Source organism: Amphiura filiformis, chromosome 2 (assembly GCF_039555335.1).
Source record: "Amphiura filiformis chromosome 2, Afil_fr2py, whole genome shotgun sequence".
NCBI classification, from domain to species: Eukaryota; Metazoa; Echinodermata; class Ophiuroidea; order Amphilepidida; family Amphiuridae; genus Amphiura; species Amphiura filiformis.
The window spans coordinates 70941202-71006045 of NC_092629.1; the positions used below are offsets into that span (position 1 = coordinate 70941202).

The 64844-nt window shown below is 36.1% G+C and overlaps 1 protein-coding gene and 1 long non-coding RNA gene across 2 annotated transcripts; both read right to left on the bottom strand.

Moving 5' to 3' along the window:
• Positions 1-31565: 31565 nt before the first annotated feature.
• LOC140136802 (uncharacterized) lies at positions 31566-33198 on the bottom strand. The gene is made up of 3 exons (XR_011856766.1): positions 33142-33198; positions 31887-31963; positions 31566-31593 (listed from the first exon to the last, which is right to left on the bottom strand). It is a non-coding gene; the product is annotated as an uncharacterized lncRNA (long non-coding RNA).
• A 603-nt stretch (positions 33199-33801) lies between these two features.
• On the bottom strand, positions 33802-59373 carry LOC140142537 (uncharacterized). Its single transcript, XM_072164533.1, has 5 exons — positions 59274-59373; positions 47702-47956; positions 43771-43890; positions 34823-34987; positions 33802-33932 (listed from the first exon to the last, which is right to left on the bottom strand). Exons 1-5 carry the CDS (start codon positions 59344-59346, stop codon positions 33802-33804), a joined length of 744 nt encoding a protein of 247 aa, XP_072020634.1. The 5' UTR covers positions 59347-59373.
• Positions 59374-64844: the final 5471 nt, after the last annotated feature.

The window sequence follows — 64844 nt, forward strand, 5'->3', positions numbered from 1 at the left end:
GGACATGATAATACGGAAAGAAGGAAAAAAAAGGACAAAAAGGTACATATGGACGGGTCACGGGATTATGATAACGGGTGAACACGTCCGCAGACACGCTATATGAGAGGACGTAATAAATACGGGAAAAAGATGTTTGTTGTATAAACAACATGAAGCGGTACTATAAAGAAAAATAAAATTAAAATGAGGACAAAAAAGTACGAATAATAGGCCAACGGGTTAAAGTAACTAAATGAAACAGGAACGAAACAAAGAAGGAAAGAAACTAATCAGGAAATGTAAGAAAAAAGAAGCTAAAATAATGAGAACAGAGATAAATAAAAAACATGGAAACGGGAAATCATAAGCAGCAAATAAACAAAGAAGCTAAAGGGAAATGTAAGAAAGAACAGATTTAGAAAATAATGGGAACAAGGTTAAATAAATAAATAACATGGAAACGGAAAATCACAAGCTAAAGAAACTAAAAAAGAAAGTGTAAGAAGAGACAGGTTTAGAAAAATAAAATGTACCTTTTCAATGATTCTACCTGTTCAGTAATTATTCCTGTTATGGTGAACGCTCCCATCTAGCGGGGACCCGCGCGAAGCGCGGGTATCCCGCTAGTCTTACAATAATTTGTGATAGTTTTCTCATGGTAAATTTGCCTCGTGAAATAAGAACATTTTACTGGCTATATTTACGTACCTCTGAGTTGACATAGCAGGTGATGAAAACCAAATAGATCCCCTGCATTGAACAAAAATGACAAAATGATGGGTAAAATGTTACGAGGCAGACATAAAAAGCTATGCGATAAAACATAATGTAGATCAGAGTAACGGTCGCTCTGTACAAAGACACCCTTTGGTCATAATGAGACTAGGTTCAGTCTATAATGCTGAAACAAGTGGAATAAGGCAAGCACGCAAGCCTATCCGGTTGGCCTAATTCCAACAAATAAAACTGAACATAAACTGAATTTATCGCCAGTATTTGGTTCAAAAGAGAGAAACGACGACATATTTAACTAGCCAGTGTTTACAAAAATGTCGCAGAAAAATGGGGAATCTAGATCGTCTCGTGTTATGTTGGCATTCTGCTTCTTACTTATATCGGTAAAAAGAAATATAGATATGGGGTATCCTTCTGATTTTCTATATTGAATTGTAGTTTGGCATATAGCATTCTTTCTTTTTAAAACTTAAATAGCCCGAGGTTTCCCTTTTAAATCAATGCTTAGATATAAATGTCCACACTTACCTGCAAGGAACTAAGTATATCAAAAACGTATGTGACGTTTATGCTGAAGTTGCCAAAGAGCCCAAGCAGCCAAGTTACTCCAAGCATTGGAAGTAACAAGGCTGTACTTCGCAGTCCAATTCTTGTAGGGAAAAAGAGAAAAGAAATACACCGACTGGGTGAAGCTATGTTTTTGATATTAACTGGAATTTAGTTTTTGTACAAAAATACCTTTTTGTGACTTTTAAGGTATACAGAGAAAAGAAGAACCACGTATTGTAAACTAGCAAAATTAAGCATAAAATTGCAATAAAAACATAACATGCATAGGCAGATAAACCAGAGAAAAAAATCTGATCCTACCTGCATGTGCGGGGACTTGAACCCCTAGACCCGGGCCCAGACCTATCGCTTGTCGGGCGAACGCTCTAACCACAGAGCTCCACAGACTGCCCTGATATGGGCTCAAGTCTGGTACTTTTAGGTACATTTTAGGAATCGGACTGCTTCAGATTATATGCTAAGTGTGTGTAATGAGGTTTCAGTACCCATCTATTATGATTCAGGAATCACTTACATATTAGTTGAAATAGTGTTGTCAATACTCCGATATTTTACACAAATTATCTTTAAAAATGCTTCATATGAACGATGTTATAGATCAGTAACCTACCTGATCATACGGATGGATCGAATTTTATCATGTTCTTGTATATCTGCCACTCCCAGTGTTTTGCGTACTATGACCACCATAATTACTAGATTTATCTAATAATAATAATAATAACAACAACAACAACAACAACAACAACAACAACAACAACAACAACAACAACAACAACAACAACAACAACAATAATAATAATAATAATAATAATAATAATAATAATAATAATAATAATAATAATAACAATAATAACAATAATAATAATAATAATAATAGTAATAATAATAATAATAATAATACGACACTTTCTTTATATTTATTTGAAGTTTGCCTGCAGTTTGGCAATTGTTTTTGTCCGTTATTCATATTATGCGCTGTAGTAACCATCTTAAAAATGCTGATTTGAATACTTACCGTCAGAATAGCGATTACAGGGGCGATGAAGGCCCAAACAAAGTGTCCTGTCAACCAGCACCTAATGGAAACAATTTATATACGGTAGGTTTACGTACGGCATAAGTAATTACAAATAAATATTACAATCATCGTTTACTGTCAAATATTTAAAGCGCCAGTTATTCATTTCATAATACGAACTTATTTAACTTATTTATTAGAACTGGCTCGGTTTGATCGGACCGCGAATCGCGACTGAAAGCGCCAAGGCGTGTGCAAGCACTAAGGCTTTATTGTTGAATTGTCTCATTATTATTATTTAGTCTGAGTACAAAATATTTAAGTGATTTTTTTCCATCAAGACACGCATGTGTATTACCACATTCTTTCCAACATTTTAGAAATTGCTATTGGAACATGTTCTTAAATAAATGTGAAATAAATGTTCAATCATTAGCCATAAAATATTAACATTTTGTAAACTCTACCTTTCTGGATCGTGTAAATGTTCTCTTCCAATTGCAGCTGTAATGGTGGTCATTAATATAGGTACACCTGTTGAGGTAAAAAATATAATGTAAAGTTGCCTGTATTCTTACTGCTTTGATGCAAACACTAATGGAGATACGTAACTTAAACACCTATACACTCGATGCATTATACAAGTAAGAGAGAGTTAATATCGAGCCAGTAGCAGAAATTTTAGACAGATTATTTTGTTTCTTTGTTTGTGTCCTTGTTTGGTTGTTACAACCAAATCTTCCCATTCCATGAATGAAAAGTATATTCCATTTTGGATCCTTTTCTCTGAGGATTTCAAATCTTAAAATATGTTAGAGAGATTTGATAGTTTTAACTTTTTGTTTTAATTACACCCTTACCCCATCCAATAGCGATGTAAGCAACTCTGAAATTTCTCTCAATGCCGAAAACTAGTACTATCATACGGTACAGATGTAAAGCTTCGACAAGCATGCCGCAAAACACTGTCATGAGCATGTTATACCGCAAGATGGTTACTGCGTGACAGGCGATCTGATGAAGAAGAAAACCAACGAATGACATCAAATGAAACAACTCAATTACTTCTGTCTTTAATATCTGTCCTGCCTAATTATAAAGCAAAGCATAATACATTACAATTCGGTTTGTAGGAGAGGGGTTGGAAAATACCACCAAGCCTCGTTTGTGGCAAAATTAGACTTGTATTTATTTAAGTGTGCAATAACTGTACTTGTCTCATTCTAATGTAGAAAGGCGAATATTCATATTTAAGTTTCGTCTTACTAAGGGAAGTGCCTCCCCTAATATTATGTTTCCCGGACTTAAACGCTAACATAAGTGACCAAATGGTTTGCCGAATCTAATGACCATCCCTTGCACTCATTTCAATGAAAAAATGATCGGCCTACCACCTTAGTCGGCGGTTGGGTGAACGATTAAAGTTCGCGGGTAAGGTTTACTGGTATTTATTTTTTGTTCTTCGTAGAACGAGAGTTAATCACAACTATAATTTCTCCCCGACAAGTACATGAAATCTATCTATTCATCTTAAAATACCTGATTTGATGTTGCCCATTTACTCCCAAAGGTCACAATATACGCGACTGCCATAGCAAGCATCAAATTGGCATGCACCAATATCTTCTCTTTATCTAAACTCGTTCTTTTGCTAATGATGTACAAAATGGAGAAAATGACTTTCCATGAATGTGTCAGATGACAATAATGATGACTTTTTCGAAATAACAACAACAACAAAAACAACAACAACAGCAATAATAATAATAATAATAATAATAATAATAATAATAATAATAATAATAATAATAATAATAATAATAATAATATTGATATTAATAATAAAAAACGAATTTAAACAAAGAAAATTAGCATACAAATATGCTATGGTGTTCTCATCTCTCTAGTTTCCTATTTTGACAAACAAAACTGAAAACACTAATGTACAAATTTAATGGTATCAGGTTTTTTCCGGTTGTTTATTGTTTTTGCTTAATTATTATTATATATCTTAAAATATCCACTAACCACAATATTACGCAGATCACCAATCCAAATATCAATGATATAATGGAAATGACGATTCCAGTAGCGACTAATTCCTCAATAACGTGTGAATAAACTTGGGAAACATCCTATGTTTTGAGAAAACGTAGCACGTAAGTTAATATTAAAATCTGTATCGTTTCAATGATGTTAAAATATGTATCATTTTTATCGCCATGATATTTAATTCCCATTACATACATTTTTTGCAACAATGTGACATTACCTTTGAAAACTCAAAAAGGACGGCAAACGTTGTAAGGTGGTTGAATCCACAGGTTTGATGTGTCTCATTTCTCTCTTCTTCATAAGTAAATGAACCTTCACGCGACCATCGGCTACATGGGATACATAATAAAATACATTAAAGTATGAAAAGTAAGATAATGTATATAGAATACATAGGTTTTCAATTCGGCGAACGATTTTACGTCAAAACATGAGTCAATGTGTGTCAAAATTTGATGAGAAGATCTTTAAAGAGAGGGAATAGGTAGGATTTTGTAAATTTGACCTTTAATAGAAGTAACTGCAGGAATGGCCAATCAATACAAAAGGTCACAAATGTGACAATCATTCTGGTCATTACGACACAAAGTTGTGATAGAAAGTCAAGTCATTCGGTGGTCGAGTCCTGTAATTGCTTGGCTTTGTTGTTTGGCCTTATATCAACTTAACCCTGTACATCCACTTCCATCTCAAGCCATACTTCACCTTAAACTCCACTCACGCCTCTCGCTCTTTGACAATTGACTTACTTGTTTCTGACATCCCAAAATCCACAAAATAGTTTGATATACTTTGCTTGGTTTGAAGTGTTGCTCATAGTAGGTTGCTGTCAGTCAAATATATTAATTATTTTATTAGTGCGAACCTATTATATCATAATCAAATATATTATTTTATTAGTGCGAACCTATTGTATCATAATATTAAATGATTTTATACTTGTTGAGATTGAATTAAGATGCAAACACAATACAACAAATTGATTATTATTAATCGCATATTCGTGCTTTCTCTTCAAATAAGGAGACTGAGTAGTTTCATAAGCGACGCGACGTAAGCGATGTATTTCGACAGTGCAAGTGGAAAGGTAACTTATTATGTTTATTTTATCTAGTTTTATTTATTACCATTTATTTCCATTTTTGGCAATTCTAGGACAAAACAAATTGTAGCTCGTTTAACTGCTCTCGCAAATAATTCAAAAATAAGTACCTTTATTGGGAAAGTAATATTGAATGGATAGTGCCCATTCACGTGTTTTTGCAACGTTCCATTTCTGTCAAATAAGTTGACAGACACCATTTGACTTGCAAGTAAATGGTGCTCAGTGTCTTGATTGGTCGTCTTGAGAATGACGACTGAGAGATAACCTGTCACGCATAAAAAAAACATTCCTATTAATAAATATGTTTTGTGTCTGATATAAATAATCCTGAGCCCTTATACATAGACTTTTAAAGTCTTCACTTTTAAAGTCTTCACTGCTGGTGTACCATCCCAGTATATAATTGCTTTAAAATAAAATTATGTTTTATCCAAAAAATTGTTTTATCCAAAAAAATCACAAACACCCTAACACTGCCAAATCCAACAAAATCCAACAAGGAAAACCACTGCACATACATGCATCCCACGAGATGTCATGCACGTGATGCCATCACGCAATCACCCTAAGTCATACGCACAGAATCGCTGACCGGGCCAGCGAAACACCCGTTGCTACCAGTCGGTTAATTAATTAATTAACCGACTGGTAGCAACGGGTGTACACCCGTTCGTATAATGACTTAGGGTGATTGCGTCATGGCATCACGTGCATGGCATCTCGTGGGATGCATGTATGCGCAGTGGTTTTCCTTGTTGGATTTTGTTGGATTTGGCAGTGTTAGGGCGTTTGTGATTTTTTGGAATTTTGTGATTTTTTGGATTCGTGATATAATACAAATTTTATGGCAAATTATTATTATTATTTTTTATAAACGGTTCCAAAAAAATAAGTCCCCTAAGAATTTTTGGTATAATCCAAAAACGGCTTGATCAATTCTCTTGTTTTAAAGTTTGGAACATAGGCTGATTAGTTATGCATCAAGTGAACGGGGTTTTATTGTTATATTTCATCATCTTCACTGAGAAACACAGCCATTTATAAAATTTTCTACATAGGCTTTTTATGCATGACTTGGTTTCAGACCTCTATCACTTGAAGAAAATTAATCAAAAAGGAATGTTTCTATGTAATTTTTGGTTTTTTGTTAAAATAACTTAGTTTTTCATGAATTTATTTTTACACATTTCAAACATGTTTTATGGTTCAGTGAGTCCATATCGCCATTTTTGAAATTTTATTCAGCAACAAAAGTTGCACTTTTCTAAATTGGCTTTTTGTATGCATTAAAATGCGTAGTTTTTCATTCTAATTAAATTTATTAGGAATGAACAACTGTAACTTCAATGATAAATCTTGTGTTCATTGATTAATTTAACCAATGGACCAACAGATTCCTGGATAGATGTTTTATGCTGGATCCCTATACACTTGTTTCAAGTGGTTATTCCTTGAATGGTTCAAAAAACATTTATTTATATGGGTGGCCATTATCAAGACTCAACTTGTTACAAGCGGACAACACCACCTTAGAGGACTTTGCAGCAAATCCTGCAGCATGCGGGGAACCAGCTTGACCAACAGCAGAGAAGAACGCTGCTAGAAGTCATCTCACATGAAGGAAGGCCTATTCATTATTGAAAGACATTAATAAGCTGCAGCATTCATTTTAATTTATTCACTGAACCATAACAATTGTTTTTGAATGTGTGACACCTAAATCAGGAAAAGCTTAAATTTAATTAAATTAAATTATGCTTCTTTTGATTAAATTACTCACTAAAGGGAAAAATTGTCAAACACAAATTGAAGCATAAAAAGCCATGTAGAAAAATGCAACTTTTTTTTCGCCGAAAATGTCAGAAATGGCTGAATTTTGCAATGAAGATGATAAAAAGTAGCAACAAAATCCCGCTCACTTGATGCATAACTAATCAGCCTATGTTCCAAACTTTAAAACAAGAAATTTTATTAAGCCGTTTTGGGGTTATACTAAAATGTCTTAGGGGGGTTGGACTTACTTTTTTGGAACCGTTTATTTAACAGTACTCGAAGTAAACTTTATAAATCTATGATATGTTCTTACAGTATATGTAGCTGGGAGGAAAATCCGTCCATCATTTGAAAATGTTGACCTTTCGTATTAAAGAAATACATTCCCCCCCACCCAAAAAGACCTAAAAATACTCATCGTACAATTTACCCTTTAATGTTAAACTAGATGAAATAAAGCTTACCGGTTCCATTATGAAGTCCAGACTCGAAAAAATTCTTTGGAATTGTGACCGCAATGTCCCCTTCATTATCGAACTTAAAATCTTCTTCTCGGTTTTTTGTTAGGGTAAGTCAATATCAAATAGAAATTATGTAAAACTATCATCAGTATTATCATGAATATAAGAAACATTTTAACACTTACAAATGTTTGTTTTTTCTTCAGATACACATTATACGCTATTAAGGTGACATAATATATAAAAGGCATGAACCGATTCGCAATACGTTGTGTTTATTTCATCTCGCTTGTAAAAAACTCCAATTAGAAAACATGTTGTAAAAATATCAATGCGAGCCCGTAATGGAAATATTTAAAATTATAGAATTTTATAGAATAGGACATTGTATACAGTATGACAAGTTATGCTCGCAAAGATCTTACTTTTTTCTATGTAATTAACTATTTTTAAATGGTCTTACACCTCAAATAGTCTAAGCAGGGGCGTAGCAAGCGGAGGGACAGGGTGGACGGAGTCCATGGGCCCCGAGGGTTAAGAGGCCCGAGTACAAAAGCGAAAATTAAATAAGGGCTGATAATGGAGAGCAGGACCGGATTTACCATTGGGTCAGATGGGCCCTGATCCAGGGCCCCCCAAATCTTTCGTTTAACCCCCAAAACAGCATGTTGTTCGCACACATTCAAATAGCAAAATTCATGTTGATCTGGGGCTAAAATAGTCTGAAATTGATTTTGTGCTAGTAACATCGGAACAAAATACGTGAGTGCACATGCCTTCCTCGGCACGTGAGTTCGGGGCCTCCAATTTTGGCCTGGCCCAAAGCCAGCCCCCCTAAAGTAAATCCCCTCCTGGTTAAAAGGGCCCGTACTTCTCCTTGTCCATGGGCCCCTGATGCTCTTGCTACGCCACTGAGTCTAAGCAAAGCAGTCAGGACTCAACTGCATAAAAGGAGCGTAATAACTATTGCCGAAGGTCTTAAACTTTGCATTTTTATACTCTGTCCCTTCTTGGGATTGTGCACTCTTATTCAAAAGGTAGTATAACTATGAATAAATTAATGTTGTTATTACGCTCCTGTTATGAAGTTGAGCACTATCTGACTATCTATGATAGTACAGGCCGACTCTTGAATAGTTTGGCGATTGACACCATGGAATTCCAACGAATTCTATTCAGGAAGGTCTTAACTTTGCATTTTTATACGCTCTCACATTTTGGGATTAAGCACTCTCATTCAAAAGGTAGTCTAAATATGAATAAATGTTGTTATTACGCTCCTGTTATGCAGTTGAGGACTATCTGACTATCTATGATAGTACAGGCCGAATCTGAAAAAGTTTGGCTGTTGACACTATGGAATGTATGTTCTCCCATTCCAAGGGATGCCTGTCCAGCCAATTTTTCTCCATCGTGTGGTCTGCACTTTGTTTAAAATATAGTCTAACTATGAATAAATGTTGTTTGGAGAAATTTTGGCGGTCCAGACAAATTTTCTCCATCGTGTCGTCTGACGATCGCCTTATTGCGTGAAACTCAAGAGTAACGACTCCTATTCGGGCAGGTCTATACTTTCAATTTTTATACGCTCTCCCTTTTTTTGATTTAGCACTCTATTCAAAAGATATGTGCATATAGTAAATATATATCAATTTTTCTTTTCAAGGTAGAAACAAATTGCTTTTAATATGCAGTTAAAACTGGCTTTGACAAAGTTTAAATTGAAGAAAGAGAGAATTTTTACAAAATAGCAAAAACACCTTGTCCTAATTAATTACCATCAGCCAAATTAATGGTCAAATTATGGTGACTTACCTAAAACACTGACATTAAATACATGTAAAGCTCCGAGTGTGGGATTTGCAGGGAACACTGAGGCACAATTTTCAAAGGCTGAAACATTATCAATCTGAAGACAAGTAGGCCTAGCAGTGGGTTGCATCGATTTAGTGGTTGTCCCCCTTGTTGTAACAGCCGATGCAGTAGTACTCGTAGGTTTTACCCCCGATTTAGTGGTTGTCCCCATTGGTGTTGTAATAGCCGATGCAGTAGTACTGGTATCATGCATCCCTGTGGTAGTGGGTTGCATCGATTTCGTAGTTGTCCCCATTGGTGTTGTAACAGCCGATGCAGTAGTACTTATATCATGCATCCCTGTGGTAGTGGGTTGCATCGATTTCGTGGTTGTCGCCAATGGTATTGTAGTAGTTGATCGCATCCCTGCTGTCGTAATTTGTTGTGTAGCAATCTCGGAATCTAGGAAAAAGTGTTGAAGAATAAGGTTGTTGAGTTTACCATATTTTGAAACTTTTAAGTTTCAAAATATGGTATCCCTCTCTAACCTTGATAATTATGGTAGACAGTATAAAAGACCTCATTTAAAATAGGGTCGACCTAGTTATTTAATCTTTAAAATATAAAATTTTTGTTTGTACCATTGCAACTTACCGCTCACCACATTAATGCTACCAAATCGAGTACAATCCTGCAAACCCATAACGTTGAGAGACAATAGTGAACCTCCATTCTTGGGTATGGCCTTGAGGCCATTAATGTCCTCCACAAAGAAGAGATAGTCTCCAAGTATCGCGATATCATTAATCCAGTCACCCGTATTGAATATCTCAATCTGGTCAGTCGTGTCCAGATTGTATCTTACAATGCGGGATGCCGATGACATACAGGTTCCTGCGTAGAGTGTTTTCTCTATAATAATAATAATAATAATAATAATAATAATAACAATAACAACAACAACAACAACAACAACAACAACAACAACAACAACAACAACAACAACAACAACAACAACAATAATAATAATAATATTAATAACATTACTACTACTACTACTACTACTACTACTACTACTACTACTACTACTACTACTACTACTACTACTACTACTACTACTACTACAATGGTCCTTAAATTTCAAATTGTGATATTTTCTTTATTTAGTAACCGATTTTAATCAAATAAAAAGGTAATTTTACAAAATACACAATGGCCATTCTTATAAACACATTAAATATGATCTTCGATAATCGTATAAGCAAAATTTGTTATTTTTTATTAAGTATTGGCCATTAGTCGACACTGTTAGGGACCAAAAGTGATGGCCTGTTAATTGATCTTTATAGATGACATTCAGGTACAAATTAGACAGAAATACATAATATAGTGTTATTTTGATACTCAACTACTAATTATAAAATGCCTCGATGTAACCACCTGACGAAAAAATGAAATTGTCTTATGTGTTTTGCTTGTCACCAACTATTACCCCACCAAACACTATTGCACCACCACACACTAAATATCCCACTACTCATGATCTAGTGGGTCTATCCTAACACCGCATGGAGTCAAACATTGGATGACATGGGTGTTGAACTCAATCCTTAGCTCCTAGACTATAAAATGTACACTTAGAATACATCAAGTAGAAGCATGTGACATACCAGCTCTGTCAATGGTGACAGGTTGTGAGCCCGTAAGTCCAGATATGACAGTAGCAACACCAGTTCCATCCATCGCCGCTTTTTAACTGTACCGGTCTGCTTGTCCGCCCAGTAGATTGAGCTGATAAGGAATCCATACAAATCATAATTACGTTCATGAAAGTTCATCTGTGTTGGTATAAATCATGATTTTGATTTAAACTTTTGATCCAAACACAAGGAATTAATTCCTACCTCGGAATTTTCAGATGGTACTCCATCTTTCATCAGCGAGTGAGTGACTGTATCAGGTCGTGATTTTCTTGACCTTTGACCTGATAACAGACTCGTAGACTCCTGAAAGCTTGAAAAACTAAACATCATATTTCTAACTCGCAGCAATTTGTTGAACTTATCCAAGATCAAAGAGTAGAGGAGGATGAGGAGTTAAGATCGTATGACGTCAGTGCCTTATTTACATCTGTCCCTGTGGACAAAGCACTTGAGATTGTACGTTCTCGCCTAGAACAGGATAGCGCCCTCGGTGATAGTGAAACCTGTCTGAAACAGTATTTTATTTACAATGGAGACTATTATGAACAGTTACACGGTGCGGCCATGGGCCTTCCGCTTAATGTGCGACATTTACATGAAAGACCTTGAACAGAGAGCTATTGCGACAGGTATTCAATTGTTTTATTGTACACAGGAAGGGGTTATATAATTTGGTGTAATTTTTATCATCGCACTTTGGGGTTGTGAAGATATATATCACATAGGTGTGTGAATTTGCAATGCGATCTGCATTGGAAGTCACCACAATTAACCCTAACACGCCCCGGGTAATACAACATACTTGATATATGCACTGGGGTTGTTTTAAAGGTCATCGTAGGTCAAGGTCAAAGGACGTGGATTTTAAACTTTGTCCGATCGGGCCTAAACTTGGTGGGTGGAATCCTTGATATGAGGGGAATATGTGTGTAAAATAAAATTGAGGTCAACCGAGGTCAAAGGTCATGTGGGCAAACTATCCCAAGTAGATAAGACTGAAATACAGCAGCAAGTGGGTAAAAATGTGTACTGCGCGACTCTGGACAGCTTATAATTATATAATTATTTCTGGATTGATGAAATTGGCTTGAGGTCATCTGATGTCAAAGGTCATCTAGGGGCTTAATTAAAACGTCCCCGATTGGGCTTAAAATTGATGGAAGAAATCATTTACATCAGGGGAACATTAAAGTACAACCAATTGGGCTTAAACATTGTCAAAACAAGTCTAAATATGACGGGAGCAAGAAGATTTCCTGTGAACAAACGGATGTATCAAATAAAACTGAGGTTATCTAAGGTCAAAGGTCATCAATCCAAGGTCATCTAGGGTCAGAGGTCATATGGGGTCATTGGAGGTCAAACAGCATCGCTATCATGCTGATGGTGATCTCAGGTACAGGAACAGTACACTCACAGCTACAGTCTGTTAATAGGTTATCCATACCTGTCATGTCCTGTAATGCCTCTGCCGTCTGCATTGATAACTATAACCGTGCTGTCTTGACCATTAACAGTCGCACGATTGATTGTGTTTGCGGTATTATCGGACCAGAACATAACGTTTTGTTGGATGTATATCCCGTGTGGATCTGAAGTTTGAAAGAGAAGAACACTAAATTAGTGACACTGTCAGCCTTTACACGCACCTGGATAACATGTGGATAGGTGGATATATATGAATGGCCAAGTGGTCCAAAAAACGCGTAAGATAAACGTGTAAGGTTACACGTGTAAGATTGCATCTTATACGCGTAAGATTGCTTCTTATACGTGTAAGAATGAAGCGGGATTTTTAAATTGACGAATCACAGTGTAAGAAATCAGAAACAACCAATCATCTCACGCGTAACAAACTTCAACCAATAATATGTAAAGACGGTTTGTGATTTGTAACACCCACGACTTCTTATACGTGTAAGATTTGGATTTTAGTGATGGACGATATGTGATATTATTGGCGGCGTACCGATGATAATGAGAGCACGTCACCAAAATCGTAAACGAGGCATTGTCTTAATTTGTATTGAGTGCTACAATGTCCTGTATTTTATGACGAATCTCTGTCAGGAATTGTTCCGACTGTTGGTCCGTCATGGTCACATCCCGATTTATCTCACTTTTGACTACTTATCAGTTATCTGGAGTCAATTAATACTCATATCAATTAAATTTCAAGAGGTAATGGTAAAATAATCACGTTTGCGAAAACTACCGCGGTGCAGATCGATATCGAGGCTGAGATTATTCGACACTCGTCGTACCAGTCAAATCGGAATACCGTCCATCCCTAAGAGGCAATTCTTACGCGTATAAGAAATGATATGGTGAGATTTCATTGGTCGAAGATGAATACGCGTAAGATGATAGGTTGTTTGGGGTTTAAATATGGGTTCTTTATATATGATTCGTCAATTTAAGCATCCCGCTAGATTCTAAGACGTATAAGATGCAATCTTACACGCATAAGATGCAATCTTACACGTGTAAGATGCAATCTTACACGCATAAGATGCCATCTTACGCGTGTAAGGTTACACGTATAATCTTACACGTTTTTTGGTCCACTTGGCCATTCATAGATATAGCTGGTATAAACACGACCACATTCTCAACGAACTGTATTTTATTATGAGTATACTACTACTACTACTACTACTACTACTACTACTACTACTACTACTACTACTACTACTACTACTACTACTACTACTACTACTACTACTACTACTACTACTACTACTACTACTACTACTACTACTATTACTACTACACTACTACTACTACAACTAATAATACTAATAATAATACATAATTAACTACAAAGTTCGATGATAATTCGTTATGAATTCGGCAGAGTGACGAATCGAGAATTTTGAGTAAATTGAGTTGTTGTATGCTTATGATTATGTTTCAGGTCAGATCTTTTGTTTCCACCAAAAATTAGTGGTAAATGTTACTCCCTGACGTAGATACCAACATTTTGATTTGGACGAATCGCGCCTGAGTGCAATTAATGAATTCCACCAAAAGACGAATCGTATACTTCACTGTACAAATCAGGTTGATCTGTAGTATTTTATAGCTGGAAACCCCGAATTTTCTATATTAAATGTCCTATACTATTATATATGATACCAATGCATAGCTATAGGTGTCATCTATCCAGTGATACCAAGATAAGTACAAACATTCCCCACATGATATCGCTATGGCTTAATAATGTGAGTAAGCCCTCTTAAAATCCCAAAAACTGTACCCGTTAAAATCCTTGGGTTTTGCTAAATATTACAGTGATGACTATTTTATAACTTATAAATCAAATATAAAGTCTACAGCCTTTGACAAAACAATAATTTCTACACAAAAGCCCAAAATCAAGAATGCGTGCTATAGTTTTACACGTTGTTGAATGCGTATTCCACCTCGTATACAACTATTTGTGCAGCGATAGAGACATTTTGGATTCAGCATAAAGCCGAATAGCTGTAAATACCCATTTGGAGGGATGATATCGATTGTGTCAGAACATTTGATTATTGCAAATAATTCGCGCACATTCACTTCTATAATATTCATTTCAAATGAGTGCTAAAGAATGTTCTCAATTTTTAGAAGGACCAATGGAATGGTACCAAGATTTTCAAACGCCGTTTATTCAGAACAGCAATTTTGCGTATTCGGCACTCTGCCGTGTTCATAACGATATAATAGATAAATTTTGAAAGGGATATCGATTATATTCACCTTTTCCTGTTAGGTCGATAACAGTCTGCAGCCCTGAACCATCCTGGTTTGCTTTCAGGATCCTAGTCAGGTACTCGGTTATATACAGAGTACCATCCAGTGGGTAATGCGTAATGCCCCAAGGTATCTCGCTCATTGTAAAGATACGGTTAAAGCTGAGTAAATCCACATTGGGATATGTCTCAGCTACGTAGACAGCACCTGTTTTTCTTTCCTGACAGCCCACAAACACTGAAATAATGAAAATAAATTAATTCCTCGTTAGTTCATATATACATTATACATGTATGTTTGAGATGGTTTATAACTTTTTACCCACTTCCCGTTATTTTTATTTTTCCCTTTCATTGCAATATAGTTATAGGGAATTGAACCGTTGAACCACAAATATTACCAGTGCTAAAAATACATGTCAAAAGAACAAATTATGGGTAATATAATAGTACCCCCCCCCCACACACACACACATTATGCAGTTTTAACTTAAAAGTGATTGCAGTTGAAATATGTCACAACCAGTAGTCTTAACATAAAGTCTTAAAGACAGGTTGTTATAGCAATTAATTTAAATTTGTATTACTATATCATTAGAGAGATTGCAATTTTTCATACGCTTTGCGTCGACCATACGTTTATACGCAAGTTAATACGCACGTCTGTACGTACGTACGTATGTATCGTATGAGGCCACATACTCAACCAACGTTCGTGTGGGGGCGCTATGTCCTATAGTCAGTCATCTGGTGATCATTGTGCGATTTGGCCCGTTTTTTATTGCATGCAGTCAATCGGGGTTGGAGTTTGCTAACGGGCTTCAAAGAAATGTATCCTAATACAATTGATGTCAAGAAACAAACATTTTTGTACATTAAGGACCAGAAAGTATTAATAATAATTAATATCATGACGTTGTTTTCGGATGATACCGAAATTTTGAATTTTATCGTCCAAAATTTTTATATAAACTGGCCTCAAAAAGAAACTTATAATTTTTAACAAGGTCATATCTTAAAATCATGTCCATAAAAATGAACAAAAATTACACGCAGAATTACTTCAATACTATACTCTAAACACATGTCAGTAACCAAGCAGTTATCCAACTGACACAACAGTAAAATGCAATGACACGGAACAGCTTCCGGGACCACATCTGCCTTAGTCAGGGTTGGGGTCCTGCGGCCTGCATGTGACTGGGAGTCTACTCCGGCTGTCCCGCCTGACCCTGATCCAATCTTTTTGCCGATTAATCTTTTAAATCTGTGTGCTAGTTTTTTACTATGTATATCATTGTTCCTTCTGTACTTTTATATGTTGTATCTTGTGTATTTTAATGTTGGCCTTGTGTTACCTGGGCACCTTGGGAGAACAATGCCAGTGCATTGAAATGTTAACCCAGGTTAAATAAGAAATACAAAAAATGTTTGCAAAAAATTGTTTACAACATTTTGAAAACATTTTTAAAATATTGTTGCAGTGAGTATTGTTACAACAGGTTTTAAAACGTTTTCATGACCTTTATATAACCCGACATTTAATGTTACTAAAACGTTTTTAAATAAACCAAAACCCAAAATATAACTTGTTTAATAACATTTTTGTGTTTGCTAGAACGTTATGAATTGAGACAAGAACGATATTAATTTATGATACGATCTGATCAAATAAGACAATAAGATGAAATTGATGCAGAAATAAGCAGCACAAAATAAAATAGGCATACATAAGAAAGTTGCCAAAGCAAAAGCTCATAATTTTGCAAGCAAGTATGCTAGGGATGTCAAGATCTCAGTAATCATGGTAATAGCAAACTTTGACAATGTAAAACTAACAACACAATGTAAAACTAACAACACAATCGTGTCACATATGAGCTAAAACTTTCAAGCAATATATCATAAAAAAGTGAGATTTCGCGTCAAATCTCCAAAAGATATTGTTCTGAAAATAGGATGCTTAATACAAGAGTACTTTTCAAGTTCTGCTACACAGATGGGGGAGGAAGAAAGGGAAAAGAGTAAGAAAACGATTAATGATGAGATGAGGAGAGTACTTACCCTTTTCTCCATAAGCAAGTGCAATGATACATGAAAGTATCATTGTCACCAATCTTGCAACGATCCACACCCAGCTGCAGCTAGCATTTGATTTACCCATTTTTGTTATTTTCGCAAGTTTTCCAGTTAATACTTCTTTAATTAGCAGGTAAAAAGTAGTTTGTGAGTATTCAAACTGTCTTAGTTAAGCACATTGATACTGATATCTTTTAAATCGAGAGAAGATAAAACGCGTATGTCAATATTCCAACAGCTTTGTCAGAAGTGACGTCCAACTATAAACCTACCTTCTATCGCTCACTGAATTTCTGGTTTGTTTCCTTGGTGATAAAAAAATCTAAAGACGACAACCTCGTCCCCATGTCAACAATTCATCTTTCTTCTCCGTTCACATATAAAGTGTTTTGACATAATTGGTAACTTTGCCTCTCAGCTATGATGAAACGGAACTAGTTTTAAAATCATAAAGCATTATAACCGTAGTCTTTATGCCATTAAGCACTATCCTTAATCAAGTTAATTGGTTTTATGCTACACTCTTTTTTTTTATATAGGGCCCATATTTTCTTAAATACAATAAAACTTTTAATTTGACAACGGAAGCAAGAGATTAATAATTCAACATGTACGCAGATGATTTAGCTGATACTTAACAACGATTTTTCATGCCTATTAAAAACACTGCTAAATTTGAACCCTATGAACGTGATGAATAGAACTTATAGCCCAATGATTGCTTAAAAGAATATTTCGAATGTTCATCAAAAACATGTCAAAACTTCTTTATCTCACCCTACGCACCGGGCTCCATATTCAGTCTCTACTAATGGGTTCAATTTTGAATTTGGCGTTTCAGTTAGATATGGCCCTTGTAGCCCATGTGCTTATTGACTTGTCTCTGAATAGTCTTTTGTGTTGTGATATTGGCCGTAAGTGAAACTATAACATAGCATGGTACCATTGGGCTATTCCAGTTGAAATCCATACTCCCCCTATGGAAGACATGACTTAATCTTCCACACAGGGAGTGTGAATTTCAAATGGGGTTACCTGAATGAGTGACTCCTTTTGAAATCTAAGGTCATATCTTCCATAGGGGGTGCGTGGATTTCAACAGGAAGAGCCCAATACGTTACCTCTGTTACCTCTGTCACAATTGTCATTTTCACTCAATGAGGTAGAATCAAATTCATCCATGTTTGTGTGTCGCTCATAGAGGTCAATTAATGTACCTCGGGATTATTTCGCTATGTGACTGATTCAAAGTGTGTTGGTTGTTTTGCATTTGTATAGTTAAATATCGATGGTATTTAAGTTGCTTAAGGGTAGCACTATGGAGTATTTCCCTTGCTGTTATTTCTTACTGTATAAATCTATATAGAGAAATCAGGAGGAACAATGTGGGTATAAAGGTGCCATTCAGATGACATCATAGCCAATATTGGCTAGCCCCTAGAGCAACTTTTATTCAGACAATTCTCACATTTGAAGTCTTGTTGCATAGATTTGAACTGCAAGAATCCGAAATTTTTACTGATTTTCAGTGGTAAAAGTTCACACGGCCTTGAAAATTACTACAAATCGGTTTATCCTCTGATGAAGTCAGAGCTGCCCTAAAATACTAGATTATTTCTTTATTATTTTGCACTGTTTCAATTCATATCTATGCAACAATGCCCAAACTATATGAAAACGGATGAAGAAAAAATGGCCAAATGCTACATAATGTTGCAATGCCTCTTAATTTAGCAACTCATATACCATAGATATTTACAATGGCAGTTAATTTTTTACCTGTTGATGTTTAGGAGTGTTCCAACAAACTATAAGTTTATTTTGCCATTGGTAAGTGAATTTTGGTGTTAAACACGCCAAAAATGACACACACGCTTCAACTGGGATCGATTTCTGTCCAATACTTACGCTAGTCTGCCCTGTTATAGCTGTCGAGTGGGTATGGGGGTACTATCCACCCATTAATAAACTTGCTATCATGCTTATGATTAATTACCCTTTTCGCATAAGATATATGAGTTAAACAAGTCCAGAAATGTTAAAATGAGTTTTTAACAATCGGCTATTAAGTAGGCTAAGCTCTTTTTATTGATACCATCCATCATATCTCTAAATAATATATGATAGAATACAAAGGATGTGACATGCACTTTATCCATTTTTCTACTATGACAACGCCTAAGAGCAATTATAGTCATTTGATACCAGTTGTTATTGTAAATCTACCTTTACCTCCTAATTATATGCCTGCTCAGGCTTGAAACAAAATTCCTATCACCTTGCACGCGAGTGGTCAACGTACTTTTACTGAAACATTTTTTTAATCGAAGAAAACATTTTATGGTCAATTTAGAGAATAAACGATAGGAATTTTTGTTTTTAACATCCTCTACCCTGTGATAGACGACAGACAGGTCTAGTATTTTGAGTAGTGGATGTCAGCGGAACCGGTATCCACTACGAAAATGGTAAATTTTCGACATAAAATTTCATTATTGCTGACTTTGGTCATAAATTTGTAATATCACAAGAAACAGGCAGAGCTAATTTTATTGGTTCCACTCCCTGGTTCTGATCGTCGTAAGTGACTTGCTGACCTACTTCAATATTGCGTTCCTGCTAATAATCTGTTTGATAAATTGCCTATAAATATTTCATCTCATCATTTCACTTCAAACTATAGCATGGAAAGAGAATTATAACCTGGCGCTCTCCGATGGGTTTCGGTCGGATGTGCCCGCCAGCTTAAGGGGAGACACTCAGCTATCTGTAATTTGTGGCATTTGAGGGCGTTGTTCGTGTAATTAAAGCGCTTTCATTTTTTGTACCAAAATATTTCAGAAAGGTCGCTGTCATCAACTTAGACTTGGTTGAAGTATTTGGGCGGTGTACATGGCGTTTCTGAAAACACTGTATTTTAGCCAAGAAACTTTGGCTACGTTAATGCCCGAATCAAACAAAATTAAATAGTTGACGTGTTTAAAACAGCTAACACATATTTTCTAAGTTTTGAAAATTGACCACTCAGTTCTTGAAATATTAGAATTTTACGAAAATGCCGCATTTTTAATCCGTTCCACGGATTCAAATATCGACCAATGACAATAGAAGCCTGATGTGATGCAGAGTAATTGGTACTCCAGATACAGGTCATTGGCAGAGAGGTTCATTGGTTAATATTCGACATGACTAACGGTTCGCACATGTGCAGGGTGCTTCCAGATAATCACTTATTCTATTTAGTTTGGCCTAATAACACTAACAGGTATGAAAAATCTGAGTTGATCCATGTCTCTTATATACTGCGCAAAAAAGTAGCTGAATACTTAAAACAAAAGCAACGTCTTAAAGACACTAAAACTAAATTGCAAAATAAAGTAGTCGATGATGATGAATGTTGTTCTGCGTATTTTGATAAAATATTCACCACGATGCGATTTTATTCCACTAATCTATACGGATTTGAATTTCAAAAGGTCCATTTCCTTCATCAAGACGATTTGTGCTACCTTTTGTTATGGGAGCAACAAAACCTGACGGATGAACACTCACTCCGCTGTGTTCAATACAGGTAACACAACTTCTAAGTTCCCCCCTAATACTTTTTATAATAAGTCGAAAAATATTTTATAAAATGTAAAATTTTAAAAAGATATGTATAGCCCTGTTTGTTTTACCCATGTGGACCAATTTATAGCGTCACACATTATTGCGTTCAGTCACAATGGTTATTTATGTAAGAAAAGAGGCCGTTTTAAAAGTTGCACCTGAGCCCATAGCACAAGTTGTAAGTTCCCCTAAATACTTATTTAAATAAATCGAAAAATATTTGACAAAATGCAAACTTGTAAAAGACATGTGTAGCCTTATTTGTTTTACACCTATGGAACAAATTATAGCGTCACACGTCATTGCGTTCAGTCACAATGGTTCATTATGTAAAAAAAGAGACCGTTTTAAACTGTGTTAAAAGTTGCATTTGAGTCCATAAGAGTCAACTCTCAAACAATTCAGCAGGCCAGGCCTATTCATGTGTTTGTTCAACAATTTTTCCTATACCTTTTTACAGGCGCCAATCGTTGTTAATCCGTGATGAATCCACAATTTGCCAGTAGCGTATACGCGAACACAAGTTATTGGAAGCGCGTATACGCGATACTCTTCAGAAATTTGCCATACTTGGAACTTGTGTGCGCTACATGTTGTTTTCATTATTTTGGAGGAAGAGGCTAAATACTGCTCTTTTATTCTGTAGTTCTTTTGCTGCTATCATCAGGAAAGCATCAATCTTCTTGTGTTTAGTGACAATGACTAAACTGGTCATTCCTCATGAAATAATCGTGTGAATTAGACGATCTTTAGCTTGTTTTCGTTGTTGAAAGGGATTCGATCATGTTTCACCGTTGTTCATCATCGAGTAACAACGATGCGTCTGCGTAGTCTGCGTGGTTTATTTCGCGAGGGCAGCTAAAGCTAAAGCTAAAGCTGTCCTCGCGAAGTAAACCACGCAAACGACGCAGACGCACCGTTGTTAATTGGTGATGAACAACGGTAACACATGATTGAATCCCTAAATACAGAGAACCTGACTGCTATGGGCTCATGTGCAACTTTTAAAACGGCCTCTTTTCTTACATAATTGACCATTGTGACTGAACGCAATGATGTGTGACGCTATAAATTGGTCCACAGGGGTAAAACAAAGAGGGCCATATATATCTTTTTACATTTTTACATTTCGTAAAGTATTTTTCGACTTATTTTCAAAAGTATTAGGGGGAACTTAGAAGTTGTGTAACCTGTATCTACTCTGTAATAATATTCTATTTATATACATTTTTTCACATAATTATTTTGAAAGTAAGTTAAGTCTTATTGTATGAGGCGAAACTTGCACAACAGTACTTGCCACTTACAGTGCTTTAATTAACACTCAATCAAAATTTCACAAACATGTTGGTGACCTTATAATATCAATATCTAGAATCCATTTGAATAGATAACTACAGTTTGGTGTCCATAGTTTTGTTTTTGATGGATATTGCTTCTCAAGACCACTTACCTCAAAAATAAGTTTACTGGACCTCTGTCGGCATTGGGCATTTTGAGATATAACAGGTCAAAGTCCACACATAGGTCAAAATTCAAACTGTTCAAATGCTGTTGAAAAGTTCTCCAAATTATTCCTCTTGTCATGGCGATCAAGAAAAAGTATACTTCTCAAAATGCCCAATGCTGACAGAGGTCCAGTAAATTTATTTTTGAAGTTGGTGGTCTTGAGCAGCAATATCCATCAAAAACAAAACTATGGACACCAAAACAAGCTTTTGTAGCAAAATTTCGTTTGGCAACCAGACTTAAGTAGTGCCATCGGTTAATTGGAGTATTATTGCAGATATTGTGACGAGGCCCTAATACATCACGAGCCCGTGTGTAGCAAGTTCTTACAATGCATCCACATAGCGCCATCGGTTAATTGAGTGATTGCAAATGCAATTTTTATTTGTGGTGATGCACTAGGTTACTGCAGCACAAACTGGTATGTAAATATTGTTTGCAATGCAGACATATTATAGCTCCATCGGTTGATTGGGTGATTGCTAATATAGACAGCAAAAGGATTAAGATACCAGTTATTTTCATCCCTGAATTATCTTAAACAACGATATGTCGTACAACCACCAGCTGCATCTTTTGACAAGTTGATCAAACATCTCCAAGGTAGATGCAAAGTTGCAAATGGCTCTATTTGATGCTCTATTGATTTGTTCGCAAAGCTTTCAATGATTAAAACATTAAAGCGCAACTTTTGTTTCTTCCTTAGGTTTTCGATCACCATTTCTTTAATTCTCAACCGATTTCAATAAAAGTAATCATCTCAAGTAATTCAAATATACAAAAAGGAAAGCCTTGAGTTATTTGATAACAGGCCTGTGTCCGTTTTCAACATCATCAGCCAATAACAATTAACTGCTGGACGAAAGCCTCAGCATGTCTCCGCCAGGTAGGGTTGTCTCTAGCCTTGCTGAACTAATTTACTGTTCCCCGTCTCTTGCATTGTCTTCCCCGGTTCCTGTTGCGCAACATGGGTTTCCATGCAGTAATTGCTGTTGTCCATCTGTTGCCTGTTCTTCTACTGATGTGCCCTGCCCAATTCCATTTCCTGTGTTTAGCTGTTTCCACCACCTGGTGTCCAACCGAACTGCCGTATATGGCCAGTTTACAAATGATCTTAAACTCATTATATACTGCAGTTTACGTATATTAAACGTTTTGACACCTCAGAATATATTACATTACAAGTTCGAGTTTTCTTTTTCTTGGCTTATTGTACAAAACAACGTCCCAAAAGCTCAAAGACTTCGGGGCTAAGTTCACTATATCCACATACTTTAATCAAAGGGCAACAAGTACGAATTGTATGTACACAATTTGCTGGGTCAACTTCAGAAACAAAGATTTTGATTATTTATAATCTATATAATAGATACTAAATATTCATCTCATTTGTAGCAAGATCACGGGAAATGATGATAATGTCGAGCATATTATTTATTTTTACACCATTTACTAGCATTTCAAACCTGCTACATTTGATGCCAACTACATGTTACCAATGCATGGGTAAATTATCAATATTAACGTCATCAGGCTTATTTTCCTTAATCGTGTCACATTTATGTACATTCACTCATCTGTTGTATCTATAGCGTCATCCGCTGGTCGGGTATTTATCCTTCGAAGCTTCAAAATAGAAGAAAATATAATAAGGATGTTATTAATAGCAATAGTTTTTCTTTAAATCTGATACATCTCAGGATACTAGTAATCAAGAAGCGTTTTCAATTTTAACCTCTATAATGGCTATAATGCATAATTTAAACTGATACCGTTAAAACAGACAAATATACAAAAAAACCTTCCACACACAGAACTAAAACAAAAGGTCAATAAATGTGTTTTATATTCGTTCCTCTAGTTTATTTGGAAGTAATACGCGCAAAGGGCGTGTTTGATTTAACTGTAATTTTTACATTTTCTTTAAAACCTCGATATTTCTAGGAGTTTATTTTTTGTGTAAACAAATTACAACTTTATTTTTGGTGTACACAAAATTGGACCACCAACATATATGAGATCCTTCCCAAATAAAATGACACCCAGCCCAAAGAATGTTATTTACATGTGTTGGGTTTGTACCAATTTGTAGTTAATGGACTAAGATTTGCATCTTTGTTGAATCGTTATAAAAGACTTTTTTAATGCCTTAGTAATTACTGTAGAATTTTTGCTTACGTTTATATGTTCGACTCGTCCATTTCTTCTACTCCATTCGCTCGTCAATGCATTACGAACCTGAAATTAGTAATAAGTCAATTTAATTAGTATTATTTTATAGATCTGAGAGCACATCAACACCACTTGAAGGCAATTTACCAACAAAATACAAAGGTGATATGACTCAGAACTGATGTGAAAATCCACTAACCAGTTATTTGGTCAATATAAATTAAACCAGATACATGGCCAATGGATTTTCCAGTGAGACGGGGAAAGACTCAAACAGAAACATACATATAGCAAAATATAACTTCACAACTAAACTTTAATTTCTCATCAACAAAGTGATCACAACATAATATAGATGAGTGAATATTCTCCAGTCCGTCCTCTCCAGCGGCTTACTGTCAACTACCCAGAATAATAGACGAGGGTAATTGATGACACGAAGCCGCGGAGCGATATATTTAAATTAGAAACTATGGAAAGCAAATAGCGCCATAACAAAGGTAATAAAGTATCTCTCCATTAATATAAACATTCTGATTAACAAACAAATAAAATTGGATTAAAATAAATTGCATTAGTGGTTTTGATATTAGAAGCAAAAACGTGTTTCACATCGGCCCATAGAACAATATATCCATAAATGGTGATAAGGCTATCACCTTTTCGTTCATAAATTGAACATATGTCAGGCTTAAAATCACGATGGGATCATGGAAAAAGTATGAGCTTGCTTTTGAAGCCAAAATCTCTATTTGATATGATAAAGTGGGGAGAGGCTGATATAGTCACATTGTTTCTATAATATGGGTGCAAAATATTTTTGAATATATATAAAAAATATGTAGAAATGTTATCACTTCTTTTTGTTTGTTGCACGAACGCACGTGGTTTGTATTTGTGTGTTTTATACATAATTTGATTATACTTTGGACCATACCATTTTCTCAAATTCAATTTAAATATTGATATCAGAACCTTTTATAGGTTATAACTACGTACCTCTGAGTTAACATAGCAGGTGACGAAAACCAGATACATCCCCTGCATTGAACAGAAATGAATATTGAAAAACGTGTAAACATATTATGTTGCAGACAAAAATATACATAATAGAAAAAAAAAAAAAAGCATTAAGGGCTCAGATAGCAATGTTTGCACTCTTTCTTTTGAAACATTTACGATGGCTTATGATGTTTCCCCCTTGATCTCAATGCTTTGATATAAACGCCCACATCCGGCGTCCACACTCACCTGCAAGGAACTCAGTAAGTCAAACACGTACACAATATGTATGTTGATGTTGCCAAGTAGCCCAATCAGCCAAGTTACTCCAACCATTGGAAGTAACAAGGCTGTACTTCGCAGTCCAATTCTGTTGGGGAAAATAAAACAAAATGACATTGGTTAGGTGTAGCTATGTTTTCAAATTTAAGTGTAAAATAAATAACAGATATTTGTTTTGTGATTTTGGTCCCTTTAAGAACGTGACGGCTTCAGATGTTAATACTGCTTGCAGATATGAAATCTGCAATACAGTGAGTCAAGGAATTAAGGTACCAGTTGTACCAGTTATATCAAAATTAAAACAAGCATCCAATACATGTACTCTTAAGCTCTGATTTACGACCTTATTGCTGAAATTGGTTGAGAAGTAAAGCAACGGTGATCTAAAACCTAACGAAGAAACGAAATCAAATGTTGCACTTTTGTGTTCTAATCAATGAAAGCACGATGCTAGTTTTAACGTGCTAATCAATGGAAGCTTGGCGCTAGTTCTCTAGTTCGTGAACGCTTTATGTACAAATCAATAAGGCATGCAATGGGGTAAACTGCAACTTTTAAATTGGCATCTTCCTTGGGGTGTTGGGATCGTCGTGTCTTGAATAATTTCAACGAATGAGGTCTTAAATTCGAGCTCAAAGATGCAGCTATTAGCTGATCCAATTACGACATATCTGTCTTTGTTCAGGATATACAGTGGGTGAACATAACTGGTATCTTATTTATTTGGTTTACTGTATGTGATCTAATCAAACCAAAAGAGGCAATTTTGAAAATTGACTTCTTATCAACATCCACTCTGTAACCTCACTAACCTAACATACTCAACTGAAATCCTAATATCACTAGGAACTAGGACACATGGCTGATAAGTTATGAACTGTTATTATACTGATATTGTTGTTTCTGCTCTCTATACTTGACTGTATCTCAAATTCAAAATTGCCATCTTTGGACAGATTGAATCAGGTCTTGCCACGTATGATTGTTTGGAACCAAATGTTGTTATTGGTCGACATCTTACCTGATGGAGTGAATCTTATCCTGATTATCAGCTTTTGCTACTCCCAAGGTTTTGCACACGATGACCACAAGGATTGCTAAGTTTACCTAAATAATAATAATAATAATAATAATAATAATAATAATAATAATAATAATAATAATAATAATAACATCAACAACAACAACAACAAAAAACAAACAACAACAACAACAACAACAACAACAAAAACAATAATAATAATTATAATACACACACACAAAACCCACCCCAACCCCACACTCCCCCCTGCACAAGTAAAAAAGTAGGGGTGGACCAGATACGGTCCAAGAGCAAGTTACATTTATGTGGTTAAGCTATAAATAACCAAATTATTGGTACCGTTAAATATTCGATCAGAATTGATACTTCTTGGGGTATTTTAAAGTACTAATTATTACTATTTAAGCTGAAAATTAAGTATTTAAGATATCGTTAATGTTTTTCACGACAGTCTTGCAAATATCCAGCCAAAGAGATTCGCTATGGAATGCAAGACTTCTAAAAAGACTACTGAACCACTTACCGTCAGAATGGCAATTACAGGGGCGATGAATGCCCAAATAAACTGTTCTGTCAACCAGCACCTAATGAGAACAATCATAAAGGGGACACGTATGAATTGGTTTATTAAAGAAGACCAAGTCGTCATTTATTTAATTTACAAACAGTGAACAACTCTAAATCTTAACAACAACACAATTTATTTATCTACACGAGTCCTAGGTATTACTAATATTTTATTAAAACATGATGTTGATCTAAGCACTACGCATTTTATATTTTCCGTGTTAATTAAATATAACTCCTTGGGTCAATGCGTATTGTCATCGTTTTAAAGTAAACATTAAAATATAAATAAATTGTCATTTAAATCCATATCTTGAAAGCTAACCATTTTAAAACAATTATACACTATTGGTCATACAATGATAATACAAATTCCGGTTATACTATACCTTTTGTGGTCGCGCAAATCTTCTCTACCAATTGCAGCTGTAATGGTGGTCATTAACATAGGTACACCTAATAAAGTAAAATGCATAGTTCCGTGCGTATTTCATGTATTGTGCTAATCGAGATATTTAACTTAAAATCATCATACTTTTACAAACACACCATTTTATGTAATACAAAATAAGAAGGAGATGATGCTAAGTCAACCAAGAGAATATTATTAATCTTCTTCACTAGTAATATTGGGCTATTCCAATTGAAATATATGCATCTTCTACGGAAGACATAACATAATTAATCTCCCACACAGAATTTGTAGCTTTCAAATGGAACTTCCTGTGTGGAAGATTAATGCATACTTATTCAAATATATCCAATTGCTTGTTAGCTGTTGTGATTCTTGTTTAAACTTTCGAACAACATTCCCGAAGCTTGCTCAAAATTCCCTGCATCTTTTTGATGCGACAATCGCTATCCTCGGTACGTGTTAATGTTGGGCTTTTAATTGGTCCAAATATAATTATGATGCGAACGAAAGCGGGAAAGTTTGCTTATTTGAAAATTTCAGGTAACTTTTTTTCTCACATCCTTACCAATTTTTGGGTAAAAATAAAATATCGTGCTTTAAAAAACAAAATGCCAAAAATTACTATTTAGAGCTACGTATTGTGGTGAACCACGTACCAGAAAAAACCAAACAAACAAACGATCACATGTGGGGAGGGGGATTTATGGTAATAGCAATTGCCGGTGTAAACGCAAAAAATCGCAAAATGCTAGTAAGACACATTTGTTCTGTTTGTCTTTTATTCTTGTCCTTACCCCAGCTAATGACGATGTAAGCAATTCTAAAATTTCTCTCAATTCCGAAAACGAGCACAATCATACGGTACAGATGTAAAGCTTCGACGAGCATGCAGCAAAATACAGCTATGAGCATGTTATACCGCAAGATGGTTACGGCAAGACAGACGATCTGATGAAAAAACAACACATCAGGGCATAAAATAAATACGAAACAGCATATTTATTTGTATTCAATAGCGGAGTATAGCTTTGGGAGAAATTATAGAACTAAATCCCATATACTCAGTGAACAAAGTTCGTTGTGTCTGATCCAAAATTGCGCTTACTTGTGTACGTTTCAGAAAAACTGTTGCATTTGTCAACACTAAATGATGGGTGATTTCTACTGTCACAAGACGCTAGATGTATCTCCAGCGTAGGTGTATCTTCAGCAATACCGAGACCTGCGCTGGAGTTACATCTAGTGTCTGTTGCCAGTAGGAATAACCCATCATTTAGTGTTGACAAAGGCAACAGTGACATCTTACGCCGCGCACTTGATTTTTTTTTTCGTTTTTGCTATATATCGGTGCAATTTCTTAACGTAATTCCATAATATGTCAAGAAACAAAAGAGGTTATGAGAGGGGGATATGTGGGAAATGACTGAAAGCCAATAAGGCTTTGATATATTTATCGCTATTTAGCATGTTTAGAAAAGAAACATGCAACAAATGTTGAGACTTATAATAACTTAAAAGTAATGAAATCGACCATGAGAGTTATTCAAAAACTAAGTAAATATTTTATTAATGTTTTGTTTTTCTGACCATGTGTCTGGAGTATTAATTTCGTGTATTTTTTTACTGACGTACAGCAACCATTATGTAGAAGAATTCATTACACACCTGATTCGATGTTGCGCTATTGCTTGCAAGGGTTATAAAGTACGCGAAAGTCATTGCAGCCATTAGGTTGGCATGGATCAGTATCTTCTCTCTATCCAAGGCTGTTCGTTTCCTGCGTAAAATTCATTATTGACTATCATTAGTATTTGCTTTATTTTGTACAATCTTTTTTAGTATTTAAATTGAGTTTTATAATTATCATGTATCTATAAGTCCCATCCTACTAAAGTTGGTGCACAACACTAAGGATTTTTATCAAGCATGACGCTCGCATTTATACTCAAATTTTAACGACTTAACCTAATCGTAAATCCATCCTTTGCACCTGTTTCAAGTTAAACCCACCACCATACCCGGCAGTAAAGCTCAACCGTAAAAAATAAGGTGGGGTGGGTATACAGTAAAATGCACAGATTTTAATTTTGCTCATGTGAAATTATTCTGAATGGTAAACTAGGCAGTTAGGTATCTGGAGCAAAACTTAACAATAGGTTTAGATCAATTTGAATTATGATGTATTAATTATTATCATTTTTATGATTATAAATATTATTATTATCATCTTAAACGGAAAAGAGTGCACTTACAACAATATTGCACAGATGACTAAACCAATACATAATGCGGCGAGAGAAGTACCGATGAGAACTTTTACCACCTTGTCAATCACGGGTGAGTAATTATTTGCAACACCCTATAATGGTGGGTAAAATTGAAGACAAAATGTGTTAAAAGTGTGTATAGTTTCAAAGCACATTAATGGCAATACACGTGATGTCGCATGCGTAACGTGCAAACCGACAAGATTTAATGAACGTGTAACAAAAACTCAAGGTAGCACAACATGCTATGGAGAGAAAAACGCTACATATCACAATACGTGATAAAGTATAGTAAAGAATGTTGAAAAAAGGGACAAAACAAATGCCAAAGATATCATTAAAAGGATCAAAGAGGCAAAGTGGAGATGGGCGGGTCACATAGCTCGTAGAGAGGACAATAGATGGACAAAGATGTTAACTGAATGACAGCCAAGAACAGGAAAGAAAAGAAGGGGAAGACAAAAACGAAGATGGCGTGATGATCTCACATCCTGGACAAGATAAGCACAGAACAGAAGTAAATGGAAGCTACTTGAGGAGGACTACATCCGAAAGTGGGTGACACAATATGTGAGGTGAGGTTAGGTAAGGTGTAATTGTTAGGAATGTTGGAGAGGGGGGGTCAGTTTTCTATACCTTATTACTTTGTTAACATGGTTAAAGTCCGGCATACATTCGGGAGATATTCTGTTGCAACAGATACCGCGTTTCAGTCCCCACAGCGACTTTTGGTTCTCAACTTTTCCCATGGCTTAATTGTTCTCCCTCTTGATGTTGTTTGCAGCGAATGATGCAACGGAAATTCGCCCGCAGGACATCAAATTATAGATGGCCTTTAACCGTAACGCCTCCAAATACCGCAAAATCGTCAGGAATGAGGGGGGGGGGGGGCTAAATTTAACGTTGTTGCCTTATTAAGTTTAGCAACTATTCTAAACTGTTGCGATTTGGTAGTTCACAGCATCTTGTGAATGGTAGTAAGCTTTGGCAAAAATTGCATTAATCAATTCATAGACAGTGTATAACAGAATTCAAATATCACAGATATATATGGGAGATATTCCGTCGTGACAGATACTCCGTTTCCAGTTCCCTGCAGCGACTGTCGGTTCTCAGTTTTGATTTATGTTCAAGTTAGCTATTTCCAGAGCTTTGTTGTCCCTCTTGGTGTTGTTTACAACGAAAAACGGAACGGAAATTCAACCGCCCGACGTACGTCGCTCATGCCATAACTAAAACAGCAACCCAGCCCTACCACGTCCTCTGTGTTTTTCCTTTTCCCTCTGCCACGTCTACGATGCATGCGCACCAACCACCTCAATTTAGCACCCTCAACAACCCTAACTCGACATATACCACAAAAAACTACAAGTTCCGTGCCTCACCGTAAGTCGAGCGGTGACGAGCATGTCATAGAACATCTCCGACCAACGCCCCGGAACCCCACTCCCCAGAGAGTTAGGTTTGATGGACTAGAATAAATAAATTTCGTAACAAAAAATATGTACTAAGCAGCTTACAATGACTGACCAACATGACATAATATTTTCTTTAAATTTTTTTATAAATTATTAAAGAAGTGTTATCAAAGTGATTACCTTCGAAAACTCGAAAAGTACAGCAAAGGTTGTAAGATGGGTAAATCCACAGGTTTGGAGTGTATCATTAGTGTCTGCCTTATACGTCAATGAACCTTCTTGGGACCACAGGCTATTATAATATTAGACAAAGACACTAATTATAATAATGAGTTCTCCATGGGGTCACTATGGCTCACATTGGTTGGAAAGCCTGTATGAGGCAAGGACTGAGCGGGTATTATGAAGTTCTGCAATGTTGTTACTGTACGTTTACTTTTGTAAACTTGTTGGGAATGTGTATGAGTAATTGAGTAACAAAAACAGTGATGTGAAATGTCTCTAAATATTTATAATATTGACACAGGTTTTACCGTACCCTACATGAGCCACCTCACGCCCGAAAAACTTGAAGGATTAACTTACTTGTTTTCGACATCCCAAAATGCACAGACACGCTTGCTATACTCTGTTTGCTTTGAAATATTCAGACTACGAGGATCCTGTCAAACACAGAATTAATTTTGTAAGTCGGGTTACACTCAGGACTGTTTATCAATACACATAATGTGACCTATTCTCACAAAACCCCGACATGTCAACAAATCTACTTTTAAGATCAAAACCTTTAAAAGATACACAACATACACGTTGGTAGAAAACCAGGGGCAAAACTGTCTTTATGTGGCTAAAACTGTCTTTGTGTTTTAGCGTGATAACCATAATACTTTATTGTAAAGTATTTCAGAAAAGGAGATCACACAATGAGTTTCAAAAATGTTAGACAATTTGGTGAAACTATCTAACTAGTTTTGACATAATTAGATAAATCCATATCTTGGGTAATGTGAGAGTGGTCTTTCCATTGGTGACATCCTCAAATCCTCAAAAACGTCTTGACACTTTTTGTCTCTTTCCGTGTATCCGTGTAGCCAAGACCCTCTAGAGGGCGCCAAACAAACCCCAACGCTTATGATAACACTGCAAAACACTATCTCTCGGTAGACAAGTTTACCACATTAACGAGTCTTGTTATGTTTACAACGCATAATGTAAAAATATCTCACTTGCTACAAATGAATGTTGTTTCAAAATTACTCCAAATTAGCTAAATCCGTGCAAATAATAAAATCTATATACTTTTAAGATGTGTTTATAAATTTATTTGATTAAGAAAGAAAAACGTCATATGTTCAAATTTTAAAGCGTTTTTACTGGAAACGGAGCTTTTCAAGTTAGATAGTTTTACCATATCAGGACCGATTAGTAAATACATCTTTAGGAAGCAATGTATTTGTTGTTATTCTGTGTACTACGGATATATTAATTTTTGCCAATAGAGTGTTTTGCATTCATTGACATTTTGGTCATTTTTTCATTCAATTGTTTACGATAATTTAAAGGAGTATTTCATGATCCTAGCATCCTATTTTTAGGGTATTTTTCAGTAGATATCCACAAAAAAAGCTTATTCCCCAAATTTAAGTTGATTCCAATTTTGCGATTGCGAGTTTTGCATGATTATGTGTATTACACTGCTCCATAGGTCACTGTTGTAATTTCCTTCTTCTGATGTTAACTGTGTGTTATAAATAGCCCCAAATATCCTCTCAATATATCTATAAAAGTTTCTTTTACTGCTTAGATTGTGGCACTCTCGCTATGATTGACACTGCATTACCTTTATAGGGAAAGTGATATTCAATGGATTGTCGCCATCCTCGTGCTTCCTTATGGTGCCAGATGCATCAAACAGGTTGACGGACACCAATGCACTTCCAAGCACTTGTACTGTGTCCGAGTCATCACCGCTGTACTCATTATCATCATTTAGAGTTGTCCTAATGATGACTGTGAGATAACCTGTCACAAAAAATGTTATTAAAGAATATTATTGTGTGTCTTATATCCATTGACCATTGCGAACAACTGTTAAATGCTGCACTAGAATACCATACAAAGTATGTGGTTTATAGAGGAATAATCTGAATTATTTAATGCTCTTTGAACAATGTTTATCAATATTAAAACAAGTAATCCACTTAAATTACATGTTAAAGGCAACAGCTACATGTATGTACGGTTGCCACCATGGGGTGTTAACTTACTACCGTTGTCAGATTTATCCTTCACTCATAAAGAGATCTATAGGCTAATCATTTCATGTAGGTATATTATTAATATGAAGATTTAGTGCACATAAAATCAATGTCAGTACAGGTTTTCTCGTGTACAATGGAAGGGGAACTAGACAGCCTTGATTATTAAAGCTTCAATGGTATATAGAAAACGAACACGCTAACAGAGAAACATACTCATCACACAATTTGCACTTACATGTTCAACTAAACTTACCGGTTCCATTATAAAGTCCAGACTCAAGAAATTCCTTTGGAATTGTAACTGCCATGTCACCTTCGCTATCAAGATGGAAATCTTCTTCCCGGTTTATTTGGTCAAATAGGTAGAATACTGCAATACCGTAAAAACTCGATAGTTAACATATGTGCTTACTATCGAGAGCTTTTAAAACATGCAAACATGAAGATTCCCATCCACAAAAGTGTAAATGGTTTTTGAGCAAATCATCGACACACATAGATAATATACGCACAAGTAAACCAGTAAACAGTTTTACGGTAGGTTATGTGAATATGAAATAGAAATATCGTGAAACTATAGAAATGTTAGCTGATTTTAGAAGCACATAAATCACGTAATATAAAATCTTGCTTGTAAACAAATTTCATATGGGAAACAAGTTCAATTATTTAATGTAGAACAATTTAAACTTATTCACACGAGCAATAGTAAAATTTCACCTACGAGTGGAATTTTCGTGGCTCATCTTCAGCACTGAGTTGGCGTAGTACTGGGATAAGTGCCGCTACTCGGGAAGTTCAATTATTATTTTTGACATTTTATATGAAAACACACTTTTTGCTTATCCCATTCAGGTAAAACTAATTAATGACCATGCCAACTGCTGACAAAGTTCTTAAATTGAAGGAAAAAATGTTTACAAAATAAAAATAAAACATCTTATCATCCTTTATGGAGAAATTTGGGAAATCAATTATGAGAAAGGTTTCAGGTTCAAATCCTGGATGGTCAGTGATTTTTTCACTGGCTGTCATTTATGTATGTGGAAACTTGTGTTAAAAACCTTTCTCATAACCTATCATTCTTTAATTATTGAGTAATGAATTTTAGCGCTTAGAATCCATTCTATTTCTTTGAAATCAATTTACAGTTCCATTACACAGATCCAATGATATATGTTTGTATCTTCAACCAAATATATGGTTAAATTTATGAACGACGATTAGAATTACGAGGACAGAAAATAATATTTGACTTACCTAAATCACTGTTATTAATTAATATCCCGGGTGTAGAATTGGCAGGGAACATAGAAGCCACATTTTCAAAGGCTGATATAGATTGCACACCTGTTGCTGCAATTTGTATTATCATTGTTGGCTTCATATTGTTTGTCCTTATTTGTTGGGTTGTTATCTCGGGATCTATATAAGAATAATTGTTGATAGATGATAAAACAGCAAGGTTCTCGAACCACAACTCATACTGCAGTTACTGTCCGTTTTCCTATACACAATACACAGTGCTCTCACCATTGACGCGTGACCCCTACAAATGATCTACGTTGGAAGAATGGGCACTTGGCTAGTTAACATCACTGTGTGAAAATAACCAGCCAATATGTTAGGTATTCTCCAAACTTCTAGCAAATATATTTCTCTAACATGACCTAAAATTACAGCTAGGTTAGATGTTCAGAAATAGTCGCACTTTTGTAAAATATGAGTGAGGGCAAGGCATAGCTAGCCAACTCCCCGTGTTAATTGAATGGAGATTTGACCGAAAATATTGGTATCGGACCGCTCACTTCTGAAGGATGCCACAAAAAAACGGTACAAGCTACATTTTAACTATTCTCTGGCAATCATCATGATGAGTTTCTGATATAGTATGCCGAAATTGGGTACTGTAGGTGATTGACAAATGGTCGCACTTTTCTGATAAATAAGTGACAGTGAACATGAAATATCAGCGCCCATAAACCCAAGTTAGTAGCTAGTTAGTGGAGGCCGTCACGTGACTGATTATTGATTATTGAAGTGCCTTATTAATAGATACGCACGATTTAGGGCAAGAAAAACAAACCGGGATACTTTTGGAGACATCATCATCATCATCATCATCATCATCATCATCATCATCATCATCATCATCATCATCATCATCGACATCATCATCATCATCACTTTCTACATTTTTTCTAAACAACATAGGGCCTACCGTTTTAATAAGATTTTTTCTTGAAATGCATGTAACTATAATTATTGTTTAGAGCGTGATGAAATAAAACATCACGATTTTCATCACAAAACAAAGTAATAGGCCTACAAAGGAAATACATTTTTCAAGAGTGATTGAATAAAACATCACGATTTTCATCACGGAACAAAGTAATACATAAGACATTGTTTGTTTGATTGCAATCAACCGCGACAGTTCGTCTCACACACATAACAATGCACTGCGATCAAATAGGTTGATGACAACATTTGACTGCACTGCGCCATGATTACGTGCACCGGTTCAAATCCTTTGTTTGGAGCCAATCAATAATTTCACGTACAGCCTCTATGCAAATTAGAGTTTACACACGCTGCAGCTGGGGTAATCGACCGAAGCTTGTTGCCGTTAGTGATCGAATGCATGAGCTTATTTGCTTTACTGAATCGATTTACTGGATTAATTTCCTGTTAACTGGGTTTAATGCCACAAAGGTCGAATCGCCTTTGCCATGGACCATGACTGCATCATGTTTCGCTAGGATCCACAACATATCCATCTATCAGGGGCACAGTTCTTTAACCCCAATACATTTGTACATTCATTGAATGACCTTTGGGTACAAAAACTCATAATCTCTAACTTGAGATCAAATATTGCACTAATATTGTTTAATTGAGGTTATTGAACTATGCCATTGGGATGAGGCCATTGTGGTCCATGGTGTTTCGCCTACCTTCAAGACCACCTGTCTTCGAGATTACTTTAAACGACAGAAATTTTATTTTACGGTATGAAAGATCACGTTGTCCATTATTTCCATTATTAATTTACTGGAAAGGCATCCTTGGTAGGACTAAACAGGGCAAGTCCATCCCTACCCACTACCTATCCCAGCATTAACAACTACCTATCCCAGCATTAACCCTACCCTTACGCCACTCCTTACACAGCCTATCTCTTACCCTACAATTACTTCCACCAGGTTTTGCTACCTATATACCATATGCCTGGCAGATCTCGAGTTAATTTGTCCACAAGTTACGCTATTTAGGTATAATTTGTTTTGTGCAATGTTGACCCAAAAAGTGATATATTGTACCATGCGGCTGGGCTGATTTTACTTCTCGTGCATTCAGACATTTTCATATATAAAATGGTTTAGTTTGCTCAACATATATTTAAGCTTAATCACTTCCTAACCTTGGTATGGTAGACAGTAAACTCGTTTAAAATATCCCCACCTGTAACCTGCTCCCGCTACCTCAATCCCTATCTCGCCCACCCCTCGCACCCACCCAAACCCAAGAATATTCTCCAATCATATTCCACCTTTAAGATCTATTTTTTGGTAACGTAAACAATCAGTGTGTTCTTGTTGGGCATTCGTGTGAGAATTGGGAAGAGGTGTTTTGACCTTGATTCTTTCCGACTCGTAACAGTAGGACGTTGGAGTATAGGCCTATACTGACCTTTATTTGGTCTTAAAATAGAATAATATTATATATATAATAATGGAATAACATACATTTAACACATTTCCATGATATGGGTTGGTACCCTGGGTTTCACGTCCGTTTTCGACGGGCGATCATCAACCAACTGATTATTTCTTTTTTACACGGCTTGTTACCTTTCTCCTATGACGACAAGTCGATATAAGTTCAGATTTCTTATTTAAAGTGTTTTGATTATTGATGATTTCGATTTTCTCCTCTAAGCAAAGGTTGCATAACCCCGATTGACGCATCGATGTATTTGACCTTTTTACTATGTCCCATCGAATTTCAAAGTCCCTTTCCTCTTTCTTTAATTTCCATACAAACTTGGAAAGTTCTGTTTCAGTTGAGTTTTTTTCGTGCCGGAATGATTTCGTATGATTATGGTAACGTGTTTTAAATGGGCCACCAGATAGGCCTACATATACATTTTTTGTGTCATCTGGTGACACCGTAGCTTTGTATATTATGGAACTGACGAGGCAATTCCACGGAGTGACATGACCCTTGACCCTACAATTGCACATTTTTTTGGGCGTGGTTTCCTGTTTTCATTCCTGTTAAAGATCTTGTTAAGGGCATGTCCACGTGGGAAGTGCCTGTCAATTAATCTTAAGAAAGTTTTTCCCACATTAGTTTTCACGTCCTCACTGAAAGGTGGATTGAACCACGTTATATTTCTGTTCCTGGGGTGGTTATTTGTGTTCTGTTGTGCTGGACATATAATAATGGAATAATATTATATATTTTATCATTATTTTTGGATGAAATAATTACACAAGTCAATTCAGATATTTTATAGTTTGAATTTTTAATTTTCTTTATTAATAGCTACACTTTTTGACCTATATCTCTTATATAATAGAGCTTTTGTACGATATTGTCGTTGCGCAGGAAAAACCTCCCATGTGCTTGTGGCCCCTGAACATTTTAAAAACAAAACCGCCAACGAATAAACATAGTTCAGGGGCCAATGACACAAAGGAGGTTTTTCCTGCCCAACGACGAATTTATATTTTAAAGACCAGCCCACAAAATTACACATAAGGCCGTGTACAATTAATATTTCTCGTCCCTCCCTCCTCAATTTCTGGGATTTGTCAGATATTTTTAGATTTTTCAATTTTTTAGACTTTGGAATGATTTATGAAATCTTCATACATATAAATAAGTTTATTAGAGAACAAGCATCACTTCCAAGTCTTTTTGTGGTACTCTAGGGGTTTATCCCTCAGAATCTCACATTTGAAAAAAAAAGGGCCTCATCGTTTCCTCGAGCACTGTTGGAGAAGACCGAAAACTACTGACAATGCTAATTTTACATTGGAAAAAAAAAAAAAAAAAAACCTCCCTCCCTCATCAATTCATGAAAATCCTCTGGACGAGAACCAAAACATTAATTTTATACGGCCTAATGGCCGTAAGTACCTGTTTTATCTGAAATATTTGATACATCTTATGTATATTAAGATGCTAAACTATAAAAATTATGTCTTGTATATATACTGTAAGTTTGTTATATTAGGTTAGCATCTTAGGTATATTAAGATGCTAAACTATAAAAATTATGTCTTGTATATATAGCATCTTAGGTATATTAAGATGCTAAACTATAAAAATTATGTCTTGTATATATACTGTAAGTTTGAAAAAAAAAGTCTCATTACAAAAACACAATAGCATGTTATAAAGCATTTGCAGATTCTAAAATTCTAATGCAGACTGCGTATTTTTAATCTGCCTCAAACTCAGTTAAAAATAAGCTTAAGATGCTCGAAACTTTAATAACTTACATTCTTATACACATATAATTGAAAATATATTTGTGGCTGTAATTTAACCCTTCGTCCTATCAAAGATGGGAAAAGGGGCTTGCGGTACAACCAAATACTTCACTTTAATCGTAGATCCAACCGTTTTGCTCATTTTAGTGATAACAATGTTAACCCAGCACTTACGTTAACAAAAGTATGTAGGTGGAGTGAAAAACAAAATGCGAAATGTGATTTTCTTATATTTTTAGAGCCAATGTCCATGATAAATAAAATTGTAAGCTTCAGAACAATACTAAATTGATTGCATATTAGTTGTAATACATAATGCACGAGATAAAAATTTCATAAATTTCTTGCTCAAAAATATCACTGAATCTGGTTGCTCAAATAAAAACCAGTAGCGTAGCCAGTGTGTGCGTTTGTAAATGCCTCCAACTGTGGAGGTGTGTGTGTCTTGTCACATTCACACTGTGGAGTCTGCTAACAACCGTGGAGCTCCACAGTTGAAGATAAGCTCAAAAATGGGGTTTTTGGGCCATAGAGGGGGTAGACCACCTGTCATTTTCTGATTAGAGCAACCTCCACAGTATGGCGGTTGCTGTGAGATTTGTGTAAAAAAATCTCCCCAGTTTGAATGTGGGTGTGTGAATCTCCCCAGTTGGAATATACACACACCTCCACACTTGGCGGCATTTACAAGAGGGGGTGTGTGTGTGTGTGTGTGTGTGGGGTGGTGTGTGTGAGGGGTGGGGGTGGGGGTGGGTACGCAGGGAGGCAGAGTGCCTCCCTAACAAAAATGAAAGAGAAAAGTGTCCATCCGACAAAAAATAAAAGAGAAAATCGAAAATTCATCCCGATCATGGGCCAATACAGTTAAATACAAAACAATTTGAGTGCCAATCGGTCCCCTTCACCTAGATCATGGTGCAAAATAGTGTAAAACACGCGCGCACATTGTCCTAATAAAGCCTTTTGGAAACTCAAAGACTTGTACATTCTCTCTAAAAAAAACCCGATATATACATAATACCCTTCGATAATACCGGGTCAAAATTATGCATTTGCGAAACTTTTTGCCCCCGAAAATTGTATCCCCCTCCCCCCACCAAGAAAGCTGGCTACGGCCCCCGATAAAAACCAAAATGTGGTAGATGTATTTACTCCGAAAACGAAATAAGCTCGACCTTTTATTAGCCTTACCCGGGGGTATTAGTTTGATTATCAATGTCAACAATAAAGTTAAGGAAGGGGTAGTAGGGGGAGGGGGTAGTACAGACTTCTATCACAAAGGCAGACTGCACGGGGAATCTCCAGAAATTATAAAACCAAAGCATGGTGGCAGGTTTTCAAAATTGGAGAACAAAAATATTTCCACAGGCAGTTTTATCATACAATTGCGATAAAACATGAATAAACAACATTACATAATTATTAATTTTAAATAACAAGTATTAAGAGTTTTTTAAAACTTGACCAGAGATTTTGAGTCGAGAGTTTTAGAAGGTAAAACTGTTGCTAAAAATTACCGATTACGGTAGTAAATGGTATTTACAGAGTTCGGGTGACGAAGAAGATATTGTGACGATGAGCGCCCATAAAAGATCAGATATATATGAAGGTACCATATCGTTTAAGGTATTGAATGTGAGAAGTACGATGTTATACTTCACTCGCTGTTGCACGGTTAACCGGTGGAGCTCGTTCGCTTCTTGCAAACACCGAACCTTGTGGAACTCCTTCACAAAGTGAAAGGTCATCAGAAAGGACGTTATACCAATGTTAATTGATTGTACACGTTCATGTAAATAAAATAAACACCATTCCATAGCAGTACCGGCCAGTGGTACCATATCGCTCACGCAAATAATGTAAGTCCTCATTTAACATTGAAACACTTTGGTGAGTGTTTCCTCATCCTTTCCCAAGACGTCCATTGGACATCGAACAAAAAACGGCTGAAAGCTTCTGGGTACAGGTTTCCTATAAATCTTCCCGACGTCAACACTGGAACAACGACAGACCTGACGCTTATCAATGTCAAGGACCCAACGAAACTCATTATTGAACTCTGGAACAGTCTCTCTATTGAGGTAACACGCAAGCTTTGTGATGTCGAGCAGTGGACCTATAAGAAATTAAAGAGTGAACTTTGGGAGTAGCATTTTGTTGCTTGGCGGGAAAAACCTCAATTATGAAATTTCAAGGTTCAAATGCAAAACCATATATGTACAGGGTGTCCCAGAATGATCTATACCGGGAAAGTTGATTTTTTTTAGGTATGAAGGGCATTATTATTGGTAGTATTGTTTTAAATTCTAATATCTACATATATTTAGCTTTCTTAGAAATTGTAGATTTTAGAAATTGGACGTTTCTAATAGAAATTACAGGATATTGCGTAAAATTGGTGAATTTAAGGTTTTCACAAAGCAACCTATTTTGAAAATCTGTAAAATTACTAACTGTTATGCAGATACTTTTGTTCTTACTTTCCTAAATAGTCAATATCTATCGATTATGTATGATGTTACAAAGTAACCCTTGTATGAAATAAACGCTTGAGTGACCTTATACTATTGTTTCTTTGTTGGCAGTTTTGAAGATTGCTCATGTGTCTGAGTTTCATCATTTTGAATGCTGGCAAAGATGTATTTGTCATAAAAGTATAGAGAATGTTTGTCCTTAGTATCGTAGCATTTATTTATGTCCATAGTATATTGGCAAAGCAACAACTACGTAACGGAAAAGATTAAAATTGACTGCGTAGGATCCGTGAGGAAGTTATATTCTCTGTAATAATGACATTTTTGGGTAAAAATTGTGGTAAAAATTACATAAAAAGTACGTATTTGAACCTAAATATCGGAAGTCATATTGAAACGTGTCACTTTATTCCACATCAAAATTGTTTAGCGTTGTACATTCTACATCTGTGCCAAATTTGATGTATTTCCCATAAAAGAATGTGGATTTCTCCAGCACGGCTTGACAATGGTGATAAAGCATCCATGTGTTATGACGCCTTTGCGCTGTAAATTACAGAAATGCAGTTTTCGTCCATTTTCAGTAATATCAATGTCAAAATTAGATACACTGTTGACTATATATTTTTAAATTTATTTTTAAACACAGTATAGATCATTCTGGGACACCCTGTAGATAATAGACCCCAATGACAAAACCTCATATGTAACGATTCTGTCATTTAGCGTAAGGCACAATTTTGTTTTTAAATGAACAGAATTTACATAGAAAATGGGGTTGGTATTTTGTAATTTACAGACACTTATACGGTATACAGTTAACAGGTGGTATCAGTGTGTAGGTGTATAGCACATTTTCTTCAAGTTGGCACCCAAAGAAATAATTTGACCAATATATATGAGGTTTCGATACTGGGGCCCACTTTTTACATATCAGGTTTTGCATTTGACCTTTTTATATATGAGGTTTTTCCCGCGTGAATTAAGCGGTAAAATTTATCAAATATCCTATTATTTTAATAACAAGAAATTATACGCTTTTTCAACCTACCTACAAACTTGAGGACGTCGGTCAGTCTTCGAAGATAAGGGATTGGGTGCATGGGTTGGTGCAGATCTGTTTTGTTTTTGTGATTTTTTGTTTGTACTGCTCCAGCTACGAGATTCTGCCCACAGGTATTTTTGCCTATGTTTTGTTTTCAGTCCGGAAGTGCGCACTGACATGACGGAGTCATAGTTATCTGCGATGAATGTATGTATGTATGTATGTATGTATGCTTCTTATTTTTGCATAATTGGATAAAAGAGAACCGGACCTATTCATATGTTCACTCAAACAATGACAGATTTAAGCTGCAAGTCAGCAGTTGCCCTTGCTATCTTGGCATTCGGGCTCCTACCTTTCATTATAACGTCAACTACATTAATATCGTGCTATTTAGTTTTCATGTACCCGTACCCCACTCTACCTACTCCTGCACTACTCCTTTAACAAAGCCAACACCTTACACCAACAATCCTCAACCTCAATGCCTACCCTTACTCCACCTCGTAACCCCACCCCTATGTCAACTCACCACTTACCACACCCATCCCTAACCCCAGCTACGAGATTCTGCCCACAGGTATTTTTGCCTATGTTTTGTTTTCAGTCCGGAAGTGCGCACTCACATGACGGAGTCATAGTTATCAGCGATGAATGATGCTTCTTATTTTTGCATAATTGGATAAAAGAGAACCTGACCTACTCATATGTTCACTCAAGAGTGTTTAATATAGAAATCAAGAGTACCAATTTTGTCAGTATGCAAATTCTACAATCTAAAACACTTTCAATGCTACAAACAATGGCAGATTTAAGCTGCAAGTCAGCAGTTGCCCTTGCTATCTTGGCATTCGGGTCCGTTGCTATCTTGCCTTCGGGCTACTACTTTTCATTATAACGTCAACCACATTAATATAGTGCTATTTAGTTTTCTTTACCCGTACCCCACTCTATCTACCCCTGTACTACTCCTTTAACAAACCCCCACCCATCCCCAACCTCACCCGCACCTACTAACCACTACTACGCGCTACCCTCACCATACCATTCAACAATCCAACACCTTACACCAACAATCCTCAACCTCAATGCCTACCCTTACTCCACCTCGTAACCCCACCCCTATGTCAACTCATCACTTACCACACTCATCCCTAACCCCATCTACATTCTTACCCTACATACCCGTAGTTGTATGCTCTATTGTCTCCGTCATCGACTTCGTCGTGCGCACTGTTGTCGGCTCTGTTGTCGGCTCTGTTGTCGGCACTGTCGTCGGCATCGTCGTTGGCTCTATCGTCGCTTCTGTTGATAAATAATAAAACAAAAGGGTTCTTGAACCACAAGAATTGTCTGCCTTTACGACCACCTGCTTTTAAGATGGGTGTTTGTTGTTCAATTTGACCAATTTAATTCTGCTTTCCATGCGTTTAGACATTTTAGTTTATCACTTTGTTCATAGTAATATTTTTAAACGTTTCCCACCCTAACCTTGGATTGTAGAAAATACTATATTTGAAGACATTGTTTAAATTATGGTTCACTTGTTTATTTAATCGCATTTAAAGTTCCTAAAGAACATGAATCACGCAAATGTTTTTGTCATAATATCATGAAATTCTGAGATATATTTTGAAGACAATAATTACTTGAGTTGATATGAGGTATAAAACAATTGATATATAAAACAAATGAACCACAATTTTACGCTGTGTACTTTTGAACACTCGCAAATGACACCTTAATTTAAAATAAAGTTTTAAAAGATCTTTAAAAAAAACAAACCGAAAAATACCCCCGCATTCCGCATTGGTTTTTGAAACTGCCAAGAGCTTTGAGACATTCTTTTTGTCCTTAAGTATTAGTATTAAACATATAAAGAGTTTGTTCCCTAATGGAGTTAAGTCAATTTTGTATAGTTCTGAGAAATAATTTTTTTAACATTTTAAGATACTGTTTTTACTCAATTTGAGGCAAATCACTCTACGGTAAGAATATGCGCACATTATAGAGACAAAAATTCGGCAATGAAAATTAAAAATTTGAAATTGAGATATTTACAAACCGTCCCTTTGTCGGTTTACTAAATATACTAAGCCGTTTGGATAATTGAAGTATGATCCTGTTCTCAAATATTGCACACATTTTGATATTTCACATTATGCTGAGTCCATTTACTTTTCAATCGAAACTGAACAATACGTGTCTTTGAAAAGAGCGGTATTGTATTCAATCTATGATTGCACACATACACAGGCATGACAGGTGATGAGTGCAGCCTGCTTATAGTGCAGGGTAATATAAGTAGGGATGTATATAATATGATTTATTACAATAGCGATGAGTCAAAACTATTTTTGAATGTAAGGTCCTGCACCAGCATCACACCAACGATCATCAAAGATTAGGCATAAAGATCTTGCACGTAATTCAATCGATATTTCACATTATGCTGAGTCCTTTTACGTTCACTCGAACCTGTACGACTACTGTCTTTGAAAAGAGCGGTATTGTATTTAATCTATTATTAGAGAGCTTGCGAAATGAAGTTACTTTAACTTCAACTTTAACGTCTAGAGGATTATAGAGGATTATGTATTCAAAACCACCCTGCCATTAAAGCCGCTTGAAGTTAAAGTTAACGCCAGAATCTATAGTGTGCCGTAAATTATGATGAAAATACGTCATAATTAAATCAATGGTTTGCATATTTCCTCATAGACTACATAATTACCACTTATGTATTGTCTAGTTAATAGACCAATTATTGGAAATCTAATTTGGTTTGGGTAAAAACATGCCACATGATGCTAAAATTACTGATTGAATTAGATCAAAATAAATTTTGTTCCAAACGTCACACTTGATATATACATTTGTGTGTGCTCATGACGTACACCAAATCAGCTTGCGGAACCAAGTTTTTGGCTTGACTTCAACGCCAAGGGGATTAAGTTCCAGTAAAATGGACTGATTTTACTCGACCCAGCAGTGTAGTGAACTTCTGCGAATTGCAGCTACTGTGAACATTTTTTTACAACGTTGCGTGTCTTATAATTACACCTCTATATAACCAAATATGTTTGTACTGTTCAGGTATTTTATTTAATTATTATTTTATTCATTTAGGCCTATAGTATGTACCCCAATTCAGCAGAAAGCTGGTCTAACATGTGCCACGCTATTATACGCATATTATAGGCCTATGGGTATTGTATGTCAACCAAATTATTCATTATTAAAAGAGGAGGCCTATTTGTTACAAAAAATAAGAATGTCAGAAAAGGAGCATCCAGAAATATGTTGGTGGTTGAAATTCAAAATTCTGGGAGTTTTTAAAGAACAAAATGAGGATCATTCGGGGAGATATATTTAATTCGATCAGAATGCATAGAGGAGTCCTTGCCCTCCTAAAAGAAAACTCCTGGCAACGCCACTGGGGAGTGGGAAAGCGAGGATAGATGAATAGATGGAGGGAGGGGATGATATGGAGAGGTGGTGATGGTGGTGGGGGGGGCCTAGGGAGAGCAAACAGATAAAATGGGCTTGTGTCCTGATGGACATATAAAATTGACAAAGCTGACGTTTACTGGAATAATAATAGAGCTTTTATTATAATAATCCGGGACAATAATATAGGCATATCACAAGAATATTTAATTGAAACATGTTTAGAAGTATAATATTAGCGTATAGCTCATAACATAGGCCTAATTCCCATTGCATTGGTCATCGCCAAGATAATATGTAATCCATGTTTATTCAAATTAAGCGCCTATTGTAATAAGTGTTACCAACAAACCACTTGAGCAAACAAAAGGGAGACATTTGATGCAGTCGCTTTTACATACCCTTCTTTTGATCACCCATTGATACACTTCCCCTAGTTTAAACAACAAGATAAGACGCTGTTGGTACAGAAACCAATCTAACGTTCGCGTTGAAGTGAAGTTGAGCAAGAAATCGAATCGATATTTTTGAAGTTGCCGTTAAAGTTCCAGTAACTTCATTCCGCAAGCTCTCTATTACAAACATACACAGGCATGACAGGTGAATGGTGATGAGTGCAGCTCTCATGGCGATGCCCCGGGGGTGATGCGGGGTAATACACTCAAAATTGTTTAGAACCATCGCTAATTAATCCTGTTAAATCACTACTTCTATGGCGAGTTTTTGGCTCTTACATGAGATATAAACCTTGTCATGAAACTTCATGTGTAGGGAAGGATGTAGGGTCAAAGTCATTAAACCATGGTAGAAACATAGACCCTAGAAATGGTCTATGGTAGAAATAGCACATTTAATTATAAAAGCGGTCATATTCGTTTAGTTATAACTGCATCTACAATGTACAGCCTGTCTCAAAAGAAAATTGTGCAAGTGAAAAACGCCCTCTGTTGCAATTAGAAAATGCCGTTTGTTCTGTTCAATTTGCTTGTTTTAATCTTGAGATATGTTTAGTTAACAACGAAAGGGTAAAATCACAATTGTGCCACTTTTACTAGGCATGCTAGGGAAAAGGTCTGTACATGTAAATCAATGATAGCTGAGGTTGATAGGGGCTCGTGTATTAGACGCATCAACTACAGCGCGCTTGCATTATTTTGTATAATTACTATCCCAACAAGTAATACGCGTTCATTAACCTATTTGAGTGACAAAGAGAACAGTATTTACCATGATAAAATCATTGACATGCATATGTATTTAATTTTATAGACAAATGTGAAATATTTATTTATCTTTTAATCTGTTTAAATGGAAAAAGATAATCATTATACCTGTATCATGATAAAACAGTAAAAACAAATTTTGTATTGTTGTGTAATTGATGCATTCTTTTGATTTCATGAAGGAACTTTTGATAAACTTGATGCTATCATTGATTTACATGTACAGCCCATTTCCCTAGTAAAAGTGGCACAATTGTGATTTTACCATTTCGTTGTTAACTAAACATATCTCGAGATTGAAACAAGCAAATAGAACAGAACAAACGGTATTTGAGAGCTAAGACTACGCCCTTGCTAATTGCCATAGAGGGCGCTTTTTACTTGCACAATGTTTTTTGAGACAGGCTGTATAATGCTTCAAGTAATAACTAAATTTCACTTACCGTTCACAGCGTGAATGCTAAAGAAATGAGTGCAATTCTGTAAACCACTAACGCTGAGTTGCAGTAGTGAACTTCCATTCTTATGTACGGCCTTGAGGCCATTGTCTCCTATAACATAGAATAGAAAGTCGCCAATGATCGTGACGTCATATATCAATTCTCCCGTATTGAAATCATCCACCAGGCTAGCGGTGTCCAGATCGTATCTTACAATCTGGGCAGGTGACGTGAAGGTTCCTGCGTAAAGAATATTTTCTGTAATGATAATAATAAAATAATAATAATCTTAATACTGGTAGTTTGGCTGTGATTCTGTGAGTCTGTCTGTCCGCCCTTATTCTCGGAACTGATAGGTCGTAGAGCCCTCAAACCTGGTCGGTAGGTGCGACTTAGTCCGAGCCAGAGCAAGTGCGCATTTGTCAGTGGATTACCTGGGACCTTTAAACTTACTCCCCATAGGTTGCCATGGTCAGTCTCTCTTAATAACACCATTGACAGGTAACTAATTTAAACTATTGGTGGATGGATGTAACTAATTGAACGACCACCGAAGCGAGAAGGTCATTTTGGGGTCATTTGGGGTCAAATCCACATAGACTGTCGCAGGTTCATGAAAATTCATGCAAGACAAAAAATGTTAAAGTCATTTTGGGGTCATTCGGGATCATCTGGGGTCAAATTGTCGCAGGTTCATGAAATTTGGTAGGATTGACCACCGATGCAAGCCCAAAAATGCCAAGGTTATTTTTGGGTCATTTAGATTATCGCATCACTAAATGGCTTTTGATCAATGATTGTAAAACGTTTAGACACTGGCGTTAGGTGATGCATGACCACCTGCTCCGCATCTGTCTTCTGCTCCAGCCCTGGCAGTTTTCACTACATAGATTTGTATTGTTTTAATTTGTATTGTTTTAATTTTTAGTACACTGAAATAATATGAAATTAGGAACAGGCCCCTAAATGACATTTGACCCCAATTTTTTTGTACATTTAATATACACTGGTATATTTGATGCATACGTGGAAGTCCCGTCATTGAGCTATGTAGTTAAAATCTCAGAAAAACATATAATTTACCATAATATCTTTGACCTCTAGTTGTTCATGTGACAGTTGTGCCATCAGCCATTAGTGAACATTATTATATGTCACATTTTAGAATTGATCCCATAAAATAAAAGTGGATTATTTTCTGGGCTCACATTTTGGACATGATCCCTTACATCTAGCTTGCAAGTGGTGTGCACTGAAGCTTGCAATTTGGGTGTGTATGCTAGTGGACAGACCTGGGCCACACCACTCTTCGCCATACATACATTCTCCAAGCCACATTTCCCTAACATAATATGAAATTTAAAAAAGAATTAAGGAAATTTAATTAGGCAGAGGCGGGGCTCGAACCCACGCTGCACTGCGCCGCTATCACGTATACCATATGACCAGCGCCTTAGACCCCTCGACCACGAAGGACTTGATAATGTCATCGTGAAAATTTAAACATATAATATTTTAAAATGTTATATTATTTTAAAATAAATCGCAACTTCATTACTACATCATATTTTGGAATTGTATCTGCTTAAAACATTAATGTGTATTATAATAAAGCTACCATTATTTATATTGTTGAATTCTCAAGCGCATAGAGACAATTAATACGAGGGTCCTATGAATAGGCCTACATACACAATACATAAAATCGATTTTGATATCGGCCACGTGCTCTGCTGTGCATGTGGTTTACCGCAGTGGCGGAAGTTGTATTACGATGTGCATCCGAACTCCATTTTGAAGCAAATGCTTTTGACAAGGCATTGGATTGTTCTAGTTTGCATCCTAAATCCGCATTAGACCCCTAATTTTCCATTTCCTATCTGATGGTACAGTTTTTACACAGAAAATATTTATTTGAAAAACCTGCCACTCGGCTTTTTCCGGAAAGGTCACAGGGTCGCCGTGACCTGTGCAATAATTACAATTAAAGTTTTTCTTATTCTAAAAGCAAGCGTTTCTAAAATGCAGTATGGCGAAATGTGGTGTAGACCTGGGCAGTGGGTCAGTCCATTTCTTTTGTGGACAATTAATTACGTATTGTCAATATTCAGATTTTCCATGTCATGTAAATTAGCTCCTGGTTCTGCGGGAAGCATGTTGACAAGAAAAATTCTACACATACATATGTACACGAAACACATAGTGTCCATACTGTGTTACGGCATACCCCTTTGTCAAAATACGTAGTACGTAGTTTAAATTTTGAACACCATAGAATATAAAAAGTAGTATTCTTTTATAAGTTACAATACATTTCAAGATCGTTGCAGGTCCGGCAAGGCCCGCAGAGCTGGCATAGTAGAGACATTGCGATTTCCAAACGTAGACATCGGACGTACGTTGATCTATTCAAAACCACTCTCCTGTATCGAAGCGAGGTCACGTATTTAGCTATTTTTGAAGATATTCCACGTGCGAAATCGACGTAGATACATCGTTGAAAATGCACAAAATTGGTCCATTTCACAATATATTAAAGACAGTCAAAGATAATGAACATATGAAGGAAAGTCTAATTATTATTATGATCCTTTTTGTTTGTAATAAATCATTGTAATAAAGGTACAGCGATGTGTTAAAAATGGACTAAATTTAAACGCAATATTCACACGCAGAGATTGCCCATTGAAATGTGTGTGATACTTTGCGTTAAGAAAATTACATTGCGATTTCCCATTTTGGATTCCAACGTAGAATAAAAACGCAGATGCTACGTGAAATATGCTGATTTTACCTCATGTCTAAGTCCATGCAACGCGCCCAATTTTCAGGACGAAAAATTCTCATTTTGAAACTAAAGTCATGATGTATGTATGTAGTGATCTTTAATCTACCAAAATATATGTTTTGGGGCAACTATAATATTTGGGGAGCACAAAAAACAATTAGGTTTAATGAGCATGTAGGTCAAAATTTTAATCAAAATCAAAAGCGGTCTGTTTGAATTTAAGCAGAGACTCCGCTCACTGTTATTTTTTCAAGTACTATGCCCTCTATCGACCTAGGTTAGAAGCTGTTGAGATTTGATCAAATAGTATAGTCTTTATTTCAGCTCATTTGTTCTCCTTCGTGACGAATGAGCAAAATCCAGTTTGGAACTGAGACTAGCAATATTTAACACCGTATTAACGTACGCGAAAACGTACGCGAAAACGTTCGTGCTACGTGCTGCGTCTGGAAAATCGCAATGTCTCTAGTATTTGCTCGCGGGCAACTCAACCCAAACCTCCACATGGTGTCGGATGGATAACGCAAACTTGGGCTCTGGGGAACAGGCTTGGATGCGAGGAAGTCAAGCTAGCGGAAGATCATGCAAAGTATTTTGACCACGTTTTAGCCCTTCCTCGGCTGACTCAGCCTGGTGTGGCTCTGAAGAGACACCGTTTGGTTTTTTACCACGTCGACAAAGAAACAAATTTGGACTCATCGTACGAGCATATACAGCAAGAGATATACAACGAGCTAGATATGAAGAAGATAGAAATAACTAAGATGCAGTGAAGCAGATAATTACGTATTGTGACTGAATGGAGATATACAGGTGCAACTTGACAAAGGAGTGAGTACTGGCGCAAATAACCTCAGTAGTTGAAAGCGCCATACAAATCAACCAAAAAAACAACAAAAAAAAACAAAGGTCGTTGCATTAAGGTTACTTAAAGGTTTTAACATAGAGTTAAATTTTGTATAGACAGCCCGTCACCCTTAAGGTTACTTATTGCTTTCATGCCCTGCAGGGCCCTTATATTGGGTCCTACTTGGAGTGTTTAGTCGTCGTTTGGGATTCGCCGGTCTCGGTTCTGCCGGTCCTGCGGCCTTGATGTTTTGTTCAGACTGCATGGTGCCAGTATCCAGAAAAAAAAAAGAAAAAAAAAAGAACAAAAAGAACAAAAAGAAAAAAAAACACATCGAGGCCGCATTACCATGGCAAGACTTACCAGGCTTCTTTAGAAATTGACTTGTTTTGTGGATTACGGTTAATTGATTGGATGAATGGCTAAATGTAGGTTGCTTGTACAAAATACGACAGCGTGCACACTTCAAACATGTGAATTATGCAGTGTTAATAATTAAAATAATCATAGGGCTTGCAGTATATCGAGCTTTTTGCAGGTTTGCACGGTCTGATAAGCATCAGATGATTGGCATGTGGTTACAAAAGAAATGGTCACTGCAATTTGATTACTATTTCATTCTGATTGGCCATTCAATCCCTTACACTGAAAATATAGCAAGGGGGTGACACTAAATTCACGGTTGTTCTATTAGCAACGCAAAACCTATGAAAAATTCCGCTGGTTTACAAACTAGAAAATGAGGCCAGTTATCGATCCGTTATGAATAATTCATGTTCGATCCCTTGGATCATGTTAATTGAGATTGTCAAATAACAACGTTGTTAGTTTTTGCCTGTTCAATGAGAGCATAGCGCGCCCCAATACATATGGGCACAAACCACACGAAAACGATCCAGTTTATGAAATGGCGGACGGGTATTCCCATCAGGCACCAGTGATTTTTTCAAAGAAAGTCTACTAATTTGATATGAAATGACATTTTGCAATAGCAAAGTCAAAATTAGGACTTGCTGTCAATAATATGAAGGAAATACGTGACAGAGGCAAGGTGTGAAATACAAGTTAGTAGTATTTGAAGTTACAATAACCTTTGATACCCGACCTGACCTTCCATCATGGCGCCTTATTTATCTTATGTATTTCTATTTATTTATTTAGTAAAATAAAATACCAATCTGCACTAAGCAGACAGAATGTTACTTGGCTCACAGCATGAATTATTGATTTCATACGGAGGTAAAGAAATGCACAGTTGACTACGACTATGTGCAAGCCGTGCACCAATACTCCAAATGTGACTGGACGCGGCGAATCAGCCGTAAAGTCGGCCCGGTCCATTTTTTTTTTTCGTGTTTAGAAAATATATACCATAAGCTTTAAAATGGTATATCATTTGACTTCAAACGATATCCAAAAGCGGGGTTATGATTTGTTGAACTCTGTTCCTTCGACAAAATTGTATTTTTTATCGGTTCTACGTGTGTCTCTTTTTCTACATTTCTGGTAATAAATATCCAACAGTCATAATTGGCGGTCATTTCAAATCATCCCCAAGTCAACGAGGCTCAGAAATATCCTCTCATTGTTCATTGTTGATTATACATACCTAGACAAAATACAATGCTTTGTTATCTACCATCATGACCACTTGAACAGGATTTAGCCAAAGCAAACAAAGACAAGAACTAGTCTATAGAAATAGGTAGAAGCTTATTATCCTCTTCAGCAGTAGTATTATTGATTGATTTAAACTGTGTTTGATAAGATACTTGTCGCAACGAATTGATACACCTATGAATACGACCTTCACATACATTTTACACTTTAACTCAGAATACAATTTGCCGAGTTTACGGCTGATTCGCCGCGTCCACTCACAAATATTTACGGTAAATCTGAATAATGGTCACATGTTGACATATCATGTGTTCGGGAAATCACGTGGCAACATTTTAAGATTTCAGACTTGTTTACTAGTTAAATTGACATGTGTATTATTGATTATTTATCTTTGTTAATTAATATATCTTTTAAATGCTGATAAATCGTTGTTGGCTGCCCATATATCTCTGTCTGCATAACATGACTACCGCCCTCTATAACTCTGGGCACAAATTTCAATAACAATACGGTATTTACATATCAATGCGGCCTCATGCTAATTTCTATTGACGCTTCCAGGTATTGTTCTATGCACATAGGTAGATGTATCATATAGAAGTCCCAAGTATTTAAATGAGGTTTATGAATAGACTCTCAAGGATGCCTGCCCAATGATAACCTCATTTGAATATTAAGGACTTCTATCCATAGAGGTTATACGTGAAATTATTGATTGGCTCCAAACAAAGGATTTGAACCGATGTCCTTCACCGTAATCATGGCGCAGTGCAGTGCATTCAATCAAACGTTGTCGTCAACCTATTTGATCGTAGTGCATTTGTTATGTGTGTGAGACGAATGGTCGCGGTAGATTGCAAGCATGCTTTTGTTGAATGCATTTGAGTACTCCGCCATACAGGGCGAATAAAAAAAGTGCAATAGAGGAAAGAATCGATATTTATGTAAGAACCACGTTGAACTTTCCAATTATTGAAAATTTGAAAATAAATGCCACACTCAATAGTCACCTGTTGTGAAAAAATGAAGTCAATCACATCTACCGTTTAATATTGATGAGTCCTTTTGCTACAACACCCAATTTCATTATTTGTCCACGAGGTACCATGTATTTTGAATGAGAGCATACAATGCACGATAAGGCACCAGCTCTGAAACTGACTTTAACTTAAATAAGGTTGATTTTTGCGTTATTTTAATTTCGTTTTTCTGTCCAAACAAACTTTCTGACATTACTTTAAGGTCCTTCATTCCACACTTGACTCCAACTCAAGGTTTTGTTAATCCCAATATGTCCAACATACTGGATATTTTATAATTCACTCCACTTTAATTTGCGCGCATTTCATTTCGACATTTGAAAAAATCCGCCTTCAAATGTGTATATTTTTGATAGAGAATAAACATCTTTAGAGTAGAGGTAAAATGAAAATAACAACAAATAATGTTTCCTTTCCTTAAAAAAGACCAAGGACAATAACAATTTGGGTGCTCCATTTTATTTCAATGCCAATGAGATTAAGAAAATAGTAGTTGTTCCAAATCTACCTTACACAGAGTGGGCTGACATTCAAAATTTAGATGTTTCTTGGACAAACATTAACATTGGGTATCGCTATAAAATGTGTCATAAAAACAAAACGGTGTCCTTTACCGTAGTTATGGCGGAGTGCAGTCCATTCAATCAAATGTTGTCATCAACCTATTTGATCGTAGTGCAGGGTTATGTGTGTGAGACGAACTGTCACGGTAGATTGCCATCATGCTTTTGTTGAACGCATTTGAGCAGTCCGCCATATTTACGGGATGATATGTCATATGCAGGGCCTCTATAGGACTTCTCAAAATATAATACATGTTTGTATCAGTATTCAAACATTTGAATCAGTGTTTGTCGAAATTGAAAATTGCAAGAATATTATTGTAGGAGCTATCTACAGACCTCCGGGAAATGATAACCCAACTTCTCATTTCAACTCTGAGTTTGATTATATTCTGAATAAAGCTGAATTTATACTCGATCGCCGAGCGATGCGATTAATCGCTTTTGAAAAAGCGATTTGCAATCGCCGAATTTTGCGATGCATCGCCCGTCGCTTTTGCATTTATACTTATCACGGCGATAGCGATTGCAGACGACAATTAAAATATTCTAAATGCCACAAAATACATTTTAAAAACATCAGTTGCTGTCAATAATTATTGTTTTGAATTAATTCATCACCAAAAGTTAAAAATCGAGAAAGGTAAATTAATTAGCCAAATAATAGATCCAGTTGGTTGTATATGATTGGTTGACGCATTCACGTGTCAAGCGATATCGCTGGGAAGTTGAGATTTCTTCAACTTGCAAAAGCGACGTCGTTTTTGCCTCCGCGATTTGAATCGATTGATCGGCTTGACGCTCTGGAAATGTAAGTAAACATTGAGCATGCGTGAAAATCGCTTTTCTGCAAAAGCGATCGAGTATAAATTCAGCTTAAGATTTCGAATGAAAATAAAATCAGCTATTTACTCGGTGATTATAACATAGACCTGCTGAAGGAAGAGATTCATAGACCAATAGGCGATTTTCTGAACATGGTTTATTCTTATACATTTCATCCAATAATTAATAAGCCAACCAGAATCACCAAAACTTCTGCTACTATTATTGACAACATAATTACGAATAACAACACTCAGTATCATTCTGGTATATTTGGAGCAGATATCAGTGATCATCTTCCAATCTTTGCCAGGACTAATATTGATTTAAATAGTAAAAAAATAATCTATGCAAAGAAAATAAAAGCAACTATAAAAGGCAACTTACAGATGATAAAATAAACTTACTAAACAACAGACTTTCTTCAGTCAAATGGGATGATATCTTAAATTGTCAATCACCAAATGATGCTAACGCAATGTATAATAAATGCATGGATAAATTTAGTGTTTTATATGATGAGTGTATTCCCACCAAGAAATTAAAAAATAGGAGGAACAGTGAGCCGATTTCGCCATGGATAACTAAAGGTATTCTGAATTCAATTAATCATAAAAATAAATTAGCTGAAACACCGAACGGCCGATAAACAAGATCGATATAAACTTTATAGAAACAAATTAAATTCAGAAAATTATTTCACTCATAAATTAGAAAATTACACGCATGATATGAGAAATACTTGGAAAACTTTAAAAAATATTTTGAATAAGAATAAAATTTCAAAACAGTCTAATAAATTTTGGGACAAAAATAAAGTTTACACTAATTCAAAGGATATTGCTGATGGCTTTAACGAGTTCTTTGTAAACATTGGTCCAAATCTAGGTCAATCAATTGACAGTATTCCTGGCATTGACTATTCACATTATCTTTCAAAGAGTAAGATTGCGAACAAGAACACCGTCCTATTTACACCCATCACTGAACATGAAATTCTCAAAATAATCAATAAGCTTGATTCAAATAAAAGTACAGGGCAGGATGGTCTTGGTTCATTCATCATCAAAAATGTAGCTCCTGGAATAGTGCATCCACTTATAACCATTTTCGATGTATCTATTTCCACTGGCAGAGTACCAGACATTCTTAAAATAGCAAAGGTCATTCCCCTGTGATTTGTTTTCAAACTATCGTCCTGATTCGGTTTTACCCATTCTATCAAAGATTCTTGAACGTCTTGTATTCAACAGATCTGTATCATACTTAGATACACATAGCATTTTGTATAAGCGCCAATATGGTTTTAGAAAGAACCACAGTACAAATTTGGCAGTGATATATTTGGTGAATAAAATTACGGACGCAGTAAATGAAAACAAATTTACTGCTGGTATCTTTTTGTATTTATCAAAAGCGTTCGATACAATTGATCACTCAATACTTCTGAGTAAACTATACCATTATGGCTTCAGAGGTGTATGTTATGACTAGTTCAAAGACTATGCTGTGTAACAGAAAACAGTTTGTAACTTACAATGGTGTTTCATCAGAGAGCAAAAATATCACTTGTGGCGTGCCTCAGGGATCAATTTTGGGGCCACTGCTCTTTATTTTATATGTTAACGATATCCATCTCGTTACAAATTCTCTCGATGTTATATCCTTTGCAGATGATACTAACTTGTTGTTCTCACACAGCCAAATTGAGGAGGTAGAAACAGTAATGAATAAAGAGCTTACTCATATAGACAGATAGTTTAAAGTAAACAAACTATCCGTAAACGCCAAAAAAACCCAAAAACTACGTGTTACTTGGCAGTGGTAAAAATACATGCTCTGACTACATCTTTGTCTTGACTCATATGAAAGTCAAGTCATTCCTCTTGAAAGAGTCACCAGTTTCTAGGCCTTCAAATTGATCAAAATCTTACTTGGAAGGAGCATATTGTCAGTGTCATTAAAACTTGCTCTCGAAATGTCGGCGTTAACAGAGTCAAACATTTTCTACCCAGTGAAGCTTTGTATACATTATATTGTTCGTTAGTCTTGCCGTACATGAATTATAGTATTTTAGCATGGGGATGTGCCTGCTCTTCATATATTCATAATCTGTTTAAAATTCAAAAAAGAGCATTGCGTATTATTAGTAACAGTAATTACAGATCTAGAACTAATCCTCTGTTACTTAAATATAATACTTTGAGCATCAAAGATATGTACGCTCTGGAGCTTGGGACATTCATGTATAAACATACAAATTGCTTATTACCAAATGTTTTGACGACATTTTTACAAAGCACTCTGAAATTCACGCTATAAACACTAGATATAGAAAGCATCTCATCTTACCTCGAGTCAAGAAAGTCTTTTGTGAGAAATCTATTAAATATGCAGGTATAAAGCTTTGGAATGATATTGATTCTGATATCAAGTGCTCGTCATTAGTGAAACACTTCCGGAAAAAGTATAAACAACATCTTATGCAAAGCTATTCTTAATTATATACAGTCTTTTAATCATGTGTACCTCGTCAATATTTTGTTCACTAATTTCATTAATTTACTTTCAATAATTAGTTGATATACATGTGCATTTTTTTTTGTTTTTCGTTGTTTTTTCCTAAAATGTTAACATAGGATATGTCATTGATGGACATGACAGCTGGTTGGTTGGACTCGACATTTTTGTTGTCAACCAACCTGCTGCCATGTCAAATAAATGCCATATACCTGTATCAAGGGGCATGACAATAGCTATCAATAATCCGTTTCCAGTAAACTCCTTCATACACGGTCCCTAGATATGCATAGAGAATATGTGTACAGACAGATCACTGTGTGGGTATCATTATAATAGAGGCGTGTCCAAAAATAAGTTCACACCCCTTCAAATAACGAAGATATACTGCAAGCCCTATGTTACGGATGTAAGTTCGGACCTCAACAATCGGGCCATACTGCAGTTACTGTCCGTTTTCCTATACACAATACACAGTGCTCTCACCATTGACGCGTGACCTCTAAAAATGATGTACGTTGGAAGAATGGGCACTTGCCTAGTTAACATCACTGTGTGAAAAATAACCAGCCAATATTTTAGCTATTCTCCAAACTTTTTAGCAAATATATTTCTCTAACATGACCTAAAATTACAGCTAGGTTAGATGTTCAGAAATAGTCGCACTTTTTTAGTAAAATATGAGTGAGGGCAAGGCATAGCTAGCCAACTCCCCGTGTTAATTGAATGGAGATTTGACCGAAAATATTGGTATCGGACCGCTCACTTCTGAAGGATGCCACAAAAAAAACGGTACAAGCTACATTTTAACTATTCTAAATAGGTTCTAGAAAATATAGTTTTGTAACATGTCCTAAATTTTTAGCTAATTTAGATGTTTAGAGAGGGTCGCACTTTTGTGTTTTAGGAAGGATATGTAAACGACAGATAACATCAAAAATATGAAGAAATTATTTCCAAACCGTGTTAAGTCAACAATCATTATGTTGCTCATTTTGAAGAATGCTGGTTAACAAAAAGCAGGTCTTTGTCTCATTTCGTGAACAATGCTACACATACCATTGTTTCCTTTCGTTTCCTTTGTAATCGGTTACCCAACTGAAGCTATAATATCAGCTTTATTGCGATATCGCACATTGAAAACAGACACTTGTGCACAACCAGAGAAGATCTGATTTAATCAGTTGAGCTGCTTCAATGAGTGTTATCTTGGTTTAATAGCTTTTAATGGGGTTTAAGTCCTGCAAAGGTCGAGATGAATTCTACTGTAGACATGACTGCATCATGCACACTGTCGGGTGTCACGCTTAAGCGTACGTTCACTGGAAACCGCTGCTAATCATACATCAAGTAAAAGCACTTAACTTACCAGCGTTATCGATTGTAATAGCGTAAGGTTTATCCCTCCCAGATATAACAGTGCTCATACCACTGCCATCCATCGCCGCCTTTTTAACTGTACCGGTGTTTTGTTCCGTCCAGAAGATAAAACTGATAAAGAAACCATACAAATCAAAATTACCATAATTTATCCAGAGATATTCACGGGATATTCAAATAATGAAGTGACTGAATATTATTTTATTATTATTATTACAAAATATTTACAGAGCATCTCTCTGGAAGCTCTGGAAGCCTGGGATAGACCCCGCAATTTAATTCCTTCACGCTCCTGTTTAGATCCGTAAGATTTAACATCATTTCGATCTGCAGTGTTTTTATATTGTGAAAACTCTGACACCTATTAAACCAACAAAATTGGGCAAATGTTGTTAAAAATGAGTGCCAAGTATTAAATGTAGACTTGAATCTAAGCATCTGCCAAGATTGAGAAAGATTCTGGGTTTATATTCAGAATTCCAATGTATTCCTAAATGTATTATGAAATCATGAGTGGTGCTATTCTGAAAATGGAGTTTTATTACAGTCTTCGCGGTCCAGTAGCTAGAACATTCAATGCTCACGAATATGTTTCTTTTCGTTTGTTCACTTGCTTGTTTGTTTGTGTTTCAGGAAAACATTACTTTGGAAGAATGAGTCGCTTCGTAAGGTGGAAAATAGGATTTGGAAACTTATCGAGATAATTAATGATGTCATTCATCTCTGTTCATGGACAGCGATGAAGGCCAGTATCAATAAAATTATCACACATTTTCGATGAGTTTCTAAAACTGGTTTCAAGAAATTCCCCAGGCGGAAAATCAACTGGCAACACCAATAACTGCATTGTAAATACATCTAGTGTCGGTTGCCAGTAGCAATCACTCATTATCAAGTGTTGACAAAGGCAACAGTGTTCTCTGAAACGTACAAAAGTAAGTTGTATTTTCTGGATCAGATACAACGAACTTGTTTTACTAAGTTTACTTCTCCGATCCTGATAATTTTGCTCAACCACACAAATACAAGACAAGATAAAAAATATTGATGTTAAAATGTGTATACATAAGCACATTCATACCTGTTATGTCCTGTAATACCCCTGCATTGTTCAAAATTGCTTACTATCACCATTTTGTTCGAACCATCAACATCGGCACGACTGATTGTATTTGCAGCGCTATCGGTCCAGAACAAAACGTTTTGTTCGATGTATATGCTAGCTGGATCTGAAATTTGAAACAGAACAACACCAAATTAGTGACACTATCAATCTTTCCATTCCATGTTGTAGCTGGTACAGATGAATCCAATTTCACGCATTCCTACACCTCAATAACAGCCATAGCTCCCGTCGAGTCCATCCCATCTGTAATTGGAAATGTTGCGGCCTTGGCGGGGATTTTAAACTGCATTCTATCACTCGTGTTACACTTAAACAAAAGAATTATGAAAGTTTACAATACAATACAATATAACATCGTTTTTAAGCGGTTCTAATTCACCCAATTTACACCACCAGATTGGTGCGGAGGGGACCAAGTGAAATGGCCAAATGAATTCTGACCATCACTTGGCTCGTTGGATTCGTCTATAAACACGCCCACGTATTCATTTTGGTACGGATATGGGTAGCTAAAACACAAGAGTAAACTAGTGGCAAATGGTGGTCATAGACCACAAACCTAGCTGGGGCGTGTTGGTGTTGTGGAGGTATCTGACCCCTGCAAAATGTTTCAAAAATATTCCTCTGGTCATGAGGTTGGTTGTCACCGAGTTTGAGTCCTGTACCTCTTGCAGATGTCCAGAAAATACATTTCTAAGATTTGACCTCTGCATGACCTTTGACCCGACCATGCAAAATGTTCCCCTGGTCATGAGGTTTGTTGTCACTGATCACATAGTTTGTTGTCACCGAGTTTGAGCCCCGTACCCTTTACAGATGTCCAGATAATGTAATTCTAAGATTTGACCCATGATGACCTTTGACCAGACCCCTGAGTGCAAGATGTTCCATAATGGTCATGAGGTTTGTTGTCACCGAGTTTGAGCCCCGTACCTCTTACAGATGTCCAGGTAATGCAATTCTAAGATTTGGCCCCACTTGACCTTTGATCTGACCCCTGCAAAATGTTCCAACATGTTTCCCTGGTCATGAGGTTTGGTGCTACAGAGATTGAGCCCCGTACCCCTTACATATGCCCAGTTATTGAAATTCCAAGATTTGGCCCCAGCTGACCTTTGACCTGACCCCTGCAAAATGTTCTGAAATATTGCCCTGGTCATCAAGTTTATTATCACCGAGTTTGAGCCCCATACCCCTTACATATGTCCAGAACATGCATTTATAAGATTTGACCTCTGCATGAGCTTTGACCTGACCCCTGCAAAATGTTCCCTTGGTCATGACATTTTTTGTCACTGAGTTTGTGCCCATACCCCTTACAGATGTCCAGATAATGCAATTGTAAGATTTTACCCCCCTTCATGACCTTTGACCCCAAATATGTCAACACCCTAAAGGCACATAGTAATAACAATGCATGTGTGCAAATAGTGTCACCCTGCTATGTTGTTTGTGGCAGAAGCAGCAATTTGAAGGTATTTCGATTCAGACCGGGTATGCCCCTTTAATGACGTTTGATCCCAAATCTGTGAACACCCTAAAGGGACATGATAATAACAATGCATGTGTGCAAATGGCATCACCCTTCTATGTTGTTTGTGGCAGAAGAAGCATTTTGAAAAAAAAATTGCCAGAAAGAAGAAACCAGAAAGAACGGATAAGATTAGAGTACCTAGCTGGGGGGGGGGGTGTAAACCCCCAGCTAGGTAAATAAAGATGAACCAATGTTCGTAGTTGGGGGACTAAAAAAACTTTTTTAACTATTTCAAAATTTACAACATTGACGATTACATGTAGATGTTTTTTACCACTTGTCTTAATGACATATTTTTGGATTTAAAGCTTGACTAATGGGAGGGTGGGGTGTACAACCATTTTTAAATTCTGCTTCCACGAAGCTCGCTGTAAAGGGACGTTCCGAACTACCGTAATTTAAACGAATCCCGGTATACTAAATTTTATTGAAAAGTTTAAAACTGTATTTTCATCCTATGATCCTAACCAGATCTATTATATTACAATGAACCTACAATGGTTCGATAGAATAATACAGGGGCAAATTGCAGCATGTTTAATTTAAGCCTACGTGATAAAATTGATTTTTTACACAGCCGTTGACTACGGTTGTGTCTTTTTTCTTACAGGATCTTCTTCTTCTTTCTTTCTTCTTCTTCTTCTTCTTCTTCTTCTTCTGTCGACCTTTATATTTCTCTATGGGGTCCTCACAGATTTGGGGTCAAAGGTCATTAAGGGTCATTTCCGGTATAAATCGAAAACCTTCAAAAAAGTTTTATTTGGTAAGAAAAACGTGGGCCCGTAACGGTATGTTCATAAATGAATTGTGGTTATCCAATGTATATGTGGTATTTTTTAAATTGGGGTCAAAGGTTATTAAGGGGTCACTTCGGGAATAAAATGAAATACCTTTAAAATGCTTCTTCTCCCACAAATTACATAGGAGACTGATGCCACTTGCACACATGCATTGTTAATACCCAGTGTCTATGGGGTCCACACAGATTTTGGATCAAAGGTCATTAAGGGGTCACTTCCGGTATAAAACGAAATATCTTCAAACATTTTTATTTAACCAAGAAAAACATAGTATTGTAACATTATGTTTATACATGAATTGTTATTACCCAGTGTATGCGTGGTAATTTTTTATTTGGGGTCAAAGGTTATTAAGGGGTCACTTCCGGTCTAAAAGGAAATTCCTGCAAAATGCCGCTTCATGCACAAATAACATATACCAGAGTGATGCCACGTGCACATATGCATTGACATTCGCCAATGTCAATGGGGTGTTCAGAAATTTTGGGGTTAAAAGTCATTAAGGGTCACACAACAGCTGTGTTCGTGGTCTTAGACCACAGTTGTGTACATGTCTAGTTTTCTCTTGTTTCTCTAAAGACCTCCACTTTGTGTATTATAACAGTCCTCGCTGATTTTCTTTTCTGTTAAAAATAATAAAACCTATGATTAAAAAAGTATAAAACAATCATCATAAGTGGAATATCGGGGAAATTCTATAAGGCAGTTTTGTAATGTAAAATGTTAACGTATATATTATTAAATGGGATTTCCTCAAAATTCAGATAATGATTGCAACGTTCATTTTTCAAAACCAATATAGTTAAAGGTGACACACATTGGAAAGTGAACTACACTTAAGTTGTAGTTCTGTATGTGAAATAGTTAATTTCCCGATATCGTATTTAAAGTGCGTTTCATACTGGTCTATCTTGGGGGCTATCTCGATTTCGCGAACGGTGACGTGACTTTAGACGCATCACATACTAGTCTATCTCGAGATAGACCAGTATGAAGTGCACTTTAAATACGATATGGTATCTATCCTGTCTATGAAAGTCCGCACAACATCCAGGTCGAAGTTCGTCAAAAAAAGAGGTTGGGTCAGTGTTAACACTCTGAGGAATAATGTCTGCAGAGACATTCGAAACTGTCAGGGTAGTGAAGTTTAACTACATTGGTTTCGAATATGAACAATTTATGCAAACTTGTTGAATCTATTTACGGGCTTCAAATATAGATTTGTAAATTGCTCAATCTTTACTGGAAATGTGTAAAGTAATAATAGAACATGATACGCTATCATTAAAGTTGTAGCACTGTAAAAACTGCATTCTGGAATGAGTCAGTTTACAATTCTTTACGAGAAAAACACTAACAAATATAGTGGATAAAATCCTCTCAAAATAAGCAACTGACACGTAGGTAGTGAAATTTTTTGGACCCTCCTAAGGGGGGGGGGCTGAAAATAAATGACCACAAATTTTCCTGGAAAAATTGAGTTTATATGCTGTTCTATGGGGTTGACCCATAATTTTCATGTCAAAAAAAGGGGGGGGGGGCTGAAATTTTCGAGGTCTGTAAAGGGGGGCCCCGAAATATTTTAGCAATATTTTTTTTTGCATCAGGCCAACCCTTACAAGTGATTGTGAACGGTCCCTAAGTAAACAAAGTTTAAGCCCAAGAAACACTGTTTTGAATCAGGAATCAAAATACAGTAATTAATTACGAAGCCTACCAAAACAGATGTACTTTCATGCTAGTATAATACTAACAATTAAGTTTGATGATAGAATTCGCCATCATGGTTAGTATTTTCCAAGAAAATTATGGGATAACGATCATACTCACATGCTCCTGTTAGATCGATGACGGTTTCCTCTCCCGAACCGTCCTGGTTTGCTCTCAGTATCCTCGTTTGGTCCTCTGTTATGTATATTTGACCTGTCCCTGGGTCATGAGTAATCCCATAAGGATAGCCGCTCAATGCAATACTGTGCTGGAAATCCAGGTGAGCCACATTGGAAGTAGTATCAGCTGAGTAGACGGCGGCCCTTCCGTCTTTTTCTCGGCATCCAACAAAAACTGAAAAAATCAAAATCAATAGTTCAATAAGTTTAT

What these genes read in the sequence shown, in the direction of transcription:
- LOC140142537 (XM_072164533.1), bottom strand. Translation starts at nt 59,346, where the DNA reads ATGGATGGCAGTGGTATGAGCACTGTTATATCTGGGAGGGATAAACCT. An exon ending in AATAGAGCATACAACTACGG is followed by an intron (nt 34,988 to 43,770) that starts GTATGTAGGGTA and finishes ATTCTTATATAG; the next exon opens with ATCCCGAGATAACAACCCAA. An exon ending in AATTAATAACAGTGATTTAG is followed by an intron (nt 33,933 to 34,822) that starts GTAAGTCAAATA and finishes ACGGTATTGCAG; the next exon opens with TATTCTACCTATTTGACCAA.